The 72,089-nt window shown below is 37.4% G+C and overlaps 1 protein-coding gene and 2 non-coding genes across 3 annotated transcripts; 1 reads left to right on the top strand and 2 right to left on the bottom strand.

Annotated features, from left to right (window-relative positions):
• The first annotated feature begins 11,013 nt into the window (after positions 1-11,013).
• On the top strand, positions 11,014-11,901 carry LOC145062990 (defensin-like protein 19). The gene is made up of 2 exons (XM_079010587.1): positions 11,014-11,169; positions 11,343-11,901. The coding sequence occupies exons 1-2, from the start codon at positions 11,106-11,108 to the stop codon at positions 11,693-11,695; spliced, it is 417 nt and encodes a 138-aa protein (XP_078866713.1). The 5' UTR covers positions 11,014-11,105; the 3' UTR covers positions 11,696-11,901.
• A 22,685-nt stretch (positions 11,902-34,586) lies between these two features.
• LOC145065116 (small nucleolar RNA R71) lies at positions 34,587-34,693 on the bottom strand. The gene has a single exon (XR_013688267.1). It is a non-coding gene; the product is annotated as a small nucleolar RNA R71 (small nucleolar RNA).
• An 8,374-nt stretch (positions 34,694-43,067) lies between these two features.
• Positions 43,068-43,174, bottom strand: LOC145065095 (small nucleolar RNA R71). Its single transcript, XR_013688246.1, has one exon. It is a non-coding gene; the product is annotated as a small nucleolar RNA R71 (small nucleolar RNA).
• Positions 43,175-72,089: the final 28,915 nt, after the last annotated feature.

The raw sequence follows: 72,089 nt of genomic DNA, 5'->3' as shown, positions 1-72,089 counted from the left end.
ACTTCGAAAGGTTATCCTTGAGGTTCATAATAAAGCACATGCATCCGAAAACATGGAAGAATTTCACATTAGGTTTCCTATTATTTAGAATTTTGTATGGTGTAATATTAAAACGCTGGTGAATGAAAGATTTGGTCTGAGTAAAACATGCGGTAGATACTGCCTCAGCCCAAAGATATTGTGGTAAATTCGCATATGCCAACATAGTCCTTGAAGCTTCGCATAGTGAATGATTTCTTCGTTCAACAACTCTATTTTCTTGTGGAGTGTATGGAGAAGAGAAATTATGCGAAATTCCTTTGTCTACCAAAAACAAATCAAGAACATTGTTCTTAAATTCAGTTCCATGATCACTCTTGATTTTGCGAACATTCTTTTTCAATGTTATTTCCATTTTCTTGATTAAATCAATCATGATTTGTGCCACTTCGGATTTTAATCTGAGAAAATAAACCCATGTGAATCTGGAAAAATCGTCAACAATAACTAAGATATACCGGTTGTTGTTGAGTGTTGAAACTGTCGAAGGACCACATAAATCAATACGTAAAAGCTCTAGTGGTTCGACAATCTTTGAATCAATTGTGATCGGATGACCTTGTTTATGTTGCTTGCCAACTTCACAAGCTGCACATAACGAATCATTATCGAATTTAAGTACGGGTAAACCTCTTACCAGATCTTGAACAACAAGTTTGTTGATGTTGCGAAAGTTGAGATGTGAAAGTCTTTGATGCCAGAGCCAACTTAAGTCAGATGTGGCTTTCGAAAGAAGACATACTGCAGGTTTTCCTACAATCGGATTGATATCCAATGTAAACATATCACCTTTCCTCTTTGATTTGAGCAAAACCTCTTTAGTGTTGATATTCAAAATTATCCTACCCTCTTCATTAAAAAGTACTTGATTGCCAGTGCCCACAACAAGTTGAGAGACACTTATCAAATTATGTTGCAGACGTTCAACATACGCAACTCGATTCACCGTGAATTGACCATTCTTGATCTTCCCATATCCTTTGACTTGGCTCTTCTGATTGTTTCCAAATTTAACAACTCCAACATTTTTCAAGCTTCGAAAGCCTCTAAGATTCTCCCTCTTCCCAATCATGTGACGAGAGCAACCACTATCAATGTACCATTTGTTATCGTATTGCTCATCACAAAGTACCTACGATATTTGAAAGCATTTAGGTACCCAATGCTTTTTGGGTCCTTGGAAATTAGATTTCAACAAAGAGTTTAACGAACAACTTTTGACCCAATCACAAACTTTAGTTTTAAGACTATCAAAAATGTCCACAACTTCATTTGTAGGGATTGAAACGTAAGATTTTATTGGTTTCGTATGTATACCGACATTACCCTTCGTATTCTGAGTTCGTGATTGAATTGTCTTCACTTTTGTGACTGGTTTCCATGCTCTCACTGAGATATTCGAATCTTTTGAGGTTGAACTACCGTTTGAAGAAGTATTCACATACTTCTCATAAGCTTTGTTGATCTGTTCTTCAGAGTATTTGCTTGATTGATAAATTTTGCCTCGTCCTTCGAGCCAGTGATCAATATTCTTTCTTGAAGTTATCCCTTTTTCATGCGAAGCTTTCAATGTTTGTTTCTTCATATGATTAGAAAAATTTGGCTTTTGAGGAAAAAAATAAACTTTTGGTTTTGAAACAAAATATTCAGCATAGAAAGTATCAACAGTTGATCTAAAATGTTGACGTTGAGAAAAGATCTTTGGTGGATTAGAATTAGCTGAAGTTTTCCTTGAAATGTTAGGTTTTGACACTTTCGAAAACCTTGGTGTTGTATTCAATTCAAACTTAGAATGAGTTGATTGATGATATGTTTGTTTTCTTTTGAAAAAGATGAATTTTTCACTTTGAAAATATATTTTGTTGATTTTAATTCAGACACATTTTTGTTTGATTGAGCGAGATTTTTCTTTTTGTCTGAATAATTTTCTGAATTCACAGTCTTAACTGATTTCGTCGGTTAATTTAACATCTTTTGAGACTCGATTTTTTGCTAAAATGTTTTCTTTCTTGCTTGTCTTTTTGACATGTTATTTTCTTTCAAAAATTTGTCAATTTGTTCTTTGAATTCTTTTTGAATTTAATTTGACACCACTTTTCATTTCGTCAACCATTGGTTTGGTGACGTCTTTTTCAAGCTTTGATTTTTCAACCCATTTTCTTTGTGATTTTTGTCTTTGAAAAACATATGAATTCTTTGTAAGATTGTTGTCAACTGTGCTTTGATTTGTGAAGAATCCATCATCTGATGTTTTCAAATTGTCTTCTTCAACCAACTTCTTTAATTCTGATTAGACATTTTCAATGCTTCTAGTTGTTATGAACACTTGGTTTGGGAAAATGACATCATCTGTACACTTGAAATTTGGGTAAACCACTATATTTGTTTCAAGGTAATGAGCACCTTGTTCATTCAACACTTTTTCGTACTCTTGTGTATCACTGTACACTTGGTCAACTACAATACGAGGAATTTCTTCTTCCTTTGAAAATTCCTTTTTCTTCGAAAGTTTCTCATCTTTTTCATCATCACTATCATCTGTTTGACTGTCTCTGATTTCGACGAAGTCTAAATCACCAACTTTCGAAGTTGAGGGTTGATCAATATCAATCTTAACCAAAAAATCATTAACTTTTTCCTTCCCTTTAGATGATGATGCAACATTAATAATAGACAACTGGGAACAATCAACATCCTCAAGTTCACTAATTTCACAAATATTATCAGAATTATCCTCAATATTAGCAAAATTAGATTGAGATTCAGATGTTGAATTCTCAGTCTTTTTCAAAATGGGAATTTGTTCAGACTTAGTCAAAGTATCATTTACAATATTAACTAATTTAGTTGTATCAAGACATTCATCTACTTTGACTATTCCATATCTATATATCTATCATCAAGAACTTTGTCAAATTCAGCTATCTCTTTCTCACAATCATACAAGATATTATCTACCTTAGCTCTTTCGTAAGCTAAAAAAGGCAATAATTTTTTATGTTGTTCTTTGCTTATTTCGCATGAATGATGTAATTCTGTTAATTTCCCATACAATCTCCTAGCTGAATTACAATAGATGTTTCTTTGAGCTAACAACACTTTTATCTCTCTTGACAAATTATCCCTATCAACCATAATGTTTGTAATCTGAAGTTCTAAACAATCTACTTTAGTATTTTTCGAATCTAACTTCTTCTATGTCTTTAACAACTGAATAGAAAGCTTCTTAGCCTCATTGCTAGCATATACCACAACTGAATCAAAATAAGTAACAGTTTCATCGAAAGATACCAATTCAAAATTATAAGCATGTACTGGACTATTAAAAGATTCAAGAATATTACATACCTTTGTTGTCATTGGATATTACTTCGTATGCTTCTTCATCAAATTCCTCCATCTTTGCAAACATTGTTCCGTGTGTCGGATTTTGCGTCTCCTCATCATCTGATCCAAATGACCAGATCTGATAAGTTCCATCGTCTTCTTGTTCACCCATGGCAACCAATGACATGTTTTTCGCCTTCGCACGAACTTCCTCCAGTCTTTCAGCATAATATGCTTCATCTTTTATCTTATTCTTCTTCTCATCCTTCTTCCTTAACATGCAATCATTAGCTAGATGATTAGTCCCATTACGATAGTGATAGTCGACTCCAGCATCTCCCTTCAACTTCTTCTCACTCTTCCCATCAACAAGCTTCGCATCCTTCTTCTCATCACTTGCAATTTTATTCACAAAACTTCCTTTCATCTCAGCTAACTTAATCTTTAGATTGAATGGCTTTTTGATGAACTTTTTGACACGATTGTTCGAATAAAACGCTATAGCTTCATCATCAGAATTCATAATGAATCCCTCTTCTTCATCAGGATCACTTTTCTCATGAGTTTCTTTCTGAGTCATTTTTGAAACCAAAGCTAGGCGACCTCCCAAACTTACCTTCGTTTCATCAGCAATTTCGTTCACTTCATTTTCGTGTGATTTTAACAGATTGTACAAATCATTCAAAGTTGATGTATCAAAGCTTTATTGATTCTTAACCATCATGCTTACACCTCGCCACTCCTTTCTAAGACCCATAACAAAGATAAGATTGAACTCCATGACTGATCTGGTGATTCCATATCGGTTGCATCCATAGATTAATTCATTCAGACGATCATAGTATACCTTAATTGTTTCACCGTATTTCTATCTGAAGTCTTTTAGTTCAACCATGCATTGTTTCACTGAGTTAACTCTAGTCTTCTCGCTTCCCTGAAATTTCTCCTTTAGATTGTTCCAGATCTCCTTTGCAGCTGTACAACTCCTCACATAGTTGTACATAATTGGAGGCAAAGCTCCTCGCAGATATCTCATGCATCTCTTCTCCAGCTTTTTCAGACAATCAGTTTGATTCTCTACTATAGAATTTCCAGAAGAAGATCCAATTGGTTCAACATCGATGGAGGATTGTGATTACCAGTAATACACATCCATAATTCTTCATCCAAACCTTTGAGATAATCCTGTATACGATCAACCCACTTATCATAATACTCAGGGATTAGCATTGAAATTTTGGTTGACGATCCTAACAAATGAGAAAATTAAGTCATGAAATTAAGATTGAATGACGCCATTGTTGTACGGAAGAAAACTTTGAGAATTTTGAAGAAACTTTGAGAATTTGACAGCAAAGTAGTTGATTCAAATTGAAATCAGTAGATGAACACCCGATTCAACAATTCAAGTGCAAAATCTAATCACACACTAAGATCCAATGAATTTTTCACTTTTCAAAAAGTGCGGAAACTTTTAAACCAAAAAGTTCATTTAAAAACTTTTGAAAAGATGAACATCAGATCAGAGATATGATTCCTGCTCTTATACAAAATGTAGAATCAAAGAGTCGAGTATAAAAATTAATCAGAGTATGAAATCAAAATGTATGCGAGATAGAACACCGATGTAAATAAGATCTTGTTTCAGCTCAATATTACGCTTTTAGGTTTACAGAGTGCAAAATAGACAAGACTGTAAAAACCTTATCTAACTCTAGTAAAGACTCCTATTTATAGGAGATGAAAAGCGTACAAAAAATATACTAAGGACTAGACAAATAAGCTTCGAATAATGTGCCCTGGTAAAATAGATTACAGAGAATACGAAGATTATACTACATACGAAGACCTATGACACTTTGACTAATTACAACCAAATTAGACCTTATAAGAATACTCTTCAAATCTTAACCAATCACATAATCCAAATCACCTCCGATGATACCATACAAATTCCTTGATTTCTTATGCTGGCGACTAAAAATCATAGCACTTGCCCTGACTGACGAATCTTCATCCCATCTCCCACTCTTGAAGAATCCCTAAACCCTAATCGATTTTAACCTGATAAAATATGAAACCGCCCTGTTGTCCCAATGACCCAACAACTCAAGCAACTGACCCACCACCTTCCTACTACCACTCCTTTCCTAGCAATGACAGTGTTTGAACCCAATAGCTCTTCCATAGGCAACTGCCTCCTACCAGAACAAATGCTAAAATCACTGAATCCTGACGATACTGGTGAACTAACCTGCTGAGTTCTGACACTGTTTGAACAAAATAGCTCTTCCATAGGCAACTGCTGCTCCTACCAGAACAAATTCAAAAATCACTAAATTCTTACGATACTAGAGAACTAACCTACTGAGTTATAACCATAGACATTCCACTCAATACCCCCGAACTGATCCCGACCAAAAACAAAATGGTAATCAAACACATTGGAACCCGCTACACATGATACAACCCCTAAATAACCCACCAACGATTTACGGTATGCAACATGCATAAAACAATTCTCGAAGGTGCAACCCATCATTAAAAGAGATTTAAACCCACGATAACGCTTACCCAAACTAATATAACATTTCATGAAACATCAACACTAATAACAACCGAAGAAAAAACAAAAGACAGCATACCCGCAATATCACCTGCTGGAGCATTAGCCTTCCTGGTACGACACTGAAATAGCCGACTACTCTTTGTTGGGGTTCATGCCCTACCCTCACGATTATCAGAAATACACAAAATAACAGGAGCAGGTGCACTCTGGAGACAACTCGTCCGGAACGCATTATCCATCTCCGATAACCACTTCCTACTGGTAATAGGGTCCCTTTCTCAATAGAATGCAGAAGCTCCACAAGCACGGAGCTCACGGAAAGAAAGAGTGCGAGCTCCAACGATTGCCATAATCTCAGCACGAAACACTCCCAAGCGCTCATCCAAGATCTCGAAAAACCCCTCCCTGACCTAACCAAAAATCACAGGAGTCTTCTCTAAAGCACCGCGGGTAATTTTTGATGATATCAATTCCCACATCCACTCGCTAATCGGATCAGTACCCTTACCTGAGTCGGAACCAAAACCTAAACCTCATTCCTAGAAGCTCATCACCAAAATGAAATACAATCATGCAGAAGATCATAACATACTCAAGAATCCTCTTCCTCAAGCTTCTTAGATTCTCCAAGACTCTCCCCGATTTGAGTATGGATCATGTGCTTTCAATAGTAAGAGCCCAATACTACCTTCCACACACCTATCCATACTTTCCTCAAGAATCATCTCGAATCCTCTAAGTCACCTTCTCAGACTGAATAACCAAATCTCACTAAACAACGTGACCACACTCACTTCAGTACTCCTTAGGCTCTCCTAGGTTCCCAACCTCACTATGTCATCAACCGCTAAAGAACTCGCATAATGCCAGTCATCCACCTCATGAATAGCATCATATTCACTTAGTAGTTGACTCACCACATCTAAGAGTTTCGAAAAGCACAAAGAAAGTAGCGTTTGTGCAGTAACAATCTTATCCAAAGAATAGTCATAGAACAGTCAACCCACATCTCACAACTCATGCTAAAAATACCACCCTTACAGTTGGTTGCCTATTGCATGCAAATTATACATTGAACAAGATCAAATAGACTCTAATAAAAGACTCTACCCTAGGACCAGAACCAGACGAGGAATAGGAAATAAGGCTAAGTTAATTAAGTTTTAGCAACACATTGACAAATCAGAGTAATTCATAAAAGGCGGAAACATGAGGCGTATGCCCTGCAATCGTTTCGAGCCCATCCATTTAAAAACCGAAGTACCTGAAACATAAACTGAAAACCATAAGCACAAAGCTTAGTGAGTTCCCAAAAATACCCTACAACATACAACCATAGATTACCATGCAACATACATATAGTGGCCATAGGCTCCCCCCCTATGGTCTTTATCTAGTATGCCATGGGCTCCCTCATGGTCTTTACCTGGAATGCCATGGGCTCCCCCCCCCCCCCCGGACTGATATCCATTTGTCATGGGCTCCTCCCAGGGTCCTTCATGCAAGTATCACCAAGCCAATTAGCATACCAAATAACACGTAATGGGCGGGCATTGGTGCCTTCGACCCATGGATATAGTGAGAAGACTCACCTCGTACTGCTGAATCATGCAGAAACACCCTTGGCTACTGGCTGACAGATCCCCGAACTATTAGTCACAAAACAACTCCCAATTAACAGTTGGGTTCCAATCCATAACCACAACTCCAAACCTGGGGTAAAAAGAGCATTTTACCGCTAACCTGGCCTTGACCAAATCTAAGACCCAAACTTACAACTAAAAGGCCTAAAGGCTAATTAATCAACAAATGGCCCAATTTTCCAAATTGGGCCCAAACGCCTTACATGGGCCTTACCTTAAGGCCAAAACATTCTTTCTCGTCCAAAACACTTTGTATTTCGTTGGCCATTAATAACTTAACCACTCAAGCCCAAAATATCAAGAACCACTCGTGGCCCAAATCATGGCCCAATTTTCCAAATTGGGCCTAATTCCCTTCGTAGGACTTCTCAAAATCACTATTAGAGCACAACCTGATGGCCAAATAGGACCAAGACACATAAGCCCAACAAATGGCCCTCATCGAAGACCAATAGCGAAACTTCTGCTGAGGCGTATTCAACTGCACGGTAAACGTATTGGTTGTTTCGCTTGTACGTTGCGTGTACTAAATTGTACGCCCAGCCTAATCCTCCATTGTGACAAATCCTTCATTAAGCTCCAAATGCTTAATCCTTTAAGTCAAAACCACATATCCGCTTCTAAATGGATGTTTAGAACCATAATGTCACTGACTTGGTGACTTTACATGCCCCAAAAACACCCATTCTCAAAGTGTAGCATTCTACTTTCATGAAAAGGACCCAAACTCAACCATAGATGGTTTTAAGCTCGAAAGGTGCCAACTTTATGGACCTTGAACCTCAGAAACACTAAGAGGGGCAACTCAAAGCTCCTGGGGTGGAATCAAGACAACTAGATCTCATTCTCGGGAGCAAATTAAACCAAAACTGATAAATGATAGATCTAAGACATCAATGATCAAGTTCAAATCTTTTTACCCGCAACATGCTAGAAATGAGACACATGAGCAAGATCCATATTCTCTTCATTGATTCCCATCCTTGCACCAAACTCCATCTTCTAGAAATGGACCAAACATACCAAAAATGGACACCGTGAGCTCAAATTGCCACCACGAAGACTAAAAGACGATTTAGGGTTTTGAGACGGTGGAGTCTGACCTAGAAATCAAGGAAAAGGGCTAACATTATGCTTATATAAGGTACAGCCCTAAAATTAGGGTTTTCAACCTAACCCTCGTACGCTCAACGTACCTCCTCGTACGCTAGCGTACGAGGTCTCTTACCCCGACCCACTTCGCAACTACACTCCGCATTCCTCCGGTTATGCTTCGTGTAAGTCCTTTCGCCTTAGTACGTACGAGGGTTATGCTTCGTGTAACTCCCTTCGTGTAAATCCTTATATATATATATATATATATATATATATATATATATATATATATATATATATATAAGGATTTCCTAATATATGCCTTAAATGCATAGATAAAAAACATTAATTATGAAAAATATTACCATAATTAAATGTGAAATGTATTTCTTAAGAAGATTATTAATCTATTTCATATTTAATTATGGTAATATTTCTTATAATTAATATATTTCACATTTAATTATAAAAAAATTGTCGTAATTAATGATTTTCATTTTTTTTGGAAAAGGCCGAAATATTATAAAAACACCCCAAGATTGCACGCACCTAAAAGGGGGCAAGGAGAACATACCAATACAATTAGATTGAAATAAAATTAAAGAGACAAGAATGGGGAAACAGTCTGGTCTTCCCACTCACAGCAATCCTTACTACCCGTACATTTCACTCACAAATACACAAGGGATTTAACGTTCTCCAGTATTATGGAAGGAACACTAAAAATTTTCTTAATGATTCGATCATTTCTAGCTTTCCAAAGACACCATACTAGACCATAACAAACAGCTAAGGCAATGTGATTTCTGCCCAGTGCTCTGAATGTCAAAGTGAATAAATTCAACCAAACACGGGTAAACCGCGGGAGTAGTATGAATCTATTAAGGTAGCCAAATGTCTCGTCATCTAATTAACGATTGTCATATGTGCCTTTAGTCATATATTAAAAAACCCGCTATTAATTTAAGTAAGCAATATCAGAATGGCTATCAAGATACGTTTGAATGTGAAATTACATTAATGGTACCTACTATATTCTTCACCTTCCTTATTATTTTCAATTGTAGTTTCTAAAATTTCCAAATTCACCCTCCTCAACTCTCTAGTACACGTTCGGATCACGTCAAATTCATTCATAATTTGGCTTAACACCCATCATTGTAAAAAATACCCGTTAAATAATAATTAAACCCTTATACTTCATTTAAATATAAAAAAAATTATAACACTTTTAAAGTATAAAACATCTAACATGGACTAACGTTGTTTTATACTGCTTGTAGTTGTTTAAAGTTTTATCTCACCTATGATTCATAACTTTACAAAATGATTTAATATATTGACATTGATAAGTATTGAAAACGATATATCAAAGAATATTGATTATAATATTTTCACGATTCATATATATATATATATATATATATATATATATATATATATATATATATATATATATATATAAACCATATATTGAAGAGTATTGATTATAACATTTTCACGATTTATATATATATATATATATATATATATATATATATATATATATATATATATATATTATTGTATTATATTATATTACGGTTCTTTTGATTTGATTGTTTTTATAACATTCATTGATTTATGGTAGTATTAACAAATTTTGCTTAAATATAAAAACCTAAGAACGATTTTCATATTTGAGTAAATTACACAAATAGTCCCTACAGTTTGGGATAATTTGCAAGTTTGGTCCCTATCTTATTTTTTTAACTCGGAAGGTTACTACTGTTTGTTTTTGTTATGTGCTTTGTCTCTACTATTTGTTTTTGTTACACGTTTGGTCTCTATCTTAGCTAAAAAGACTTTTATTTAAATATATAAAAATGATGGGGTAGGTAAGATAAGGTGAAAAGTGTGAGATTGTGGGTGTGTTTATTTAAATAAATCAAAAAATCAAGGGCAAAATAGTCTTTTTAGGTAAGTCAGGGACCAAGCACGTAACAAAAACAAAAAAATAAGGACCTTCCGAGTTAAAAAAATAAGTTAGAGACTAAACGTGTAAATTACCGTAAACCATAGGGACTATTCGTGTAATTTACTCATTTTTTTTGTACCAGGACTCATATCAATGGGATGCCCTTGATTAAAAATAAAAGCCGGCAATTCTATTGTGGTTTTATGAAGTCGATAATGATAACAACCTAACCATTTTATTGGAAGTATTAAAAAAATGGCTAAAATTTAAAACTTGTGTTTCCTTTCTTTCAAAAAAAACTACCTATCGTGTGGTAATTTATGTATTTCTGTTGTTTGTCGTATGGTTTATAATCATCTTAGACAAACATACTATTGAAACTCCTTCCTTCTTCTATAAATACCCATAACTGTCTCTACATTTTCTTCATCTAACGTGTTGCGGGTTCTTCCGTTTCATCATATATAACTTAAAAATGCCAAAAAGATCAATTGCCACCTATACAATCCTTCTCCTCCTCTTCGTTCTTGCCATTTCAGGTGCTCAATGTATCAAGTTGCTTTAGATACTTTTCCAATTTTTTACTTATTATTCTGATTTTGTTTCCTTAAATGCTAACAATTTATGTTTCTTAATTGTTTCTTTACAATCAAGAGCAATATCAAGTTATATAAACAACGAGACTTGTGTGACTTTTGCATGATGTGAACAGAAATCGGTACAGTGAAAGGAAAACTATGTGAAAAGACGAGCCAGACTTGGTCTGGAAAGTGTAATTCCAAGAAGTGTGACAAAAAGTGCATAGAATGGGAGAAGGCAGTCCACGGAGCTTGTCACAAGCGTGAAGGGAAAGGCGGCTGCTTCTGCTACTTTGACTGTGACAAGAAACCTCCAAAAGATGCAAAACCAGTTCCTCCTGATGCTGTACCACCGCCTCCAAAAGATGGTTCCCCTCCAAAAGATTCGCCTCCTGCTGATGGCGGTGGTTCCCCTCCTCCTGCCGAGGGTGGATCCCCACCTCCTGCCGAGGGGGGATCCCCACCTCCAGCTCCTTCACGACACTAAAAGCCTGCTCATGGTAAAAGGAAAGGGGCTCATCAGGGACTAGGTTGTAGCCAAAAAAGTGCCACAACTTGAGCTTCTGTCAGCCTAGATAGCAAGCCTTATATGATAAAAATAATGGAGAAAAATGCGTCCTAATTAACAAATTTAGCATTTTCAAAGGTGTAATATCTGTTTCGTTTTTAATCGATAACTTAAGATTCAAGGCATTAGTACTTTGTTAATATAAGAAATCTACTTTTATAATCATGTCCAATAGGCACCAATAAAAAAATATATGTCCTGGTATGCAAAATATTCCAACACATGCATGTAAATACATAAAAATATTGTATGGCATTTATATATTTACAATACTAGAAAAACTGGGAAATATATACCCATAATTTAGCGACAGCCAACTGAAAACAAATTTCTTCGATAATTATGGACGACATACCGACGACTCCAGTTTACTGACGGATTAGCTACACTTTAGCGACTGATGCCTATACGACGTTGTTTAACCTGAATACCAAAGAAATGCCGAAAACATGATTTTACCGACAGATTAGATATGATTTTATCATTTTTTACTCTCTTTGACTTAGTTCCGACATGACCTTTTACCGACATATATCCAGTCTTTAATCTACCTGTATTGTCGATTTACTTTTCTAAAAATATGTAAAATTTCAAGTTTTTTTTTTGTCAATATGCCGAAAAAAAATCAATACTCAAAATTTATTAATAAATATATTCAAATACAAACCTCACTGAACATTAAAGATAATATGTAAAAATATACAGAAAAGTGTCCCACTACCAAGTTTTACAAAGTTGTTCTGTACCAACTAAGAAATAACACAAAAGCAAACAATACCAAGTATGTTTACGTATTCTGTTGTTTACAAAACTAAGCAATATCATCGGGTAGATTACGGGTTTGATTACCGAGCATATTCGATTTCCTGAAAAACATGGTCATTTGTTCTTTAATTTACTGTTGTACTTGTCGCATGGTAGAAACTTCATCACACAACCTTACAACCTAAAAAATGGTAACAAAACTAAGAAATAACACAAAAGCAAACAATACCAAGTATGTTTAGATTTTCCATTGTCTAAAAAACAAAGAAATATCAATGTACTTAAGTTTATTCTAAAAATATGCTTAACATTTAAACCATAATAGGAATGTCATTTTGTTTATTATAGCAATGTACTTTAGTTTATATTTATAGCAATATATTTAAGTTTTAAACCATAATAGCAATGTATTTTTTAATTATCAATTTAATCCAAACTAGTTTTCAAACAATCTTTACTTTAAAGCTGATATGTGCAGTGATATCTATTAGACCATGATAGGTATAAGAAAGAATGATAACTTAATCTTAGTTTTCGATTCTAACTTATCTGAATATATTTAGTATAAATCGTGTGTGTAACGTTGTCGACATGGTAATATAAACAAGAAGCGAATCACTTTGCTCCATTCAGATGTGATCTTGGTATAATTTAGCTTAGAGTGAAATATTGTATGTGAATTTTGTTTACTTGGAAATATGACAAATGAGCCGTTCACATGTAAATGTGAATGACGCAACGATTTGTTAGGCCTCATTTATGTTGGATTAGTGTCTAAGTCCATAACTATTTTGGTATGTACTTGACCCGATTGTGCATGGTTATTTTGGGTTGCCTTCACCAAAGCAACATGATTGGAGAAATAAATAGAGAGAGAGAGAGGTTATTATGATTTATTAATATGTTATAAGAATAATATATTAAAGGAGAAATCATATTTGTTTAATTAATATTGGTCAATAATTAATTTTGTGATCAAATGTAATTAATTAAACTAGAGGGGCTGAATTGTAATTATGTGATAGTTGCAAAATAGGGCAATGGTTATCCTTGTTAAAGGATGGACGAATTCAAGGATAAGGATATCCTTGAAATCGTTCAAGGCCTAAGAGATAAGGGTTTTTCAAGGCTTATATTATGGTTGCTTGATGGGCAAGTAACTAGATAAGGATAAGGACTAAAACCCTAATCCCAACCCTATATAAAGACCCCTAAGGCTCATGAATTCGTCCAAGCCTTCCCTAGAAGTCCTAAGGACGAATTCAATACCTCCCCTCTCTCCTCATATCTTCTCCATTTGCTCTTGGTGTTTGTAAGCCATTAGAGGAGTGACACTTGTGACTCTAAGCCTTCCAAAGTCAATTCAAGAAGGAATTGGGATTGTTATTGCTACATAACAATCAAGGTAATATCATAAACCTAATTATATGTTAATATGATTATTTGAATGCTAGAATTAGGGTTTATAGTCTTGGATTCAAAGCATGTACAATAGAGAAACCTAGATCCAAGCATTAGGGTTTGTATGAGTACATAGGATGTCTTATGACCAAAACCCATAAGTGGTATCAGAGCCTAGCTTGGTTTCAATTGTATTGATGCATTAGATATCTGGAAAATTCGTTTTTTTGGGTTTCTGGAGGTTGGACTCACCGAGTCCATAGCTGAACTCGCCGACTCCAAGGTGACTCGACGAGTCAACTCGTCAGATGGGGATAATCTCGGGATTTCTTGTTGTTTTTGCATTGGGATAGTTACCTTATCATGTTAGATCAATATTAATCCGATTATATGATATATTTGACTATAATTTTGATCTAATTGAAGATATTTATCAATTAATAAGATAATTGTTTCCTTATAAGATAATTGATTAATTATTTTGACTAAATTGATAAATTGTTTTGCAATAAATCATTAAATAAATCAAATATGGATAATTATGTGATTAAATGTTAATTTGAATTATTTGTTATTTGATCCTTGTTATTATGAAAAGTTTCATATTTTGCCCTTTAGGTTTTATAGTTTAAATTTGAACCCAAAAGTTTTGTTGTTTTGAAATTTAAATAGTTAAAACCCTAATGTTTTGAAAAAGGTTTCAAAACTTGCCCTCAAGTTTTGGAATTTAAATTTTGATTAAATAGTTTAATTTTGATGTATATTTAAATTCTAAACCCTAATGTGTTGAAATGTTTCAAAACTTGCCCTCAAGTTTTCGAATTTAAAAGTTGATTAAAAGTTTAATTAGGAATGTTAAATTCTAAAAACCTAGCATAGTTTTGAAAAAGTTTAAATCACACCCTTATGGTTTTATTACACTACTAGAAAAACAGCCTTTTACGACGCGCAAAACACGACGCTCTTTGATTTATGTTACGCATTAGAGAGCGACATTAAAAAAGAGTCATCTCTTCAAAAATTTTAAGAATTTAGGTCGCGCATTACTGAGTGCCCTTAAATTAGTGTCTCACGAAAAGAAATTAAAAACACGGAGGGCGCTTTATTTTAAAGGTGCGTCCTCTATCTTTGTCGCTTTATAATTTTAATGAAAAGGCGCGTTTAGTAGAGGTGGGAAACGAAATCCCCAAAATTTTGAAAAGTCGTCTTCTACCTTCTTTCTATCTTTCATCTTCTCCCCTCTCGCTCCCTCCTTCTCTCTCCTCTCTGATCCGCTTCCCCGCCACTCCTGACCTCCTTATCGACCTCATCAAACATCGTGTTCCATCCTTAATACCTCGCGGGAATCTAAAATTTAGAAAACCCCGTCAAAGGCCTTGTCGATGCCGGAATCCAATCAGAGCTAGGGCTTTTTGTGAAGAACTTGCCCCGCCTTTCTCTACTGCGTGTTCTCTCTTTTGCATCTCCACCCTCCAATGAAATCCAATCACCAGCGATCCTATAACAGTTCTTTCTCATGCTCGAACCCTAGATCTCACCTCGTACCTTGCTACATCTCTATAATAGTTCTTTCTCATGCTCGAACCCTATTTCTTTCTCATGCTCGAACCCTAGATCACCAGCGATCCTACAACAGTTCTTTCAATTGCTTGATTTTGTCGATTCGTATACGATTGCATCAGCAGTTGATCCAGTCTCGCACCAAAATCTATTTGAAGAAGATTAGAGATAGAGGGAGAGGTAGGGCTCGTGGTGGTGGTGGTGGTCGAGGTCAAGGAAGATCATTTGGTGGTGGAAGACCAACAGGGCCACCTCGCAGAGGTCCCCTTGCTGTGAATGCTCGACCAACAGGAATATTATTTTATGGCTGATGTTTATCTAAAACGGGTCGTAATCCCTTCACAAATCTTTAGTTATATTCTATATTTTGATATTTTGATTTGGAGGATTTGTTTCTTTGATCGATGGTTAATGATTATAAAGTCGTCATGGAAAATCTTAATCCACAAAGGTTTGCAGGTTCATATACGCTCTGTAATTTAGATTTGATATGTCGATAGTTTCAATCTCAAAGATCAGATCTTTATGATCAGGCGTTTCCAGGTTCTTCCTCTCTTATGTTGTTCTAAGCGTTATCAGGTTCTTTTTATGGTCTCTTCTATGAGGAGATGCAGGTAGGGAGAAGGTTTCAGTAGATATTATTGGCATACGATTTCAGGTTCTTCTTCTGGTAGCATCTTCAATACAGTTTTGATTGCATATGTTGGTGTGGCATAATGCCCTCTCTATGTTTTTAGGGGTTTATTACCTGTAAGGAAACTCAGAAGCTCCCTTCTTGCAAATAGCAAATTACACAGAACTTTATACGGATTCATTGTCTTTCAAGTTGAGTGGAAAGATGTTCGTGGTATCAATTACTTAAATGAACTTCAGGTATTTCCATTTCTTTCCTTATTCCTTTATATAAATATATATAATTTATAATTTATAATCCCTCAATATCTGTCACTTATGAACAGATTGATACATCTCTTTCTATAGAGGCTAAATAAATGAAAAGATGGGAATTCGATAGCATAGCTTAATCAGTTAAATGCATAAATTCATGGTTTCCAGGAACACCTAATGAACAATCAATCTTGGAAGAGCATCTCAACTCTATGCTAGGTATAATTACCTTTTTGCCCTTGTCCTGTTTTTCCTTTTCTTTTTATGGTCTCTTATTTTCTTGTTAGATCAAGAAAATCAGGTTAACTGATATGATTTATATATACAGGAGATGAGTTTTATGACGCCCCAAAAGAATTCCAAGACTACCCTTGTACAAAAGATGTTGAAAAAACCTTACAAGGGGAAAATCTTGATAAAAAGGTAACCATTATTTCGTCGTTCCCTTATTTTTTTCTAAACCGATTTGTTGTTCAACTATGTATTTATTAATGATACGTTAATTTGTTTGATTGAGGGTTCGACATGATCAATTACTCAGACCATTATAGGGTTCGACATGTTTAGCATCGTTTATTTGCGATTTGCGACTAACTGGTCTTCATTAGCGATTTGCACGTAAGTACCTTTGATTGAAACTTTATTGACTTTTCCTTTGACTTTCTGTAATCATTTTTCACAAGTTTATATCATTCATCCTATTTTCTGTTTCTTCCAAATACTCATTCTATTGTCACTTATAGGAACGAAAAGAGAGGCATTTGTACCCCTCTCTTATTCACAATGTAGTTTTATGAGAAGAATCTGTTCATTACCAACTTGATGCATTGATGTTCAATGATGTCGAAGTCATGTACAGGGTAATTACTTCCTATTTCTTAAATCCAATTCTTTTTTTTTTCTAAATGATTTATGACCTTAACATGAATTGCATTTTGTTGGATTTGATCCTTTTGAAAGATCCCTATATTTCGTGTTAGAATTTACAACACATATACTTGAGAAGAACTCTATTTTCTGTATTATGAACTGCATACGTACAAAGGGATCACTCCATTGCTAACTAGCTAACTAGCTTGCGAATGAAATGAAACCTGGTGTCCACATGCTTTGTGCGACTATACAGAGTGGGATTTTTTGTTAAAAGAATTGCAGATTTGTTATCTCCATAAATAACAATTTCTTCAGCTTGTTCTTGTTGAAGTTCCTTTAAAACCCTTCTCATTCACATTGCTTGACATGCATCTGCAGTCAAGGAAACATATTCAGCTTTGGTACTTGAAAGTGCAGTGCACTCTTGTTTCTTTGAGCTCCATGTAACAGCTCCTGTTCCCAAAGTGAACACAGTTGCTGAGACGCTTCTTCTATCATCATTATAACCTGCCCAGTCACTATCCGAAAAGCCACAAAGTTTGACTTGAGTTACTTTGGCATACCAACACTCAGACGACTATGATCCAAGGCAGGAATGTATTTAACATCATGAAGGCATCTAGCCTTATCATTCTGAAACTGAATTCTTACTGTACCTTTTCCTTCTCCATGTAATGTTTTTCTATTTCTAAGTTGCAGAGTCATTTTCTTTAAATCATCAAGTTGAGAGAAGGCATTTCGTTTACCTGTTGGATAATAGCCAGTGCCTTAGCATCTTTTCTTCTATGTTCTCGTAAGTTTCCTCTTCATTCTCTGCAGGAAGTCCATGCTCAACTTGTTCCCACATATCTGGTGATCTTAGTATTCATAGCCTTCTCCTTTGAACAATGGAATCAAAGGTTGTGTAGTGCTTCGTGCAGTCCTTTTGGTTTCCATTTTCAGAACCACAAGGAATCGTTGGCTCTGATACCACAATGTTAGAATTTAGAAAACATATACTTGATAAGAACTCTCTTTTCTATATTATAAACTGGATACGTACAAAGGGAAATCCTAGCTTACTTAAAAGAAATAACAAAGCTAAAACAGATACTAGAAAACAGGCATACACCCACTAAGGGTAGTTATTGAGATTAGACTAAGTCATGACCATAAAACGAGGAATACTAAGTCAAAATCACTTTCACAACAACGTCGGTATCTCCCCATATTTTCTATTCAAGATGAGTTATTACAGGTATGTTTTTTTCTTCAAAACTTATAGCCAAAAAAACAATTTGTTGACATTGTTGTGACCCTTGTTTTAGGTAAAACGGGAGAATCAAGTGGTGGTGGTTATAGGTGAAACTGGTTCTGGAAAAACAACACATCTCATCAAAACAATATTTGTGCAACTCTCAAAGGTAATTAATTACTGCTGACTTGAATGATCAGAATTAACTAATCATATAATCAATTGTTAAGGTTATTACCAGTTTCATAAATTTTATAGTTATCTCAATAATCAATTTATTATAACAGATCCCTATCTAATTATTTTCTCTCTAATAATAAAAAACAAAACCATAATTCATATCCAAACATCCCCTTCAAAAACCAATTAAATCATAGTTTCTAAAGTTTGGTAGCCAATTGACCTGTTCATAATAATAATTAATTAATGTAACAATTTGATCTTTAATATAAAAAAAAATGTCAAAATAATATGTTGGATTTTCGGATATCTGTTTAAGACTAGTATATCCTTTCACTGGCCTTGTTTTATGTGCTTAATACAATATGATTTTATTTAATACATAGCAATAAAAAGTGATAATTATATATCTAAATATGTAGACTTATTCGTATATAAATAATGCAGATATGAAGGTAACACAAGAAGAGAGAGGAAATGGTGGCGAAACAGATACTGCTGATGTGATTATTGAGGAAGATATCCAGAAGGTAATTATAGTTAATAGTTATTAATTACTTATTGTAAACATGTAATATGTAATATTACATCATCTTTTGTTTCTGATGGTAAGCTGTGTAACTACATCATCTTTTCTTTACACTTTTAACATGTAAATATGTAATATTTTAACCTTTGATTACCTTTCTTGTGTTCATGTTATCTTACAATGCAGTTGATTATGAAAATTTGAAACCACCTGTTATGGATAGTCTGGATGTCTTACTAGCTGTATGTATACCTTTCTCTCACCTCAGCTATATGCATGCCACTATGAGCCTAAAAACTAAATATATTTCTTGAAAGTTAACATGTTTGTTAATGTATGCAGAAGAAAAAGCGTCCAAAAAGTGATCCTTAAACTAACGGTAGTCCTGCAGTTGAAATAGAAAACTCAGATCCTGATGTTATGGGGCCTCAAAAGGTTTATAACATTTATTGTGTTCATTATTTAAAGACATCATTTAAGCTTCATTTATATAAAGAATTAAAGATACATTTGATTATAATCAAGATTAAGGGAGACTTGTAATCATGTTTGGCATTCCTTTCCAGTAAGAAACAAAGTTGTATGATTATTTGTTAGTTTTATAGGAATGTATAACACATGTTAGCAATGTATTATTTTTGTTTAACATTTGAATGATTCTTTGTATGACATTATAATTTGTGCAATTTATTTTATATTATGCAATGGATTGTATTTTTTGTATATGGTATTTTATTTCTATTATAAGAAATTAAATGAAAATTTAATTTAAAAATTAATAAATATATAATTTTTTTTTAAACATTTAAATTTACGATACGCAAAAATGTATGTCATCTTCATTTATAACATGGCCTTTCTTGACAGGGGCTTTCTTGATACGCATTGCGTGTCATTAACACGCGCGTCGTAAGGTTACGACACGCGAATGCGTGTCGTCTTCCTTTATGACAGGGCCTTCCTTGATACGCATTGCGTGTCGTAACCGCGCGTCGTAAATGCGCGTCGTAAATGCGCGTCGTCTCTTTTTATGACAGTGCCTTCCTTGACACGCATTTGCGCGTCGTCTGAGCGTTTTACGACGCGCAATGAGCGTCGTAAAAGGCCTTTTTTCTAGTAGTGTTAATTAATTAAGGTGTATAATTAAAGGAGGTTTAATAAATCCATAAAAGTTTTGGTTTACAATTTAATTGAATTAAAGGTATAATTGTTAAGTTTGACCACCTAATATTTTAAAAGTATAAAATACACCCTATACTATATATAACATTAAAAGTCTAACATTATATATATGTATGAGTAAAAGTCAGTCTTACCGTTAGTAGGCCTCATTCACGAAGCTGGTCTATAAGGGGTGTTTAAGGAAATTGCCTATAAAATGGCGATTGAATGGGTATCCACTCTTACCCACCGCACTCTTGACTAGTGGAGGGTCGTTAGCCGAATGGGTAGGATAGGACGAAACCTTCCATTATAAGTATAATGAAGTATAAAAGTAACTAAATGTTTTCATAAAATTCCCAATCTTAGTTACTTAGGCAAAAGTGAATTGATGCAATTCCATGAAATTACACTTTGTGCCCTTGTGAAGACATTAGTGGAGCGTGTGTGGTTTACCGGCACACTAAATGGTTCTAAGAAAAGGTAGCAAAGGGTGACTCAATGTTTGTCATAGTTCGGTGGAGCGTGTGTGGTTTACCGGCACATCGAATAGGTGACTGTAACATGTGAGGGCACCATGTAAGTTTGCATGGTTATTCACACCCGCTTTGTGATCCTCGGCATCCCAGTCACAAACAAGAGGGGCATATCGAGATTTAAACATGCCATTGAAAGTACAATGAATCTCAAAGGATCTAGGAGTTTTCATAGATTTAAAACTTAAAATTCTTTTTCGTTTTTCGTGGTGGAAATTAGTGAATCGTCATTCACTTACCTTCAAATATTCTGCAATTAGGGTTACGGCATCCCTCTCCCGAGTTGTAGAATATTGTGTTGGGTCCTAGCCTTAGTATCTCATTTGGGTGATTTACTAAGGACTCAATCAATCAACTAACTTGAATTTGTTTTTCTCTCGTTTTGTAGATGTAAAAGTTCGACAACTATGGTCTTCCCAAATCCCGTGGAACAAGCATTCCACATGAAGATGGTATTCCACGATTCAATCGAGGAACAAGAAATCATGCTTCACTTCCTCATCCTCCTCCTATTGTTCTCCCCAACCCACAAGATCGAAGAATTGAAAGGTTCAATATCACTAAAGCCCTATTGGAAATGAAACATGAAGATGGTAAACCCGTGTGTGCCCACGTTCTAGGAATGAAATCACACATTGATAGGTTGATAATGTTGGGTGTGTCATTCCCAGATGAGTTGGCTGTGAATTGGGTTTTGCAGTCACTTCCTGAATCATATAATGAGTTCAAAAGAGAGTATTATATGATGGATCATGACGACAACCTCATTGACCTAACTGACATGCTCATTGCTGCTGAATCAGAAATGATTTGGCGAAGCAATGGAGCGTATTTGTTGGGAAAGTCAACCGACCATGCTTCCGAGGACGTTCCAGGAGAACCGACCTGCATTTGCTGCCAAAAGAAAGGGCGTTGGATACAAGTCTGCCCAAAGAGCCTGAAGAGTCCAGAAGATGGGAGAGTCAAAGAGTATGGCTGCGCTTCAGGTAAAATCCACTATCTAACTCCATTAAGTTCCTATTCATTAATTCTTAATACATAATGTAATAGGATTGCATTTGAATGTTTTACAGGATCGGTGAAAAGAAAGGAAGCTTGGTGAAAGAGCAAGATGAATCTAATCACAAGGAATGGATCTTGATCGCTTGGACTTGAAGATTAGATTTTGATCTTAGATAGTTATGATAGAGTTGTTAGAAATTTTTCTTTTGAAATACATAGTTTTCAATGGATTTTGCATTGTAAGGACAAATGTTTTCTGCTACTTTTATAAATAAAATAAATTTTCGTTTGACTTATTTATTTATTTGTTTATTTCCTTGCAATGAAATCGTTATGAAAATTGGTGTTTGCATATTTCTACAACAAATGGATATGATTCTTATTTATGGTGTTTATGGAAAAGTCAAGAATTTACCAAATAGGGAGAGTTTCTCATCGCCCAAGTTTCAATTGGACAGAAACTTGGAATCATGCAACGTGGATGCACGATGAATGAGAAATTTCGTATTTGGAAATTAGACTAATTCATTGACAAAGTGTCAAGTGAAGGACTAGGAGATCGAGTACACAAAGTTGTGTGTTGATCAAAGTCCACCATAAGAGTAACAAAATATTCGTCATGACTTACTAAAGGTTTAGTAAATATGATTATACTTATAAGATTACGTGTAATTCTGAATTGATTGAAAAAGTTTAAATCAATAGTAAAACGAACAACAAGAATCAAGTAGGCAGAAAGATAAAAGTTTCTCCATTCTAAGAAGAAAGGAGAGTACCTTTTATGCTTTATGATAGGTCTTAATGATTAAGAACCATATCTCAATTGATCCTCTAAGTGACTCTTAGTACAATTGTATGTCTAAGAAGAGGAATCAAGAATTGAAGAAATGGTTAAATCAAAAGTCAATCATACTTCGTTCCAAATCAAGTATTAGAGTTAAGATTATGACATTGAGTGAAAAGTATTAAGAAGGTTTATAACATTCATCAATTGTGGAAAGTTGTGATGTCTTGGATAAGACAAAGACCAACTAAGACCAAAATTATGAAGTGTTTTGTTTTGATAAAAACTACACTAACTCTTGAATATTTGTTTGTCAAGAAATGTTTTGACAAGAGAATTGTATATGTCAAGGAGTCAGTTGGAGTCTTTATAGTCTTGAAAAGTTTCAAGAACAAATCAAATAAACCTTATCGATCATCACTAGCATACGAGTTGAGGTTTACAACCTATCGTGATGACATTATTTGGTTTCTGTGCCTATCCAATCGAGTTAATTATGCATGTGAGTTCTATGAATTCTCATTTTGAACGCATAAAAGGGAAAGCACCTTAATCAATGAAAGGTACATTGATAGGAAAGGGTGAACTGCTTAACTTCTTGGAAGACGTGGTGGGCAGCTGTGCTACCATAAGGCTAGAAATCAAGATTAAGAAAGTTCGGTCCATATGAGTTTGAATTTGTCGTAAACCTTGGTTTTAACAAATTCACATGGATAGGAACCCATATGCCATTTAAATCTAAGTGTCATAAGATTTCCTCCTTCATGAAAATGATTGTGAGGAAATGCTTTCACTAAGAAAGATTTTAAGAAGATAGTGATTATAAAATTGCATTCTCAAATTCGATTATGGTTACGACATCCCTTTCCATAATTTGAATTGTGAGGTTTGGCAATTAGTCTTAATTGTTTAGACACACATATGAACTATCGAAGGCAAAGGTGTATAAGTTCAAAAAGCCTTGAGAAAAGATTATTAAAGCACTAAGTATTAGAAACATGAACTTAAGAAATTCAATAAGTATTGTCTTTCTGGAAGTTGAGATGTTTATGAATACATGTCGAAGCTAATGGGAGCATAAGTGTTATGTTTTAATCATCATGATAGTGGGAGCATAATTATAGAAAACAAGAGTCATACTTTGCAAAGCTGTAAGAGTTGAAAGGTTGTTTTGCTATAATTAAGGGAGAGAATTTTATGATTCATTTCAAATCTAAAGGATTAGGTTGAGAAATGTTAATAAACTTAGTCAAGGGTACATAGTGTGTTCTTAAAATTTCGATTATGATTACGGCATTCCTCTTCAGAATTCGAATTTTGAGAACATAGCAAATAAAACATTATGCGTCGTGTCCCATACGCTTCGAGTATAGGATAGATTGCAAATGCTTTAATGTTTGACCATTCTAATTTTTTTTCCAAATGTCTAGCGCATTTAGAGGGAAAAAGGACTAGAATCAGTTTTGACTAAAGTAATTAAACAACTATCAAAGGACAATCCAAAGTTCGATGAGGATTGGTCACTTGTGAGTAGTTGGAAGCATGGTGTTGGATGGACCATATTGACATTATTATGAATAGAAAAGATTCTATTAAGAATGAGTTGTCATATGGAAAATATGGAAATGTGTCCATATTGGATGGACCATATCGACATCATTACAAATAGATGAGATTCTATTAAGAATGAGTTGTCATATGGAAAATATGGAAATGTATCCATATTAGGAATTGAATATTAAATAAAATCTATGACTAGATTAGAAAGTTTTATGCAAAAGGATGTTCAAAGGAATGTACTTTGAGTGAGAGACATCACATCTAAGGAATTGTCTTGTAATAATCTCCGATAGAAGACTTTGTAATATCATTGGCAATAGTCTTTGTGACTTTGGTGCATTGGCATTACAAAAGGGTAAGTTGCATAAAATGTTAGAATCTAGCATATTCTATAAGTGGCAAGAATTTGAAATTCTTAAACTTATGAAAAATGGATTTGGAGTTGTGAAATGAGAATGATTGGAAATGTGTTCAATGTGATCTATTTCACAAAGTAAGAACCATAGGTAAACATTGTGTGCATTCTAGGAGCATGGGACAAGTGTAATAATTCAAGTACGAAGTTGATTACCCGAAACGACAAATAATGAGTAATCAATATGGTGATAAATAAAAGGTGTTTTATTTATACTCAAAGGTTTGAGGCCATATAGGATTAGTATTATTCTTGTGTTTCACATTTGCATGTTTTGACTTCCAGAATAATTGAGTTTATTAAGAATAATCGAATTATTCAAACGAGCCACAGTCGTTCATATATTGGAAGTAGATATGAATGAAGACTGTCATGAATTGGTGTGTGGATTGTCTAAAGAGCATTAGACATAAGCAAATGTTTGCTGCAACGTTCATGAGTGCTTATGAATATGAATTTGAGCATTAGATGAAACCCACGCTCACTTGGATCACTCCATGAATTGTATCACGAGTAATTAGTGAGACGATAACATCTTAATTCTGGAAACCGAGATGTGTGAGTTGTATCTTGCGAATTGGTTGCACATTGATAATATGTAAACGCACTAGTAACTTGGTGTTATAAAACATATTGTTGTGTGTGATTTGGTTAGTGAGTGCAAGCGAGCATTGTATCAAATTTTATCCATTCCTTTTATTGAAAGTAGGATAAAAGCGATATCTTTGGGCCCCTCGATGGTTTAGTGATGACAAACGTAAATGCTCGGCCGGGCTAGGGCTAATTTGATTTGTTCAATTAGTCAGTCATCATAAATCAGAAATCGAGAAGTAGTACAAAGAGAATGATTTGAAATCATATCTCATATGATATCTAGAATGGATGAATATATGATCCCTTATCTAAGGACACATGTATTTGATATGATCAGAGTTGACAGCGGCTTTGAAAAGCTACGATTGCAGATCGGGCCAAAGTCATACGCAGAATAGTTATTAGACTTATCCAAGTGGGAGACTGTTGGATTAGTGTCTAAGTCCATAACTATTTTGGTATGTACTTGACCCGATTGTGCATGGTCCTTTTGGGTTGCCTTCGCCAAAGCAACATGATTGGAGAAATAAATACAGAGAGAGAGGTTATTATGATTTATTAATATGTTATAAGAATAATATATTAAAGGAGAAATCATATTTGTTTAATTAATATTGGTCAATAATTAATTAAGAATTAATTTTGTGATCAAATGTAATTAATTAAACTAGAGGGGCTGAATTGTAATTATGTGATAGTTGCAAAATAGGGCAATGGTTATCCTTGTTAAAGGATGGACGAATTCAAGGATAAGGATATCCTTGAAATCGTTCAAGGCCTAAGAGATAAGGGTTTTTCAAGGCTTATCTTATGGTTGCTTGATGGGCAAGTAACTAGATAAGGATAAAGACTAAAACCCTAATCCCAACCCCATATAAAGACCCCTAAGGCTCTTGAATTCGTCCAAGCCTTCCCTAGAAGTCCTAAGGACGAATTCAATACCTCCCCTCTCTCCTCATATCTTCTCCATTTGCTCTTGGTGTTTGTAAGCCATTAGAGGAGTGACACTTGTGACTCTAAGCCTTCCAAAGTCAATTCAAGTAGGAATTGGGATTGTTATTGCTACATAACAATCAAGGTAATATCATAAACCTAATTATATGTTAATATGATTATTTGAATGCTAGAATTAGGGTTTATAGTCTTGGATTCAAAGCATGTACAATAGAGAAACCTAGATCCAAGCATTAGGGTTTGTATGAGTACATAGGATGTCTTATGACCAAAACCCATCAATTTACACGGACTTGTGTGGACAATTTATATCTACCATACAACATGGTGAGAGATATTTTGTAACATTGACTAATGATTTCAGTATATATGCATATGTTTATATGATTAAACATCGGTTAGATACCTTTGAGGCGATCAAGACATTCGAAATGATTATGATTCTCCAATCTGAAAGAACTAGAGTGTGTCGTACTCATCAGTTTTACGACCATCGTAAAAGTTGTGGAATAGCTTTGCAGCATAATGTTGTGTCTCAGAGGAGAAATTGAACATTGCTTGATATAGTTAGATTAATGAGGACAAATCTGATAAATTTCTGGGGTATTGCCATAAAGATTAATGCTTATGTCATAAACCTTGTATGAACTAATATGGTTTCAAAGATGCCCTATGAAATGTGGAGTCGAGTTTGTTCCTCATTGGTACATATAAAAGTCAGGTCTATGAGGCTTTCGTTCATCACGAAGCAATTGACAAGCTTGATCCGAGATCAAAGAACTGTTGCTTCATTGGGTATCCCGACAAGTCCTGTGCATATTTGTTTTAAAAACCCTCCGAGAACAAAGTTTTTGTTTCTTGAAGGGCAGTTTTCCAAGAGAGGGAGCTGATATCTAAAGAAACTAGTAGGAGCCAGACTGATCTTGATAATATTCAAAAGTCGACTAATAAAGAACTTGAAGTTGGCACTAGCACTCAAACCGAGGTTGAATGACCCGTTGTGGAATCTAATTTACTTCCACATCCTCTCATAGATTTGATAGAGAGCATTGTGCTCTAGAGTTTTATGTTTCGATTTTACAAAGGGCGATGACACACAACGTGGAAAAGATGAGCCAAGAAACTATCCGGAAGCCATGGCAAGCCTAGAGGCTACAAAATTGCAAGAGATTCTGGAGAGCGAGGTTCAGTGCACGTGTATTAACAAAGTTTGTATCATATTTTATCCACATCTGGCCTTAAAACGGTGGGTGTAATTAGGTCCTCGAGAAGTAGACCGACATGGATGAGAATGTACACACATTCAAAGCTTAACTGGTTATGAAGAGTACACTCAGACTCAAGGAATTTATGATGATGAAACCTTGTCACTTGTGGTTATGATTAAGTCAATACGATATTACTTGCCATAGCAGAATTTTATTATTATGAAACTTGACAAATGGATGTAAAAACCGCTTTCCATAACGGAAAACTATCACATGATGTATATATGACACAACCAAAAGGTTTTATATAGTTCAAGTATCTGAATAGAGTGTGTTTTCTTAAAAGGTCCATTTGTGGCTTCAAACAAGCCTCTCGTAGCTAGAATCTTTTCCTTAGATGACAAAATCAAAGAGTTTGGTTTTTTAAGAAGCGAATATGTGACAAACTTATATGTTAGACCTGGTGGGAGCTCTATTGTCACCCTTGTAATGTATGTTAATCACATACTACTCATAGGAAAAGATGTCACAACATTGCGAAGTGTAAAATCTTGGTTTGGCATATATTTGGCTAGGAAAGACTTCGGAGATGCAATATATATACTTTGTATAAAACACCTATAGAGATAGATCTAAGCGACTAATAAAATTAAGCCAAAGCACACAGATAGATAAGATCTTTGATAAATTCAAGATGCAAGATTCAAAGAAACGTCTTGTGCCTATGGACCATGGCATGAAATTGAGTAAGGCTTAGTATCCCATTTAAAATGATGAATTGGAAAGGATAAGTAGAATCTCCTAGGGTTAAAATCTCTCCATTGGAAGATCACTTAATGGTTTGGACATAACCTTTATGAAATGTGAAAAATTAAGCCATATAACTTATTTGGTTGTAGCTCCGTATAAATAGTAATGTCTTAATCTGTATAGAGTAGAGCTCCCACTTTAGATTAGATAGTTTGATTACGTAGTTGAGCAAACACATGACTCTTTTGAGTTTTCTTCTACATCTCACATTTTTATAAAATTAGGCTTAAATATAGGTTTATTGTCTTAACAAGTGGTATCAGAGTCAAACCATAAATATTCAAGTTAATATTCATGGAACGGTTTGTGATTTGACAACATTCTTACATAATCAATTCATCATTAGGTAACTTTTTGTGAGCCTAACAAAATCATTAGTAATCTTGTACATCTTTTTGGATTTATTATTCATCACGATTTTCTAATTAAATATAATTCATTTCAAAACCCAATTATATTTCATTCAATCCAATTTTTAATGATATAGCCAATTTTTTCTTACATTTACTATTCATTGTATTCTTGTATGATCCATTTGTTTGTTGAGCTATTCAAGCCCAATGTAGTCAAATTGATTTATATTTGTTACAGCTCAAGCTCAAATTAACATTTAACAATAGATCTATATAAAAAGACCGGTCTTGGATTGGAACATAAAAAAGGCAATCACCGAACCGGTCTAAAACAAGATCGGACAGAAAAAAGATTGGTCCTAAAAAAGACTGGACTGAAAAAAAACCGAGTAGAGACCATCCAGGACCTGTCTGAAAAAGTCTGGACCGTTCAGAGACCGGTCCTAGAAGACCGGAATGTTCTGAGACTGATACAAGACCGGTCGAAGACCGAATGAGACCGGTCCGATAGTGGTTTCAAAAAAGGTTTTGTGGCCAAACATTATTAATATATCATTTTTGGGTTAATTACAAAATTTTTTTAATCACATATTATTTAAATTATTTCACTTTCATCTTTTATCAAACTTAAATTGTCATTTTTAATAAATTTTAATCTATCATTTTGGCGTTAATTATGTATTTGTTAACAGATGCAACTCGATGTAACATTTGATTACGGGTATATATATATATATATATATATATATATATATACATATATATATATATATATATATATATATGTGTGTGTGTGTGTGTGTGTGTGTGTATGTGTGTGTGTGTTTTCAGTTTTAGTCCCTACACTAGGCGTAAGTTGGAGCTACAACCCGCGTAGCACTTTTAACATGGTCACGACTTTGGGCTCGTATGTTGACCATATATATTTAGGTATGTTGAGCATACTCATGAAAAGTGCAAACCATAATTTTTAGGGTTTGGACACTATTTAAAGGAGTTTATGGCCCTAAACCCTTCCCTATCTCCAGACTCCATCCCTAATATCCCTCATCTCGAAACCCTAATCCTTGTATGTAAATTTTGAAGCTTTTTAGTGATATTTGGGTGTTCTTGGTGGTGAACGAATGCCTTTGAAGTGGTGGTATTGCTCTTAAGACTTTGGATTTAGATTTTTCTCATATATGTGCATCTTTAGTAGATATTAAGTACAAGTGTTGAAGAGTGCTTTGATACATCTTGTCTAAGCTTAGATTTATGTTCTCTTTGTCCTTAAACCTTGACTTTTGAGAGTATGGAATACTTTTAAGCTTTTAGCTATCCTTTCAGACGTTTTAGGGTGTATAGTGTCATAAAAATACATGTTTGGTCCATGGTATTCATCCATGCAAGAGCTATGAATGTTTAGATGATATTATTAGTTAGAGTTTGGTTTTAAGTTTCCTTCTTCCATGAAAGGGCATAATGGTTGCAAATTTATGGCTTTAGACATTTTATTAGGCATAGATATAAAGTTTGGGCATCAAGTCTTAACCTATTAAGACCTTACATTAAAGTTTGGAACTCAGGTGATTATGATGGGGGTAACGAGTACATTGGGCGTAGAGTTTTATGGCCTCGTAACCTTTCCATGGATTGGTTGTACATTGGGCGTAATGTGGAGTATGTCGGGCGTACTCCTTGAAAACGCATTGGGCCATTTTTGGGCCTTGATTAGTTGGATTAAAGTTTAGGAAGGGAAAAATGATCTTTTTAGCTAAATAAGATAAAAGATGATTTGGACCATTGATTATGGGTTTAAAACCTTATTGTAATTAGGATTTTCTTTAGGTTTTGATTAGCATGAGGAGCCATGTTAGTAGCATCTTGAGTTTGAGATTCTGTTGTCTTCAGCCAAACGTCATTCTTCTTACCACACTAGTGGGTCGAAGGCACCACGGTCATCTCCATAGTTTATATGTGTAGAATGTATGAAGTTATATGACTATTATTGATGTGACTGTATGATATATGCATTGAGCCAATCTGGGCTAGATGTCATTATGGACTCAGAGTTGATACGGACCTCGCGGTTGATACGGACCCGACACAACTATTTGATGTTCCTTGGGGTTAATATGGACCCGAGGGTTTTTATGGACCTTAAACAACAACATGCTGTTATGTTTTTATATGTATGGTGTATGTGGTATTTTAGAGAAGCTCACTAATATTTATGCTTACAAATATATACTTTTTTCAGCTACTTCCGGTGCAAAAGGGAATATCCCGACGTGATGACACAACATTCCCCCCCCCCCCCCCCCGCCCTCATGATTTCCTCATTTTTGATCTCTTTTACTCAGATGATTTGTGATAGATTGTATTTTTGATGATTTTGAAACTTGTGAACTTTAGGATTGATGAATTAAAAATGATTTTTTTTAATTATGAATTTTGGGTTGTTAGAAGTTGGTATCAAAGCCTTGGTTTGAGGGATTCTAGCACACTTGCGGGTGTGTCAAAACTCAAACTATGGAAATTATAATATTTTTAAAAGAACATTTAAATTCTAAAAATATATTCACCAAGTAAAAAGAGGGGTGCAATGCATGCAATCATCCGAGCTCAAGTAAGTGATTCCCAAAATAGTGATATCTATGTTTTGTGATTGGTAGGCCTACTATATGAATTGCATGCTAGAGTAGGGCTACAAATATCTTCAAGAATTGTATGATAGAATTACCTGATATGTGTGATGTCTTATAGCTAAAGGGATATGGATGCTATGTATTGCATGGAATTGATATCGGATCAATTAATTTCTAAGTATGCACTTCGAGTAGAATCATCATTTGACATTATATGTGATCCCATTTTGTGTATAACTTGCTTGTATAGGGCAACTGACAGTGTTTCATGAGATTCTTTGTATGAAAGAGGCAGTCAAAATGAGAATTCCTAGGAGAGCCTAGGTAATGCCATGATAGATTTTGTATGTTGTATATCTTAGGATTGGTATATAGATTTAGTGTGGTGCCTTAGAGGAATCAGGAAGGATTTTGAGGAAGGTACATATAGATGTGGAAGGTAGTATTGGGCCCGTACTACTAGAATCACATGATCTATACTCGAGCAAGGATGGTCCTGAGGATTCTAAGGAGACCTGTATAGTGAGAGTCCCCTTGAGTCTTATTCTGGTCATTTATATGTTAATATTTCAGTTTGATTATTGTGGTGATCACTCGGGGAGGAGGTTCTAGTTTAGGTTCTGGTTCTAGTTTTGGCTCGGGCACATAACCAATTCATGAGAGCCTGCGTGAGTTCATTTTGTCCGATATTATTTGTGGTATCTTGGATGATACTCCTATGATGTTTGGTACCATCAAGGAGGAGATTGTGGAGCTTCTGTCTGAGTGACCCGGGGATATTCAATCCAAGATTGGTGCGAGTCAGTTAGGAGAGTGTACTCCCTCATTTTGGGAGTTCAAGGCTTGTGGAGCTTCAAAGTTCTTCATAGCTATGGACCCCATCACTAGCCGACACTAGACCATTGACATAGAGAATTCTCATAAGGCAATTTTTTGATCGGATGGGTTAAAGGTACGGTTTGCATCCTGCTTGCTGAGGGGCTGAGTAGGTAACTGCTGTAATGAGGTCGACCAAGCTGTGGGGGTTGTGGCGGTGGCAACCATGACTTGGGAGGAGTTTTTTATGAGGTTTGATATTGCCATATTTATACCTATTTTTAGGCAATATTTAAGTACATTTTTATATATAAGTTGGTAATTTGTTTAGAATAATGATACTTATGGGTTTAAATGTTATTTGCAGCCAAAAAGAAGACATTTTGAAGAAAAGGGACTAAAAACGTTAAAGGAAGAAACTTTGGGAGTTAAAAGATTAAAGGACAAGAAAATTAGGAAAATATAAGCGTTTTCACGTCGTGAGAACTGGGAGATTCACGACGTGAGCTTATGTTCTAGAAGATATGTACGCGGGTGAAGGAATCCTTGCCGGGCACGGTTATCTTGTATTCACAACGTGAATATTTTATTGTTCACGACGGGAATTATTAAAATCAGGAAACTATATATATCCTTGACCATTACGAATTCAGGAGACTTTTGGCAGAAGAAAGAGATTCTAGAAGGCGAATTTCAGAGGAAAAAGAAATCTGGAAGTGGTTTTCAACACCAAAGAAGAGGAAGTTCATAATTTTCTTTATAAACTTGGTACACTTAACATGTGTTTGATTATAGCTTTTGATTGTTTAGCTATTAATATGTCCAACTAAATCTAGCTGCTTCTGTTAGCTAGATGAAGCTGGAACTCATGGTTTGAATGCATTAGATTAGACTTTATATATTGGTTATATGCTTGTGTTGATTGATTTTACCTAGCATGTTTAGTTAATGATTTAATTGCTGTAAATTCTTGTTCTGTGGAGTTAGTGAACACAAATCTGCATGAATATGAATAGCTAATAACAAAATGAACACTAGTTTATTAGAGCTAAGATCAAACCAATCTTATATAAGTAATTGAATCATTGAATTAAGCTGTGTTAGAGAACTCATATTATGAATGTAATTGTGTTTTGATTAATCAATCTTCATAGCTCCAATCTTACATAATAATAGATTATGTGTTAACTATTGTGTGACCACACATAGATTTACATGAATTGATTAACAACTAGTAGGTTTAGAACTAAACTTCTAATACTTCTTAAATTGGTAACCAACGGTAATAGTCTTTAATAATGTATAATCACTGAGTGAAAGTGGATTCGAACTAATAGAAGTATTTTGCTTATAGATTGAGTTCTTGTTAAAGAATTAAGTTTATCTAAACTTGCAAAATTAGATACAAACCCTTTTAGCCTATTAATAATTAGATTAATTTAGTAGTAAATAAGTAAATTAACAACACTGTTCCCTGTGATCGACACCCGACTTACCCAAGGTATACTGTAATCTGACTAGGTACACTGTCTATAAGTGCATAGTTAGTTTAAGTTTGTTAGGTTATAAATATTAAAATTAGTGGGTACGTTCGTGCACATCAAGTTTTTGGCGCCGTTGCCGGGGAACGGCTAGTTTATTAGTTTACTTAGTTGCATTAGATTAATCGACCCTTTTTGTGGGATAAAATCTACAAAAGGTTAATTAGTTATTTATTTTTGTTTATTAGCTTAGTTTATTAGCATATTATTTTAGCAAAAATTTTGATCTTTGATTCTGTCACAGAATTCACGACGTGAGCTTTATAAACTCACGACATGAGAGCTTGGATTTTTAGTTTTTAGTATTTTCCTATTTTTGTTCAGTTTTACATTTTTATTTTGTCGAGTTGCAGGAGTTCATGACCAGAGGTTCTACCACACCTTTGGTGCCACCGATTGAAGATCTAGAAGCTGCACTTCACAAAATGATTGATAAGAAGACGCCGTTGCAAGAACTAAGGTCAGCATTTTCAAGGAAGTCGGGAAAGAAGACAGGAGAGTCAAGTTCATCCTCAAAGAACAAGAGCAAGCTTGAACACTTTGATCAAATACCCGTCCAAACCGAATCCGAATACGATACCGAGCCTGAATTTGAAGAACATACGAGCAAACCCGAGAACGAGCCAAGGAACGAGATGGCAGACATTGAAGAGATGTCCATGGGAGCTTATAAGAAGCGGATCCGAGAAGACATGGGTCCCAGTTTAGTCCAACCCGCAATACCTGCCACTGCCACATTCGAGCTGAAGGGGCACATCTTGACTGCACTAAAGGAAATCCCATTCTATGGGAAAGATCATGAGGATGCTTTTAAGAATGTAGATGAAGTCAATGACATTGCGGATTACTTCAATGTCCCAAATGTCAATAGAAACACCGTACTGCTCAGGATGCTTCCCATTAATTTCAAGGGAGCTGCTAAAGAGTTGTTAAAATCACTTCCACCGGGTACAATCACCACTTGGGCTCAAATGCGTGAGCAATTTCTGGACCAGTTTTGCCCACCATCCAAGATAGCTAAACTCAAGATGGCAATAGCCAACTTTGAACAACAACCGGGGGAGTCATTATACGAAGCATGGGAGCGGTACAAGGGCTTGCTCAGAAATTGCCCTCAGTATGATCTAAATGTGCAACAAGAGATGTCCATGTTCTATGATGGGGTCAACGTTATGACGAGACAACTCCTTGACTCCCAAGGACCTTTGACAAAGAAAAATCCAAGGTAGATCATGGAGCTGATCGAAGAATTCGCAAAGCACTCTCATGAATACCACAACCCTAGGCAAGATGGAATTAAAGGCGGTGGAGGGGCCCAAACTGAAGAAATAGCAACCATGATGGCTATGCTAAATAATATGGACTGGAGGTTGACACAAATGGACCACTCAATTCATGCCATAAGAGTGGGTTGCGAGAGGTATAGTGGTCCACACTTGACCAAGGACTGCAATTTAGATGAGTTTGGGAACAGAAAAGCTCAAGTGTGCTACTCGAGTGGGGATAAATATGATCAAGACTGGAGGAAACCAAAGAAGGAGTAGCTGCCATATGAAGAATTTAAGAAGCAAAAAGAAGAAAAGTATAGGCAAACAAGCCGATGCTTCTACCAAAAGGAGCAGCCACCAGCTGAGAAGAAACACGATCTAGAGACCATGTTGATGAAGTTTATGGAAGCTTCAGAAAAGAGACATGAGGCTACTGATCCTCCTATTACTAAACAAAGAACCTTGGTTAAGAATCATCATTCATTGATGGTAGAACATCAAACTTTAATAAAGAATCAGCAAGCTTCCATCAATAACCTTGATGTACAACTTGATCAACTAGCCACTCTGGTTCATGAGAAGCTGTCCCCGAAAAATCCCAAAACGAAGGCCCAATCTCATGTAATGGCCATAGATACTGAAGAGGAGGCCATCTCTGAGTTCCTAGAAGCCTTAGAAGTTGAACAACAACAACCCAATCCAAAGTTAAAGAAGCCCAAGCTCGAGAATCAAGATGTTGCTGAATTAACGAACTCACGACGTGAGCCATATAAGTTCACGACGTGGGCCCGTCATGAACAGAAAAATTCTATAGCTGGTTTGGTTTATCAGCCGCCTTTGCCTTTTCCTTCCCGAGCTAACCTTAGTCCACTGGAAAGTGAACATCTAGATTTTGTTAAGCACATGAAGGGTATCCCGATTAATACTCCCTTTGTCGAGTCCTTATCCAAAATTCCTGAGTATCAAAAATTACTGCAAGACTTGATACACACTCGAAAGCAATTAAAGAAGCATTCTAAGGTGATTCTAAGTGAGCAAAGCTCAAAAGCTGGGTTGGGAGAGACACCTAAGAAGATGGGAGATCCTAGACGCCTCACTATTCCGTGTGAGTTTGGTAACAATATGAAGGTTGATGCATTAGCCGATTTTGGGGCTAGCATTAATTTGATGCCTTACTCATTTTATCAAAAGTTAGATAATCAGAATTTGAAGGGTACAAGAATGAGTATTCACATGGCGAACCATTCAGTGACACAGCCCCGGGGCATTGTGGAGGATATTTTAGTAAAAATTGGAAAATTTGTTTTTCCAATAGATTTTGTAGTGTTGGATATGAAGGAAGACCCTGATGTTCCAATTATCCATGGTCGTCCATTGCTTAACTCTGTTGGAGCTCTTGTTGATATTCGTGAGTCTAAGCTCACATTGAGGGTTGGTGATGAAAAAGAAATTTTTGGGATAAAGGATGACTTTCAAAGGAATTATGTTCAAGAAGAGGTGTTTATAATTAATGAAGACAATGAATTAGAAGAACTAGAAAATCTTATGGAAGAAGAGATCAAGATAGTTCATCAAGTCAAAAGAACAAAACCAAGAGCATCTGTTCCATATTTGGTTGAAGTCGTTGCTTACAAGAGTCCACCTTATTGGGTAAGAGAGGAAGATGAGATGACTAGTGATGAAGAGGAGGTTACTTCAAAGGTGACAAAGCCAGTAGTGAAAGAGGAGAAGGATGCTGTGGAGTGCAGGGAGGAAACTAAAGGGACCAAACACAAGCTTGATGAAGAAGAGGTCAAAGCTAAAAAGGAAAATTCAAAAAAGGCATAGAAAAGACAAGTTCAAGCTTACAAGAGGCGTTTCAAGGAACAGAAGATCCTAGTGGTAGACTCTTCAGACCATTCAACATAGAATGCACGGAGTCCAGCTCAAGACTCCAAGAAAAAGAAGCACTTCTCGGGAGGCAACCCGAGTTTGGTTTGTAATTTTTTTCTTTTCTTTTTTCATTTTAGTCTTAAAACCATAGATCATATCATCCAACTCGATTATAACATTATTAAACACTGAATGTGGGGTTCGTAAAAACGAAGTGGTGATAATTAGGAAGATAGCTGTGAGACATACTTTATTTGAGAATAACTACATTTCGTGCAGGATTCACAACGTGAATAGTTACTAATTCACGACGTGAATTCTGATTAAGCGGCATAATATAAAAATGATGCATATCAACCCATTTTCTATTAAATAAATAGGCCAAGACTTAGCCCATTTTTTTTAATTGAATTGGCCCAATTTTAAGCCCGGAACATGACTCACGACGTGAATCTTTAAGAACTCACGACGTGAGTTGTCACTTATTCGGGACCACTGATTAAAGGGATAAGAATCAGTTTGACCTCATTTCTTTATTCCCCACGAAGTGAAACACACGATCCGGTCCCCTTTTTCCAAATTTGGCCGACAATTCCTGTATTTTCCTTTGTGCTTACGTTATACTACGATCTAAGGTAATGATTCTTAATTCTTAAGTTTAATTTTTATTCAATGGTTGAACTTAGGATTAGGGTTTGTTCATTGGATGAAAATCGAATTTACTTCTTAAAAGTGTTGTAATAGCCTTGAAATGTTGATGCTTTATGCTTGTAAATGCTATGAAGTAAACCCCATTATTCTTGTGGTTTGATTTGTACCCTGATTTTCCCGATTATAGTTGCTGGGTACGAATTCACGACGTGAATCTTAGAGGATTCACGACGTGAATCCTGGCCTGAGCAGTTTTCAGTTTCCTTAATTTCTAATTTATTGGATTATTTCTTTTGGATATGTTTGTTGCTGTTTTTGCAGTAATGGCTCCCCGAAGAGAGACTCCCATTGGGGTGCCAAGTTTACACCCGTTTTAGAATTTACCCACAACAATGTCCCGCGACATCTTAACCCGATGGAACAACAAGTTAGGGTGGCTTTACAACTGAGAAATTGCAGTTGCTCCAACAATTAATTGGACACGGTTGAGGGAAGTCGGGCTCGTAGACCAGCTATGCCCATTTTTGACAAAAATATTTATTGGAAATGGGTATTCGTTCACTTGTTCTAGATGGCGTAACCTGTTCCGGGTCCAAGAGCGGGTATATAAGGAATTTTGTGTTGAGTTTTTCTCAACAGTGACATTTCAGGAAACTGTCCGAGGCCCACATTGGCCACAAGCTTTGGTATTCCGTTTGGTGGGTGAGTACCGGGAGTGCAGCCTCGTTGAATTTGCTTGGAGAGTTGGACTATATGATCGACAAGAGGCAATGACTCCCGAATTTGGTATGTTTTTGAGTGCGGCTGCAAGAGTATATGCGGAGGGTGTCACTGGGTATGCTTTCTGGCATAATATTGCGTCTGGAATGTTTAATTCCGTAGTGTCTCCCGGGAGCAGTATTCAGTCCCCGATCCATCGCTTACTCCATCGTTTCATCACATTCTCCATCAATAATAGGAGGCATGGAGATAAAGTGACAAAACAAAATTTATTCTTCTTATGGTGTATCTTACAACCTAGCGTGTGTTGCAAAATTCCTTATTTTATGGTACGTTTTCTGGCCGGGTCTGCAGCTAGTTTGCGCCCTGGGAGCCCCATTTGTGGAGGGCAATTGATTACGTGTTTGGCCCGCTCGTATCATTTGAATGTTCCTGATATTATTCGTTCCATGACTTGTGTGGATAAGCATGAGTTTGGCATGGGGTATTTGGAGACTATGCGGGTTGTCAGAAACGTCTGGTCGCATTAGGGCATAGTACCTTTAGATGGTGAGGGTGATGATGGTGATGACCAGCTGGCCGACCAACCTGAACCACAACCGAGGCCGAGGCATAGGAACATGAGAGGAAGGGGAGAATGCGGGCAACCAATGCATCCTCCCGCATCCATGGTGGGAGCACCTTTTTGGAGTGACATGGCTGGTTATTTTGACCACTTATCTTTGAGTGTCAATTGGATTGGAGGTACTATGGAGAACGTTGTTCGACACCTTGGAGTGGAGCAGCCACCTCATTTGGGGTATCATTACCCGATTTTCCCGAGATGGACGGAGTATGGCGGACGTGGAGGTGACGGAGCAGGCACGAGCAGAGCGAACGATGAGGAGGAGAATGATTGATTTTTTGTTTAATTTTATTTTGTTTGGTTTGTTTTTATTTTGTTTTCTTTTGTTTTATTTGTTGGGATTGTAAGCTTTATTAAGATATTATGTTACTTTTATTCTTCTTTGGTTGTTATTTCTTAGAAATTGCTAGGAGCGCCTAAAAAGGATATCGAGATATACGTGCATATGTGTTTAGCTGGGAGTGTTTAAAGTTGAGAATCAAGACCCATATTTTAAAATAAGTGTGGGGTGAGTCAAGAGAGTAGAAAGTCAGCGAAAGAGTCAAAAACTAGTGAATTTAGAAGAGTCTTAATACATTAAGACATTGGGTTGAATTTTGCACATTAAAAGAAGATTTTGCTAAATGTTTTTTTGTCTGCCCAGTTTTCACGACGTGAACTCTTGTTACTCACGTCGTGAGTCAGTTCTCAGGGGTTCCCAGAATATGCGTGATTGCGACTTCACGTCGTGACTTTTCTTATCACACGTTGTGAATCGGTGTTCTTCACAAATTCAAGGCCCTTGACATATTATTATTCCATGGGTTGATACCATTCTTCTTGTCATTATTATGTAGATTATTTTGGCTCATTTTCACTACCATACAATGTGGCGTATGTTTTTCCACATTGTTTGTTCTATTTTGGAGATTTCCACCACATTTGTAGAAGATTGAAGGCTCGATTTCATGTTTTGCCGGTACATTCCTTATCTCGCGTGTTCAAGATCCAAATTTCTATTTCTCAGAGTCCATATTCAAGATGCACGTTTTCCACACTTTTCGAGATATTTACGCCGCTATCGCAGGGGAGTCTGTTCCTTTTTCTCCCTTTTCTTAATTTTGATTTATCCTAGGCATACAATGAGGGCATTGTATGAAATAAGTGTGGGGTAGGGGGTAGAAAAAGTAAATTGCTAGTAAATGGTAAAATTTGATGGTAAAATTTAAAGTTTGAAAATTGAAATTTCTAATAATTAAATCTAGTAATAATAATTTGAACTGGAATTGTTAGTGTCATATGGGATGATCCGATAAAAGTTCAAATGTTTAGTTGAGAGAATACACGTTATAGTGCATTTGTGGCCTCCCTTATTTTAGTGAAATCATGGAACAAAAACATAACCCCGCTTAGTTTGAGGGATGCAATATGCTTAGCAGCCTAAACCTGAAATGTATCCAGGAAAGCTATGTCTTAACCAATAAAGGGTGAAGTTAAGCGCCCCTGCTTAAGCATGTAGGTTTTGAGTGGAAAAAGTGAGTTATACATGTAGAAAAAAGAGAGAGAGAGAGAGAGAGAGAGAGAGAGAGAGAGAGAGAAATTACTGAAAAGTAAGAATTCTTGAAGATTTTTGGAGCTATCAAAGTATGTAGATCAAAGATCAAAGTTCTAAGGAATCAAAAGTTGAAGATGCCAGAAATCATGAAAGAAGGGAATTCAAAGAAATCAAGATTAAACTGTTAAAGAAGTGAAGAATTCAAGAGCTCCAAGTATTGGTATCTTAAAGTTGTAATTCTCTAGTTTATGTATGCTTGGGTAGCTTTTCAAAAATACTTTGAGGTTAAGTAAGATTTATGCGGATGGATTCGGAGGGTTGCATAAAATGAGCATTGTTCGAAAGAAGTGGGCGAGTGTTTATGAAGTTTGTGAGTATTTAAAGTATGGGGGGTTACTTTAGGAAAACTTTAGACATAAATGCATGCGTTGAGGTCTTGGCATAATGGCTGAGCGGGAATCGGATTGTTCTATGTGATGTTAGCAATAAAAGGTTAAGTTTAAATTTGCTTGAGGGCAAGCAAAGCCCAAGTGTGGGGTATTTTGATATTGCCACATTTATACCTATTTTTAGGAAATATTTAAGTACATTTTTATATATAAGTTGGTAATTTGTTTAGAATAATGGTACATATAGGTTTAAATGTTATTTGCAGCCAAAAAGAAGACATTTAGAAGAAAATGGACTAAAAACGTTAAAGGAAGAAACTTTGGGAGTTAAAAGATTAAAGGACAAGAAAATCAGGAAAAAGCGTTTTCACGTCGTGAGAACTGGAAGATTCACGACGTGAGCTTAAGTTCTAGAATATATGTACGTGGGTGAAGGAATCCTTGCTGGACACGGTTATCTTGTATTCACGACGTGAATATTTTATTGTTCACGACGTGAATTATTAAAATCAGGAAACTATATATATCCTTGACCATTACGAATTCAGGAGACTTTTGGCAGAAGAAAGAGATTCCAGAAGGCGAATTTCAGAGGAAAAAGCGATCTGGAAGTGGTTTTCAACACCAAAGAAGAGGAAGTTCATAATTTGCTTTATAAACTTGGTACACTTAACATGTGTTTGATTATAGCTTTTGATTGTTTAGCTTTTAATATATCCAGCTAAATCTAACTACTTCTGTTAGTTAGATGAAGTTGGAACTCGTGGTTTGAATGCATCAGATTAGATTTTATCTGTTGGTTATATGCTTGTGTTGATTGATTTTACCTAGCATGTTTAGTTAATGATTTAATTGCTTTAAATTCTTGTTCTGTGTAGTTATTGAACACAAATCTGCATGAATATGAATACCTAATAATAAAGTGAACACTAGTTTATTTGAGCTAAGATCAAACCAATCTTAGATAAGTAATTGAATCATTGAATTAAGCTGTGTTAGAGAACTCATATTATGAATGTAATTGTGTTTTGATTAATCAATCTTCATAGCTCCAATCTTACTTAATAATAGATTATGTGTTAACAATTGTGTGACCACACATAGATTTACATGAATTGATTAGTAATTAGTAGGTTTAGAACTAAACTGCTAATACTTCTTAAATTGGTAACCAACGGTAATAGTCTTGACTAATGTATAACCATTGAGTGAAAGTGGATTCGAACTAATAGAAGTATTTTGTTTACAGATTGAGTTTTTGTTAAAGAATTAAGTTTATCTAAACTTGCAAAATTAGATACAAACCCTTTTAGCCTATTAATAATTAGATTAATTTAGTGGTAATGAATAAATTAACAACACCGTTCCCTGTGATCGACACACGACTTACCCAAGCTATACTGTAATCTGACTAGGTACACTGCCTATAAGTGCACCGTCAGTCTAAGTTTGTTAGGTTATAAATATTAAAAGTAGTGGGTAGTTTCGTGCACATCAAGTTTTTGGCGCCGTTGCCGGCGAACGGCCAGTTTATTAGTTTATTTATTTGCATTAGATTAATCGACCCTTTTTGTGGGAGAAAATCTACAAAAAGTTAATTAGTAATTTATTTTTGTTTATTAGCTTAGTTTATTAGCATATTATTTTAGCAAAAATTTTGATTTTTGATTCTATCATATAATTCAAGATGTGAGCATTATAAACTCACGACGTGAGAGCTGTGATTTTTAGTTTTTAGTATTTTCCTATTTTAGTTCAGTTTTACATTTTTATTTTGTCGAGTTGCAGGAGTTCATGACCAGAGGTTCTACCATACCTTTGGTGCCACCGATTGAAGATCCAGAAGTTGCACTTCACAAAAAGACTGATAAGAAGATGCCATTGCAAGAACTAAGGTCAGCATTTTCAAGGAAATCGGGAAAGAAGACAGGAGAGTCAAGTTCATCCTCAAAGAACAAGAGCAAGCTTGAACACTTGGATCAAATACCCATCCAAACCGAATCCGAATACGATATTGAGCTTGAATTTGAAGAACATACGAGTGAACCCGAGAACGAGATAGCAGACATTGAAGAGATGTCCATGGGAGCTTATAAGAAGCGGATCCGAGAAGATGTGGGTCTCGGTTTAGTCCAACCCGCAATACCTGCCACTGCCACATTCAAGCTGAAGGGGCACATCTTGACTGCACTAAAGGAAATCCCATTCTATGGGAATGATCATGAGGATGGTTTTAAGCATCTAGATGAAGTCAATGACATTGCAGATTACTTCATTGTCCCAAATGTCAATAGAAACACCGTACTGCTCAGGATGCTTCCCATTAATTTCACGGGAGCTGCTAAAGAGTGGTTAAATCACTTCCACCGTGTACAATCACCACTTGGGCTCAAATGCGTGGGCAATTTCTAGACTAGTTTTGCCCACCATCCAAGATAACTAAACTCAAGAAGGCAATAGCCAACTTTGAACAACAGCCGGGGGAGACATTATACGAAGCATGGGAGCGGTACAAGGGCTTGTTCAGAATTTGCCCTCAGTATGATCTAAATGTGCAACAAGAGATGTCCATTTTCTATGATGGGGTCAACGTTATGATGAGACAACTCCTTGACTCTCAAGGACCTTTGACAAAGAAAAATCCAAGGGAGGTCATGGAGCTGATTGAAGAATTCGTGAAGCACTCTCGCGAATACCACAACCCTAGGCAAAATAGAATCAAAGGCGGTGGAGGGGCCCAAACTGAAGAAATAGCAGCCATGATGGCTATGCTAAATAATATGGATTGGAGGTTGAATCAAATGGACCACTCAATTCATGCCATAAGAGTGGGTTGCGAGAGGTGTAGTGTTCCACACTTAACCAAGGACTACAATTTAGATGAGTTTGGGAACAGAAAAGCTCAAGTGTGCTACTCGAGTGGGGATAAGTATGATGAAGACTGGAGGAAACCAAAGAAGGAGTAGCTGCCATATGAAGAATTTAAGAAGCAAAAAGAAGAAAAGTATAGGCAAACAAGCTAAGGCATCTACCAAAAGGAGCAGCCACCAGCTGAGAAGAAACTCGATCTAGAGACCATGTTGATGAAGTTTATGGAAGCTTCCGAAAAGAGACATGAGGTTACTGATTCTGTTATTAATGAACAAAGAACCTTGGTTAAGAATCATCATCCATTGATGGTAGAACAACAAACTTTAATAAAGAATCATCAAGCTTCCATCAATAACCTTGAAGTACAACTTGGTTAACTAGCCACTCTGGTTCATGAGAAGCTGTCCCCGAAAAATCCCGAAACGAAGGCCCAATCTCATGTAAATGCCATAGATACTGAAGAAGAGGACATCTCTGAGTTCCTAGAAGCCTTAGAAGTTGAACAACAGCAGCCCAATCTAAAGTTAAAGAAGCCCAAGATCGAGAATCATGATGTTGCTAAATTGACGAACTCATGACGTGAGCCATATAAGTTCACGACGTGGGCCCGTGATGAACAGAAAAATTCTGTAGCTGGTTCGGTTTATCAGCCACCTTTGCCTTTTCCTTCCCGAGCTAACCTTAGTCCACTGGAAAGAGAACATCTAGAGTTTGTTAAGCACGTGAAAGAGAAAAATTCTATAACTGGTTCATCCCATCTCATCCAATGAGGTCCATGGACTCCTTTCCTCAACTTCTAATAAATAACCAAAAAGACTTTGTACTTTTAATTTGTCCGATTAATCCCAAAATTATTTCTAATTAATTTATGATTAATTATTATTTAAATATCATAATTTCTAGTTAATATATTATTCTCATAATATATTAAAAAAATTATATATTACAATTTATTATTCAAATAATAAATCATTCTCAAAAGCATTATGCTACTAACAATTTAACATTTAACAAATTATAGTTATGAGCATAGACACCTAATCCAACAGTCACCCACTTGGATAAGTCTAATAACTATAACTGTCAGTACAACTTCTAAACTGATTAGTAAATTGTAACTACCAAAAGCGGTTGTAAAAATATAACCTAGTCAGATAAGTGATCAAATAATCCTCTGTTCGGCAAGATACCGGTTGGATACGAGACATGGAATAGAATCAATCTCATTATCCATTATTCTGCTTCTTGGTTTCTGATTTGTAATGAAAAAGAACTACTACTCGAACACATCAATTGTGTCTTGTCTGGGCCCATCACTATAAGCCAACACCAAGCTATCAAATGGCCCAAAGATATCGCTTTTCTCGTTTAGGCAAAAGAAACAGATAAACATTAGTTGAATCATAAAAAGTGACGCTCTTAAACACGGTCTACTGCAACATTCCAAGATCCGCAGGCAACACCGATCAGCAACCCTATCCGCAATCTTCAACATCCGTAGTTAACTATCTAGTTTCCTTAGTGTAACTCTTTATCTATTTTTATTAGAATACTCTCTTTTGTCCAGTATGCCTTGCATGGCTACGCCTAGATAGTTGAACAAATGTAATTTTTGAGTCTTTATAGATAGAGCTCAATATTTCTTATTCAAAATCAGGGAACAATACGCATCTTGAATCTCATATCTTGTTATTACTGTCATCTCCTTCTTACTCTCAAAAGTTCACTAGAATATAACTTAATATTATCTCTCTTCGGAGCAAGTCATTCTTAACTTAATCACTAAGTTTGATCTCACTTACTAACTTGGTCTGAATGCATTCCTTCTTAAGTATCAACTTATGTGTATACTTGATATAATACCTGCTTTCATTTATATTTCCTTACATTTCCGCACCTAACTCTCTAATTATCTAACTCTAACGTATTATTATTGTTGAGCTTTCAGATCCTCTGAGGTAAACTATTCAACAACTATACTTGTTCTAATGTTTGTTCAAGTGTGTCTCAAGTTTTTCTCTCAACAATTGGTATCAGAGCCAAAGTGGTTGCCTTTTGAAAAAGAACTCTGATTTTCAAAAAGCCTTCTATACCACTAAAGCTCATTCTTAAAAAAAAAACCTTTTCAAAACAAGGAAATATGGCACATACATTATCTCTTAATGTATCAAACATTGTTGGTGGTTTAAATAGAGAACCGATACTTGTGGAAAATGAATATCATCACTGGTCCTAGAGAATGGAAAGATATTTAAGGAGACATGGAAGAGACGCATGTAGATCTGTTGAGAAAGGCCTCATGTTCCTGTTCTTACTCTAGTACAAACCGATGGTGCCACAACCAGACTAGGAGGAGGTCAACCAACGTTGAATCGTCCCACCAAAGACGATCTTGACAAAATGGAAAATGACGCTATTGCCTTTTATGAGATTTCGTGTGGAGTTGCGCCTGACAACATTGATATAATCATAAATTCTAAGTCTACAAAGGAAATCTGGGATGTTCTTAAAAATCTATATGAATGAACTAAACACGCTCAATACAAAAAGCTTACTATTGCACTCAATGAGTTTAATAACATTAAAGCTCATGCGGGTGATAGTTTGGAAGATTCCTTTAAAGGGTTTAATCTGATAGTCACAAAGCTATCCAATGTTGGCACTGTCTAAAGCAACCATGAAACAAATCTTCAGTTTCTTAACGGTTTAGGAAGACACTGGACAACTGGCAAAACGATTGTTCAAGGGGATAGAAAAATTCATTCTCTATCTCTCTATAAGCTCTAGGGTGAATTGCAAGCCCAAGAGTCTATGGTACTCAAAGACTGTGTAGACCTCGGTGGTCCACTTGCTCTCATAGCACAATCTCCACACTCGCAACCATACTCCGAAGCATTTGACAACTCTCTGCAGTCGTATGAAGCAGACTCAGAGTATGACGACGAAGAAGAATTTCATAATGCAATCGCTCTTGTCAGCCAACAATTCAACCGATTACACCTTCTTCATTCCGAAAGAATCAGAGGTATAACAAACCACCTTTCAACCGCAGTCTTAACTCTTAAAACAATCACTCTCGTTTAACTAAAAACACTCACCCACCACCGCAGTCTCAAAATAGTCAACCCAAGGAGGCACCGAAGTCCATCCAAACCATTGTCTCTGGTACTCCCTCAGAAGACAAAAGTGGCTTTGTAATATGTCACAAGTGCAACAAAGAGAATCACTTTGCCAAAGACTATAAGGCAAATGTAGTAAAAGATAGAGCATTCTATCTCATAATGGCTCAAGAAATGGAGGAAAATGAAGAAGGAAGGGCATATGTTGCTCAAGTAAAAAGAGATCATCAAGTTTGGTCCTCTGGGGATGAAGATGAGGACATTAACAGCATCAAAGGAAAGGGGAAGATCTGTATGATAGCAATTGCCGATGAAGATTTTTGTACAAAAATGGAAAAGAATTATTGTTATATGGAGAAAGATGGGACACTCAGCATTGTTGAACAGGTAAAACTTATGATTCAAACTCTAAATTATAGCATGCATGATTGTCATCCCTTCATAGACAATCTTAATGACACATGTGTTGTCATCCTTACAGACTATAATAGAACATTAGATGAGAAGAACATTGTTTCCCAGGAGATGTTTCACGTAAGAGGACGACTGGTAAACAAAAGACTCAAAATGGCTATGTTAGAAAAGGACTTAATGTTAGAGAAAGATGCAAGAATGTTGAGTGAAACTCACTTAGAAATAGCTTTGAATCAGAGAGATCTAGCTTAGAGTGAAATTGTATGTTTAAATCTTTTAATAGAAAAACTATTTAATGAAAGTGAATCCATCGAGAATCTTGTTAACAATGGGACTACTGACAATACTTACAATTGGGTTTGGTCCAATGGGTACTCCACCGCAACGGACTCGTCACCCCGATTCAGTAAAGACCGTCCCTACGTCCCTCGGGACCGAGAATTCTTGTTTCCTGTCAATGACAAAACATTGTCTGAAGATATCAAATCTCACTTTGGTAGAACTCACGATCTGAGTAATAATTATGTTATCGAAGAAATTCTTCCCGAATTCTCTAATCCTATAGATAGCACAACTCTTCCCAGTTCTCAGAATTCATCAATTGCTGATGAGGAAATTGTCTTGGAAGATCCCAAAGTCTCAATGGGCTTCCCATCTATGCGGTCAGACCGCAGTATCCCTTACTTCAGTCATGAACTGCAGTCTATCCATTTACCATCCATCAATTGTCCCACCAATGTATCAACTCAGACTTATTTTGCGGTTGTTCAAAGCTCCGAACCGCAGACCATAGTAAAAAGTACTGTGACCATCCTACCAATTTATCATGAATTACAAATTAAAAATTTTGAAGTTGGCCAATGTTCCCTGAATCCTAAACTCTCCAGTTCGGATGAATCAAGTCCTCGTTTTTCAAAATTACCAAATGTTTCTAGGAAACCGCAACTGAATATCACTGACTGCGGTTCTCCTAAAACTGAGCCGAAAAAGGCTTTCAAAGAAGAATTTTGATCGTATGGCATAAAGCGGGAAAATCTGTCAAAACAAAAGCAATCTGTCAAAATTCCTAAGTCTAGGAGTATAGAAAAACTTGTTTTCTCAAATTATCTATCCAAAAACTCTACAGTCAAGAAAACAAAGAAAAAGGAATGTATAGTTCCTCAATCCATTCCAAATTCATCTGACACAACCCAAAAGAAAGAAAAGTCTTTTCGAAGCAATGGTTTTCAAGTCTATTCCTCAGATGATCCAAAATGGAAGGGTTATTTACCAACTCTAGCACTCTTCAAATCACATCAAAGTTTTAAGAAATCACTTCACAAAAGGTCTACACGTGCTTTTACATCTGCAAAATCTGCAAAACCTGCTTTTTCAAATCTTACCAACACCATTTTCAGATCTCACAACCCTTGGACTGGTCACAAGCATACTTCCTCACCAAAACCACTGTCCAAACAAAATGTCAAGGGAAATGAAGAAAGTTCAGTTTGCAAATGTCAGTGTCAAAAGATTTCTTCTCATGTCAAATCTCGTTCTTTTGAAAAACCTCGTAACTTTTCTCAATTTCACAAAACTCCAAAAAATATGAAACACCCAGGACTAGGTTTAAAAGTTGACACAAAACCTGTCCGTGCAACCTCGTATCATGCATCAATTAAGAATTCATATGTTGCCCTGGGCTCCAAACTCGTTTGGGTGCCCAAACTGACTGTTTAATTCTCAGGCTTTGTACAAGGAGGACTAAGAAGAAGAATGGTTGATCGACAGTGCCTGTTCCTTGCACATGACTGGAAGGTTAGAGTAACTTCGGGATTTCAGGCAAGTTTGCAACGGGGGTAACGTCACATTCGGCAACAACGCGAATGGGGTCATCCGAGGTTATAGTGTTCTTACTACTGAAAATTTTTCTATACAAAAGGTTGCTTACGTGGAAAGTCTTAAACACAATGTCATTAGTGTTGGCCAACTATGTAAGGGAGGCCATCAGGTTGAATTTGATAACCAAATGTGTTACATAATGACAAGCGATAGGAGCACTTGCTTGATCAAATCTAGATCTAAAGGTAGTATGTATCCTCTAGATGTCTCTCTGATCATCGGTAAACCACAACTATGTTTCTTATCAAAAGACATATCGGAAGTTAGCTGGCTCTGGCACCGCAAGCTTCCTCATCTACATTTCTAGTATATCAACAACTTGGTTACAAGGGAACTTGTCCGAGGTTTCCCTATTCTTAAGTACCACAATGACACTCTTTGCCCTGCATGTGAGTGTGGAAAATTGTCCAAAGCAAGTCATCCTATGGTGATTGACTGCTCAATCTCAGAACCACTGGAACTTCTCTATACTGATCTCTGCGGTCCATCCACCATAGCCAGTCTGCACCTCCATCCACAAAAAATACATACTGGTTATAGTAGATGACTTCACACATTTCACATGGGTTCTCTTTCTTAGACTCAAGTCAGACACATCGCAGGCACTTATCAATTTTATCAAGGAAATAGAACTTCAAATCAAACTACCAGTGTGTCGCATCCGCAATGACAATGGAACCGAGTTCACTAATCATCATCTAAATAGTTTCTTGGTATCCAAGGGAATAAGTCACAACTTCTAAGATCCATACAGACCACAGTAGAATGGAGTAGTAGAGCGAAGGAATCGCACTCTAGTAGAACCAGCCAGATCTATGCTCAATTTTGCCAACCTTCCTCTCTACTTCTGGGTCGAAGCAGTGGCCATAACATGCTTTGAGCAGAACCGAAGCATTGTGTGCGAACGTCTCAACAAAACACCATATGAGGTCCTTAACAAAAGAAAGCCTAATCTCCGATTCTTTCATATATTTGGGTGCATATGTTTTGTGATCAACAACAAGGATCATCATAACAAGTTTGCACCAAAATCTGATGAAGGCATCTTCTTTGGCTACTCAACAAACAAGGTAGTCTATAGCGTTCTCATAAGACATACGAGACTAATAGTCGAAATCTTTGATGTAAAGTTCGATGCTTATTATGTCCGCAACACTACTCCCTCCACCGAAACAAAAGCAATCCTGGAATGTGATGTTCCTGATTCTTCGGGTCCATTAAACATAGTTGAAGTTAACTATCATGATCTCTTCGACCCAATAAAGACTTCTAAACTACCTGAGGTTCTTGTGTCTCCTGAAGCCCAAATGCAACATGCTGAAGTATTTGGTCGTACGCTATCTGATGATGTATCACTAAATACTTCCACCTCGCTGGTTGAGGGGGAAAACTCAACTCTGGATCATACGAAAACTATCGAGGTTCCAGTACTAGAAGAAGCAGCTTCAGTCCCTCCCCGCAGAGGATCTCAACCATCAAACGTTTCTTCGGACTCGGATGATGAAAACATAGAGAATATCGACACCAGAACTAACCCAAGAGTTTTTACAATTCCAATAATCTAGGAGGAACCTTCTCGACCTCAAGAGGATATTCCATTAGTAATCCATGGGGAACCTCTTCACATTGTTCAAGAAAATGCTAATCTCACTCCAACAGTCCAAGATGATTCCGCGGGTTGTTCTCAAGTCCAGGGGGAACTGCCGTCTCCAACCACATAATCTTCCGATATTGAAGACATTCCCTATACCGCAGCTGCAGATAATCTTCAACCCCGTCTACACGTATGCACGAAGGACCACCCACCAGGACAAATCATTGGCAACCCATCCTTAGGTATCCAGACTCGATCTTCCAAGGATTTAACTGATCACTATCGCTACGCAACATTTATGTCCTCGGTGGAGCCCCAAACGATCAATGAGGCATTACTAGAACCAGACTGGATATCCGCAATGGAAGAAGAACTAGACTAATTCAAAAGAAACAAAGTGTAGCAACTCGTTCTAAAGCCGCAAGGTCACACTATTGTTGGTACGAGATGGGTGTACAAGAACAAGTTGGATGAATCCGGAACGGTCGTCAGAAACAAGGCAAGGCTAGTTGCCAAGGGATATAGTCAACTTGAAGGTATTCACTATGATGAAACGTACGCTCCGGTGGCATGAATGGAAGCCATCTGAATCCTCTTAGCATATGCAGCTCACAAGAACATCAAAGTACATCAAATGGATGTGAAAAGTGCTTTTCTCAACAGTGAATTAAAAGAGGAGGTTTATCTTCAGCAACCTCTTGGCTTCGAAAGTCTTGAATTTCCTGATCACTGTTACATACTTAAAAATGTAGTCCATGGTCTGAAGCAAGCTCCAAGAGCATGGTACGAGACTCTCTTAGAATTTCTTGTCTCATCCGGGTACAAAAAGAGGAGTGATTCATCCCATTTTATTTAGTAAATCAAACGGTAATCACCTTATGCTAGTACAAATATATGTGGATGATATCATCTTCGGATCTACAGATCAGGGAATGGTGGATGAATTTGCACAGCTCATGACCAGTAAATTTCAAATGAGCATGAATAGAGAGACTAATTTCTTTCTAGGTCTTGAAATCAAAAAAGTTCCGCAAGGAATATTCATTCATCAAGAAAAATACACCTCTGAACTGCTAAAGAAATACTCGATGGACAACTGTTCCTCGGCAAAAGTCCTAATGGCCTTTGCACATAAAATCTCCGCTGATCCTACCGGTGAATCCGTAGATCACAAAACTTATCAAGGAGTAATTGGTTCATTAATGTACCTCACTCCAAGCAGACCAAATATTGTCTTTGCAACAAGTGTATGTGCAAGGTACCAGGCAGATCCAAAAACGTCACACATGACCGCAACCAAGCAGATTCTAAGATACTTAAAGGGCAGCAAGACTCTTGGCTTATGGTACCCCACAGGAAATAACTTCGGTCTACAAGCATTCACTGATGCGAATCATGCCGAATGAGAGTAGATCGAAAAAGCACCTCCGGTGGATGTTATTTTCTGCGTGGAAGACTCGTCAGCTGATCATCAAGAAAACAAAGTTGTGTATCACTGTCTGCCACATAAGCTGAATATATGGCCGCAGCCAACTGTTGTTCACAAGTCTTGTGGATGAAAACACAACTTATGGACCACGGATACAGAATGCTCTGGATACCAATTTATTGTGACTCTGAGAGTGCTATAGCGATTTCTCACAATTCTTTAATCAAGTTGATGATCAAGTTCCTGTTGAATCATCCTTTGTTTGGTCCCTTTGATGCCGTCACAGACGTGGTTCCTCTATCAACACTCTTCAAATGTGCTTTCTCTACATATTGTCCTCTCAACAACCTTCAACAGGTGCATTTGAATCTGGTGATTGATTCTTTGATTATTCTAACTAAAGAAAAATTTCTCAATTCCATCAATCTATTAGTTCATCCTTCAACAAAGTTCTTCACCCTAAGAATGGCCGACATTCTATCTACAATTTACGAGATGGGCTACCAAAAAAAGTTGCAAGGCATAGGCGAATTCAAGAAAAATCAGTTGCCTGCGGTATGGCAGTTCGTTTGCCATTTTGTGATCTGCAGTTTGTCTGGAAGGACCGGAGGCACTGATAACATGGGCCTCAATCTGTTAGAATTAGTGTGGAGTATTTTTAATGGCCACGATGTCAACTACGGTCAGATTTTGTGGGATGGCTCCTTGCAGTAGATCCCCAAGGAAAGCCCAAGAGAATATCCTACCGAGCTCACCTTTGCAAGATACTGGTCTTTATGCATCTCAGATCTTCATGCTGATGCAGAACTAAGCATGGGCAACGATGTCAACCTCTTCATCACTAGAGATCTTAAAAGGTACAACTCTTCTAAAGATCAATCCATTTTTGGACCCATTAGACGACTATTAGTCCACATACTATCTACACGTGGACTTGAAACCAATGATGTCACATATCACATAGAGGCTACGGAAGGTATTGGCCCATACCTTCCTACCCCGCCTCTACCTAGTCAGAATATACAAGCTGCAACCGCACCCATCAATCCTGGTAGTACAACAGCTCCATCTTCCACTACTCTATCCAACTTACCATTATCTAAAAGGCTAAAAAAGGTTGCCTCAGTCAACCAAGGCCCCCGCAACATGACCAAGAAACATGGAACCCCAAAGAAGAAGGATGCTCCCAAGAACACTAAACCATCCAAGAAAATGAAACTCAAACAAATTGTGCCTTCAAATGACGAATCAGATGACAACCAACCTCAATCTCCCTCCATGGAATTTATGAGTGATTCTGATGATGACGCACAACCCATTGCAATCCTCAAGAAAAGAAAAACCAAATCCACTGACCAAATGCGTGACCAGACTGATACCGTAGCCTCTCAAAAGGCTCCGGTAGTCCTTGGGGAGGTCGCAGACCCATTCAATGCAACCATCGAATTCCACTCAGACACAGAAAGTGTGTCTATTTCACCTAATTGTGGAGACTCACCCCCAGCTCACTCCCAAGGGGATGGAACTGGTTCTCACCCTAAGGTCTGCAAGGCTTCCCGTCTACATTTCTATTCACCTGAGAAGTTGGACTCCATCCTTTTATCAGTAAACCAAACACTTCAAATACCTTCCCAACTGCAGGGCGATTCTTCCGCCCTTGCCAGAACTGAGACGAGGCCAGACTTGACCACGGGTCAAGGAGACCAAGGAAGCTTAGGAAATCCTACTTTGCTTACATCTTATCCAGGTGGTTTAGGCACGGTGGCATAATTGTGCAAGGATCCGTGGACTAGAGGGACACCTCGATGCTTTCTCAAGGATTTGACGGAATTGATCTTAATAATTCATGGAGTAAATACAAGCCAACCAATGAAGCTGAATCAAAGAAATATGTTGCTTTTCGTAGGGCATTTCAAGCAAGAAAGGTTCAACAAAACAAGCAGCTTCAACAAAAACAGCTAGAAATTCAATCAGTGGCAAAGTATTGGGCTAACGCCATTAGCAACGCTCACACCGTAACCATAATTCTGAAAGTACAGGAGTGGATGTCCACAATGGCTGAGATGGTCCGCAACGCTCAGACCACTCTTGGTGGTGAAAGTCAATCAAAACCACCCTCCAACTCCAAGTGTTAGAGATTCTCAATAAGATAGGACCGCAATAGAAGTTAGCTCCGCACCTACATTCGGGCTCGATGACTTTGATATCAATGAGGTAAATCAGCCTGCTCCTTCTGATGACAATTTAATGATTTTTGATGAAGAAGAAGCTTCGATTGGCTCTCAACACTCAACCTCCAAGCCTAAAGAGAAAAAGAAGAACAAGAAGAATGTTGTTTCAAGAAAAGAATTTCTGAGTCTTCAAGCAAAAATAGATCAGATTCTTGTTGCGGTTAAGCCTACTCAACCACAACCTGAAGACATACCAGGACCGAAGTCCCTTATTGAAAGGATTTAACGACTTGAAACATGTGAATGACTTGCTGCTGAGCGAATTTCTCTAAAAGTTGAAATGGGAATTCGTTCTCTGGATAAAAGTAATAAGGCTAACCATCAACAGTTTATGGCGACTGCAGAGCGCTTCATCTTTTACGTATCCGCAATAAAGGCAGATCTTCAAACAGCCATAGCGGATCAGTCCACAAATTAGAAGCTGATAGATGAAACTCATATTGCCTATGAGTCCACCATCTCGGTCCTACAATCTACAATCAAGAACCTTCGATGCTCTCTATCTTCCAATTTTAATGGTCCTGAGATTCTTCGACTTACCAAGGAAATTCATCGAATACTCTTCAACACCTCCATTCCAAACAATCAGCAACCGGTGGAGGCACGTTGAGCTAAATTATAGGATGTGTGTGCTAAAGTCGATGGTCTTAAGCAATGGCTTGAGGAATCCCCGACTCTGCACTCCTCAAGAGGGTGAAGTGATGAAGACCATCATTCATACCTCAACTCTCATCAACATACCAAAAATACTCTAGAAAACATTCCATCTCCTCATAAGAATGCAAGCCATCAGTCACCTCCGCAACATCAGTCACCACCACAATAGGAAGTCATTCAAGAATCTAATCCTTCGCCTGAGCGACCAGAGACCCCTCCCTACTTCAAGAATCTAGCATCCAACATGTCATCCGAACACTCCAATGACTCTTCCACAATGAAACAGAAGAAAGCCGACTGGAAAGCAACCAAATTTGCTAAGCTAATTTAGAGAGAAAACGGATTCGACATCACCATGGATGAATCCTTGGTCAATTCTTGGATCAATCCCCATTGAAGATTGTTGGATGCTAACTATAAACCCCTCCTGACTTTTCCTGAACCTCCATCTCACGGTTACTGGGATGTTTCAATATCCCCCAATGGAAAATACTTCACTATATTTAAGCATTTTGACTGTAGCTTACCTGATCACAAGAGACTGCCCATGGAATTCGAAAGACTCAATTGTTTCCATGCTAAACATGCTTCCTCAATAGAGAAAATCTGGTGTAATGATCGATCATCTGCAGTCAAGAACATTAAGCCCCGAAAATTCATGAAAGCCGACTTCATCCAGTATACTCTGACAAGAAGGAATCAGGACTACGTCCGCACCCAAGCTGACTTCCCATGCATGAATCCAGAAGAAGTCTTCCTGATAGCAAAGGTGTTCCAAAACAAAACAGAAAAGTATCTCAAGATGAAGATAGCATTTGAGAGGGTAAGCACATTCCAAACGGAAACTGTCTTGTGTAACAATGGAAATTTTTAAACAAAGTTTTTTTCATTTCTAAAAATGTATTTTCATCCAAAACAAGGCATAAATATCCAACGTATCATGTCATAATACAAATCATATGAATCCCAAGATCATAAATCATCTATCAGTGTGTACAGATCACGTCGGCGCCTTCCACGGTCCTCGCTAGTACCTTAAACACATACACAACAACTGTAAGCATAAATGCTTAGTGAGTTCCCCAAAATACAACTTACGCACATACACCTTTCCAGGCTCTGACCTTCCGGTCCATGTGTCTCAGGGGACTTCCGTCCCTGCTGGGTAAACCTTCCGGTCCTACCCACGCCAACCCTTCGGTCCACATTACAACGCCTTCCGACCCATAATATATTCGCCTTCCGGCCCATAACATAATGCCTTCCGGCCCACATTAAGCATATCATACATAGCACATATAACAATTAATTTATCACATATAGCACATATGTCTCATATCATATCCGACCTTCCGGTCACACAGTCAAACCCTTTCGGGTACAGTATAGTGAGAAGACTCACCTCGTGAATATCGATAGCTAGCAAATCCCGAAATCACTCGTGCTCGATCCTCCGAGCTACAATCTCCCTATATCATCATACATCTCTTATTAACACTTTTACCACTAAGGTTGACTACCCTTTTTAAGTCAACAGTAGTCAACTCTTGGTCAACGGTCAACGGTCAACTTTGACCGGACTCGGCGAGTGTACTAGGGCGACTCGGCGAGTCTAGACGGTTTCACCAACTCTCTAGGATTCCCTTTTGACACGTCGAGTACTCCCCCTGGCTCGACGAGTTCCACCTGGAAGAATCGCGGGGCCACCCCGACTCAACTCGCCGAGTCTCAAGAACAACTCGGCGAGTCCCAGTTCGACTCAGTCCACCTGACAACCCTCTCTAACTCGCCCTGACTCACTGAGTCAACCCACGACTCGACTGGACCACTCACTGGACGATCTAAGGCAATCTTCAAGCTACTCGCCGAGTCTGCTCATCGGACTCGGCGAGTCCATGCCATGCAATCACTCAAACTCGCTTCTAAGGTCAGATCTGCTCCAACAATTCATAGATCTGGCCTTCCTAGACTGATTCATCACGTAAAGCCATTATCTTGGTGTTCACAATACACTCCATGTCTCATAAATGGCATTTTGGCCCAAGGCATAAGGATTCCAATCCAAAACCTCCATTGATTCACAGAAAGCTTGGGCAAAGGGACACTCTGGACCCCCAAGGGCCCAGATCTATGCTCTAAAACGCTTAAGGGACCAAGGGAGCACTAGATCTACCCACATGAGGCCTCAATAAGCCCTAAATCCATGAAAACATCAACATAGAAGAGGATAGCTCGAAGATATTACCACAATAACGATGCTCTGGACTCCAAACCCTCAGAAATGGCTCCTCTTGCTTTCCCCTTAGCTGATCCTCCCTTTCCCTTGCAAGATGACACTTCCAAGATCAATAATGGCCTCCTTCTTTGCTCCAAACGCTCACACTCGATTAGGGTTTCACTCAAGGGACTGGTGAGCACAAATGACGGCCATAAGGCCCTTTAAATAGGTCCCAAACCCGAGCAATTGGGGTTTCGTTAAACAGCATGGACTCGCCGAGTCCAGACCTTGGACTCACCGAGTCCAGACGCGAACCCGCGTCCAGAATCGCGACCCTACTCGGCGAGTCTGAGCTCCAACTCGCCGAGTCCACTCACAAAACATCAAAATTAGAAACATAAAAGATACCTGGAAATCCGGGCTGTTACACTGTGACTTCGCAAAGATTGATGCACACATTCACCCTGCCCTTGACAAAAGGTTTGATCTACCACCACTTGACACTGCGCCGATGTTGACTGAAGGTTATCAAGAGAGATCTCTGGGTGTAACAAACTTCAAAGATGTTTGATAGCAAAAGAAAGCTCAATGAAACCAAATATTTCATCCATATGACTACCATGAATCGTCTCACAAGGAAGCAACTTGAAGTTTGTCGAACCACAGTTTAAAAGTCCAAACACACAACCGTCGAAGTCAAGTTCGAAATTTTAAGGAGAATCACCTGGCTAAAGAATATAAGAAAGTTTTGGTGGATTCTCATCAAGTTCCTAAAACTCAATAAATGAAGAAAAGTTGAAGAGGTAACTTAGGGGGGGAATTGTTGAATCATAAACAGTGACCCTCTTCAACTTAGTCTACCGCAGCCTTCCAAGATCCGCAGTCAACATTGATCAGCAACCCTATCCGTAGTCTTCAACATCCGCAGTTCACTATCTAGTTTTCTTAGTATAACTCTTTATCTGTTTTTATTAGAATACTCTCATTTGTCCAGTATGCCTTGCATGGCTACGCTTAGATAGTTGAACAAATGTAATTTTTAGTCTCTATAAATAGAGGTCAATCTTTCTTATTCAAAATCAGAGAACACTACGCATCTTGAATCTCATATTTTGTTATTAGTCTCATCTCCTTCTTACTCTCAAAAGTTCACTAGAATATAACTGAATATTATCTCTCTTCGGAGAAAGTCATTCTTGACTTAATCACTAAGTTTGATCTCACTTACTAACTTGGTTTGAATGCATTCCTTGTTAAGTATCAACTTATGTGTATACTTGATATATTACATGCTGTCATTTATATTTCCTTACATTTCCACACCTAACTCTCTAATTATCTAACTCTTACTTAGTATTATTGTTGAGCTTTCAGATCCTCTGAGATAAACTATTCGGCAGCTATACTTGTTCTAACGTTTGTTCAAGTATGTCTCAAGTTTTTCTCTCAACAACATTGACTTATGTGCATGTACTATTTACTCACCAAATCATGCACAAAAATACGTTTTATAACATCAAGTTACTGATGCATTTACATATCATCAATGAAAACCATATTTTAAACACAACTTATTATTAAACCACAACTCATAATTTTCCGTTTAAAGATTAGAAGATATTATTGTCTCATAATTGTTTGTGATAAATTCAATGAAGTAATTCTCTTAGTGTGGGTTAATCCATTACATAAAATCCCCATTTTCAGGTTCTCATTAATGTTGCAACAAACTGTTGCTATGTCTAAACCGTCAGACAATCTACAACCAAATTCATGACAGCCTTAATTCACTACTGACTTCCAAAAGTATGAATGATTGTAAAGTTTGAATAATATAATTATTCGGGAAGTACAACATGCAAAATGAAACACAATAATAAACAATTGAGAAAAGGTAGTAAATAATAATCATAAATAATTCTCTATTATTTAATCACCAAAATTCAATTACATTTACTTTGTTACTAGTTTCTAAATAACTATCTAACTACTAAAACTAATATCATCTCTCAGATCAACGCACCTTGCATGTTAAATGTGGTTAACCCCACTCAGACCCTCTGTGAGGGAATCTGCAGGATTTTCTTCAGATGATACACTCTTTACAACGAGGTGATCATATTCTACTCTATCTATGATGAAATGGTACTTTATGTCGATATGTCTTGACCTGCCATGATCTCTCGGTTCCTTTGTTAAGGCAACCACCCCTTCATTATCACATAAAATTTCCATTGGCTCCTTGATGGCTAGCACAACTCCAAGATTTCCAATCAAGATATTGAAACATATCGCTTCCTTCAATGCTTCTCTTTCCATTTAGTACTCTGATTCACAAGTAGAATCAGCCAAGTAACAACTCCTCCATTAAAGGTAAACACCCATCCAGATTGAGAACGGAAGTTGTCTCTATCTGTCTGAAAGCTAGTGTCACTATACCTGGTTACTCTAAAAGTATCATTGCCAGCAAGCACAAGGACCTAGTTCTTAATTCTTCACAAATACTTGAGAATATTCTTAACTGCTATCTAATGAGCTCTACCTGGATTTTCCTGATAACGACTGACCATGCTCAAACAAAAAGCCACATCCGGGTGAGTACATGTCATAGACTACATGATAGATCCAACTGCAGAAGCATATGGAACTCTACTCATATTTCCAATCTCAGCATCGGTACTCGGACTCTGCGTCTTACTCAGTTTGGAATTACTTTGTATAGGCAGTTCTCCTTTAGTGGAATACTCAATGCTAAAAGTTTTAGCACCTTTTCCAAATATTTTGACTAAGTGTAAGTCCCAAAATTTAACTTGAGTAACAAGCTGATCCACTTGATGGTACGAAATGCCAATCAAGTGGATCATGCAAGATAGAATGGAGAAGAAGAAGAAGAAGAACTTGATGAATCTTGAATGTATTGATGATATGAATGATAATCCTTACACAAGATTCACACACACCAGTTCTCTCTCTAACTTTCTCTTTCTAGCACACACTATGAAGTGAATGAATGAATGCTCCTCTCAACAATGGCTTCGCTTTTTCATATGGACCACCTTTCCTCTCTTCCTCTTATAAAACACTCCCCATACCCCTATATATACGTAGGGACTACACCCATGCCCAAAACACAAAGGCTAGACCGAAAACACATGCGTCTTCGGTCCAAGCTACAAATAAACCAGTAATATTTTCGGCCCAAGACTAAAAACAATAAATGCTTAGAAAAGCAAATTATAAACCAATATTTTAGACCCAACGATCTCCCCCTTGGTTTATAGCTTTATTTTCTTTTGACTTGACAAACTGCCTTAGGATTGTAGCTTGCATTTCTTATCAATCTTCACTTTGTGCTTCGCTTAAGCGATAATCTTTGATTTCTTCACAACTTTCAAGATGAACATGTGAATCTTCTATTTGAATGACTTCATCTTGAACAGTTGGTCTTTTCTTCAAAATTTAACTTTTAAAGCATGTTGGGTGTGGAGGCTTCTTGAAAAGATTCTTGAAAATCAACACTTTCAACTTGAGAATCTTCAGAGAGAATAGCAGAGAACGAATCTTCTGAATCACTTCAGCAGGTTCATAGATAGCAGCAAATTGATTGAGGAGGCTTCAATGCAATCTATCAAGTAATCTTCAAGTACAGTTTCACCTTGCTTCTAGGGTTGAAAGATTGAATGTTGAAAGAATAATCTTCATTTCTTGTTCCTTCAAATGAATATTCTTCGAAAATCACGGATAAAACTTTGGCTCAGAAAATCTCAATACCGTCTCCTTGAGTCTGTTGTACATCTGAATTCACTTTTCAAGACAAATAGAATTTTGAGATAAAAACAAAACTAAAAGAAAACTTAGCACACAATATTTTTGGATTTTTCATATTTTTTTAAAAAAAATAAAACATAAACAAAAATATTTTTGGATTTTTGATTTTTCTAAAAAGGAAATAAAACAGAAATAACAATGTTTTTAGATTTTTAATTTTTATGATTTAAAAAAAATAATTCTCCCCCTAAATTTGTGCATAGAGGAAAACTACTAACTAATTTAACAAAAAACAAAAATATTTGGTATCAATTTTGTCAGGCAATTCAATATCATTTTCAGGTATGGTGTGAACAATGCAAGAGGGGTATGTAGTCAAGATGGATTTGTTCCTCTTGTATGTTGAGAGTTAGACATCTAAGGTGCGTTACCAAAAGTTGAATGACTAATGAGATTGATCGCGATCCATATCTCATGTTCAAAATGATGTTTGTAGCAAAGGTATAACGGATAAACATACCTTATACACCAATTTTAGCTTTTAGCTTTTTGGTAATGGGGTGTTGATATAATGGCACAAAGTCGTACATTGCTGGGGGCAGTGAAATGTAAATATAGTTTCACCACTACCTATATCAGTTTAATATGAATCTTGCGCAGGTGGGAGACTGAAAGGTCTAGTATGCTCAAGAGTCGTATTAAAGTGATATTGGTAATTAACATATGATACTAATGGGTCACACTAACAACAACTTGATATAATTGATTATTTATTACAAATTGATTTGAATAAATATTCGATAAAACTCTTATAATTAAATTTGGAAATTATTTATTTCATGGAAATAAAAAATTTCATTAGTAACTAACATATATTATTTCATAATGTATGAATTAATAAGTCATGCACAAATTTTTGGATTAGTTGAGACTTTTAGTGTTTTACCTAAAGACAAAGTTTATACTTTATAAACTTGGTTTTATAAAATTTAAACTTATGAATTCAATTTTATAACAATTTTCGGAAGTTGATGGAAAAGAAGAAAGGTATGGCCTTTCACTTAGCTTGTTAAAAAAATGAAGCATGGTGCATGCATGGGGACAAGATTTTCTAAAGTGCTTATTGGATAAGGACCATTAGATTAAGTTTATGCTTTAAATAGCTTGTGTCTTGCGCACTTAGGGTTGGTTCTTTTTAACAATTACCGAAACCTACATTTCCTCTCTCATTCTCTCTAGTTTTGCTTTGAAGACTTGGATATTACTTGATTTTACATGCCCTATTTAAGTCCATAATGGTTTTGAGCTTTAAGCTTAAGGGTTTAAAAGTTTATGGATTAGCATCTACATCAAGTTGAGTCATTGTTTGTAATACCCCATCTTTCAAGAAACTTCAAATTCATCCCTTGAATGTTAATTATGTTATTTTTGGCCCTTGGATTGGAAAGAAGTGGCAAAGGGAGGCCCTAATGGCAAAATGGTGATTATAGGAACTTGATTAGTACGCTAAGCATATATGTGAGTATGCTAAGGGTACTAGGGTGTGCCTTAGTACACTGGGCGTACGTGTGTCAGGGTGAAACCCTAACTTTTAGGGTTTGTAGAGTATTGAAGCATCTTTATGGGTCATTTTGACTCACTCTTTCAGCCTCCAAGTCCTTAGGTCGTTTTGAGTAAACCCTAACCCCCACAGTGAGCATCTTGTGCTTATAGTGTGGTTTTTGTGAGCCAAAAGAAGAAGTTAGTGCATCAAATGAGTCAATGAAGGAATGAAGCTTGTAGATATAAGGTTATCACCATCTTGGGAAGCTTTAGAATGTATAAAGCTTCTACCTTTATGCTTGGATTGTTTAGATCTTCTTTGGTAGCTATTTGGCATTCTTTGTGATGAGTTGAAAAACTCTTTGATCGTTTAGATCTTAAACAAGTTAATCACAATAATACAAACAGAAACATCAAAAATAGGAATGAATCAGAATATGCTGAACGATTCAATAGATTCACGCCTCAGCAGAGCTCGATAAAGAACTTCCGCTGTAGAGGTTGTTTAAGGTTACAATCGATAAAAGTATTCGCTGTGAATGATCGACTCCAAAATCTTACGTATAAAGATGCATGCAAGCATCTATAAATACTAAGCCCTAATAAATAAATCATGGATGGACATGCCCAATCCGGATACAAAATTAGACTACGAACTGAGCCCAAGACGCAACACCTAATGGACCCTACAATATCCCCCTTTGCATCAATTGGAGCGAGACTCTACTTCGGCTTGCTGGGTCCAGCTGCAGGAACTTTCTTCGTGGTGTCGAACAGACGAGGAATGATGGCAAGAATGGTTTGTCTGAAACGAATGTACCACTGGATCATATCATCAAAATACTTCTTGTCGTCTTCAGAATTCTGCTTGCATCGGTTAATGATCCCCAAAACATGTTCTAAGCACGAAGTGGTATATAGATGCTTGTCTGCCAAGGTGAACAGGGATTTTTGGCCTTCATTCCTGGTGAACATGACTGAGTTCCGCTTTGGACCGATCCTCCCCATCTGCATTTTATTCAAATCGATTGCAGAACCAACTGGGGAGATGGTGGGCTTTTTCTTGAAAAAACTTGCAATCTCCTGATCCATCTTGGCAACCTCCATGATGTAGCAAACTAACATCCTTTTGAAGTGATCTATGATTGGCCCATATTCAGCTTCATTAGTGAGGAGGATGTTATGCAGGATGATCCAATCATGTGGATTCAGGCTAGGAAGATCAGCAAGATAAATGGCATGTTCGGTTTTAGGTGACCCCCTCAACACTTTGAACCTGACATTTGTGAAGTTACCCTCCCGAAATGGCTTAAGGACCCGAACATTTATGATCTTCTGCGCACTCCATCTCTGATACTGAGGCTAAGCAGACCTCAGATAGAACTCAACAAGCTCCCTATCGACCTTCGGGTGAGGATGAGGGACATCAGCAACGTGGGAAAATGCATGAAATATGAAGGCATTTCGGGTCAAGGGCATGTCGAACTGGGAGTCGACAGAATTAACCCTATCCAAGGAAATCACAGGTTCAAACCAGAGGATGCTGGGGGTATCGATAGCTTCTTTGATAAGCTTCTCGAGAGTCCACGGAGGGAATAGGGTTTTCCGACTTTCAAGAAGATCATGAGCCCCCTTCATCTTCCTTTCGTTCGCTTCTGCCTCTCTAGCAATCCAAGCACTCATGTCTGAATCCTTATCCCTGGCCTGTTTCTTCAAGAGATCAGCAATGGTCTCTTTATCATCATCACCATCACTGTCACCAAGAACCTTTTTCCCTTTATCTTGAGCACCCGAACCTGAAGCCTGACCAGTTGATGGAGGTTCAGTTACTTTAGTTGAAGCTGATGTAGAAGTAAGAGGCGGTTGAGATTGATTTTCGCCCTTTGAAACCCCTTCTCCCCCTTGTTTTGGATGGGCCACGACCTCAGGAAGCCTCTCAATTTTGCTGAGCAGGTCAAGGGCGGGAGCAAGCTTCTCGGCTAGAGTTCGCCTCACTAAGTAGTTCAGGATTGGGCCGTGTGCTTCAATAATGTTGGAGAGGGTGGCGTGGACATCTGAAACACAAGTGGAAATGACCGGTCGCTCAGATCGGAGAGACGCAACCTCCTTTTGTGATTGGGAAAGCTGAAGACTCTTGACCTTTAGAGCAGTGGTTTTGCGAGCAAGCGCATCCATCACAGAGTTCTCTGAAGCAAGAGCTTCTTGGAGCTTGGTCAATCGCTCCTCAACTGCTGCCTGAAAAGATTTATTATCAGCTTCAAGAGTCTGACAAAGACTGGAAAATTGTTGTTGTTTTGATTCAAAAGAAGTAGCCAGCTTCTCAACAATGGAATCGACCTTCGCTGCATTGGATTCAGCGCCCCCCTGTAAAGACTGTAAAAGACTGTTAGATTCGTGAAATAGTTTTTCGACTTTTTTGGTCGCAGCAACATAGGCCTTTGTAGATGCTTCTATAGAAGCAGTGGCAGAGTTGATAGAGGCTTCATGTGCCTTGGTGAAAGAATCAACTAGCCCCTGAATGGCAGCCTCTGAGATATTGGACCGATAGGAGAAGGAGGAAGCGATGAGACTATCATTTTTCTCATGAAGTTCCTTGATATGCTTTTTAGTGATAGGAGCATCATCGTCATCATCGCTTTGAACCTGGTAGGGACTGTAGTAGACAGAATCAAAGCTCATGTCTTCCCCTCCAAGAAAAGTCTCGGAATCTGCGGAGTGATTGGGAAGTATGTTTGGTGGTAGAAGTATGTTCGATTGCAGGTGTAGGTTTGGGTACTGAAGTATGAGCCCCCGTATCAAATACGTTGGTTCGAACTCTAGTGGTTGTTGTTGTTGTAGCATCTGAGAAAATAGGAGGTGGTACGGGAATAGAAGTGGGTGGAATATGAGTAGTGGAGGTTATGGGGGGAATGGAAATAGAGATAGTGATTGGGGGAGGAGAGATCAATTTGGTTGAAACTGGTACCTCAAGTGAAGGAGAATGGGGAGGAGTGTCGCCTCGAAATGACTCCTCTAAGTCTGAACTCTCATCCTCTGATTCACTGGAGGAAGAGGCAAGAATGAGTTTTCGCCTGGGCCGGGTTTTCCTCTTCTTTGGTGGAGGTGATTGAACTGCCTTCGTATGTTTTCGCTTCTTAGGAGAAGGGCCTTTCGCCCCTTTGACCACCTTCTTGTCTTTCCACTTTTCTGGTTTCTTGCCCCTGGGAGCAAGCTTTTCGGCGTCATAGATAGACTGAATCATCTCTCGAGTGAGCTCTCTAGGACCCGAAGGAAGAAACACCTTGTAGGTCTTGATGATGCGACTCTCCCCTGATACACATGCATACATTGACTCTGGAATTGATCCAACAAACTAAAACTTGGATGGATCTATCACAATGATCTTCGTAGTGTGGAAGACGCCAATAAAGGAGTGTGGAGATATAGCCACAATAGGAACATGGTACTTGTCCATTGCCCATTTGCTGACGAGCATCCAGAACCTTGCATATGAAATTTCAGAATGTCGAGAGGTAGAGGCAAGGCTTTGGATTAACTGCTGCCATAAAACTGAGCCATAATCAAGATTGACACGAGTGTACAACCCGTAGAGAATCGTCATGAACAGACGAATAGCCCCATCAGAACCTGCACTTCTCTCTGATAGACCCTTGAACAGTATCGTCAAGAAGCCGCTCCACTAAGGAGGTAGACACGATTTCTTGAACTTCGTGACAGTGGTAAGAATCTCAATGTAACCCATGTTGTAAAACATGGACACTAACTGTCCCACAGAAATCGACTCAGGGTTAACCCTCGAGTCATCAGGTTCAAACCCTAGAAGCGAGCAGAATCGCTGTTTGAAGATGGAGGTTTTGGTATCAAGAATGTCGAAGAAAATGCGATCAATAGACTTGTCATAGTCGGCAGTAGAGAAAATCTGGGATAAACACTCCATAGGAACGATTTCAACCTTGGTCAGTGCGAGAACCAGTGGAGAGTGTTTAAGACACTCCACTATAGGGTACATGAAGCCATCGTAGGAATATGGGGTGAGATCAATGACCAAGCTTTTTTGGGGTCAGATTGGGAGAGTATGGGAGGTTTCATGAACAGAGGAGGAATCCGCCACTGATGAGCCCTTCGAAGAAGGAGATGAACAGTGTTAGAAAACTGTCTTTGTTTTCTCTCAAAAAATTGGGTGTAGTAAAGAGGTAAAGTAACTTAGGGTTTACCCTTTATACCCTGTGTAGAAGAGAGAGAGAGAGAAAAATCCGCCCCCAAATCTTCTTGAAAAAACGAATCGGTTCTTGAGTTGATTGACGCGTGACAGTTAGGAGCTCCTATGATTACGCATGAGAGAGAAAAACGTTTCCATTTTGCACGCTTCCCATCAAATGCCTTTTTGAATTCCTGAAACCTTTAGTCTCCCGGCTGAGTCATCATCTTATCCCTAAAATGAGCTGTCTTCACTAAATAAAAGCAAACACGTATAGCATTAACCACAACATCCCGTTAAGAATATAGCATTAAATACCAGAGCTACAAAAATAGCTTGTAGTGAACGAAGCCAGACTTTTGGAAAATCAAAAAGATTTTCGTGCAAAGAGTGTCAAAGATAAAGAAATAAAGCAACATATATGTGGGAAATTGTGATGTCAATATAGACACGAAACAGTGGATCTCGGGCACGAATCTCTTCCTTCACAGTCAAGAGAGACTTTAAAGTGTTTGAGTGGTTTCCCGTTGAATTACGATCAAGCACTTGTTAAGAAGTGTTGAAAGGCATCTTTTAATAAGGCTGATAAGGGTGGGTTTCGCTTCAGTTCAGAATTCCTGATCTTGACATAAGATAGAAACCGATTGAAGTACTTGTGAGACCAATGTGGTCTGTTGAACAAGTAGGTTTGGACAATATTTTAGTGACTTGTTGGAAATGCTTGGTGTGAAATCTCAAGAGAATTTAAAACTGGATTCTATGGGAAGAAATGTTATGGTATGTAACAATTTCAGAAGAATCACACAAAAAAGAAAATAGAGATTTCAAGGTACAACCACTTGGGTGGATTCGTCAATGCATAGAGGGTATTGAATTGTGGGTTTCACTTAGAACATAGTAACACGAAGCTGAGATCACAAACATAGAGATTGTGTAACCATAAACATCAGTGGTAATTTTTGAGAGTCTTAAGGGTTACATGTATGAAGTGAATATGATGGAGAAAAATGATTGAGATGGTGTAAGGAAACCGATGTACCTCAGCTATAAAAATAGTGACTAAGCAGAAAACTGTTAACTGATATGAGAAAAGAGTAAAGTAGCTCATGATTAGAATAAATGTAGTAGCCTAATTGGTAATACAAGGTTTGTATATACCAAGTCAATAAGGCTTTATTCATAATCAATGTAGGCTTTGGACAACATGCAGCAACATGCTTCTAGGAACACTTAGCTAGTAAAAAGTGTGAGAATGATACCTGCCCCCATCGATATTCCATAAACTGTTAATATAAACAGAAGTAGAGACAAAAAGAAAAAGAAAATATTTTTGGAATTTTTGATATTTTTCTAAAGAGAAAAACAAAACAACCAAACAGAAAAAAAATTTGGAACCGAACCTGAAATGGACCGAACGCTCGGTTCATTTCGTTTGCTTAAAAAAATATTTTTGTAATTTTTGGAAAAATTATTGTACAAGCGTATACAACCAAAGATATCAGCTTTTGAGATAAGCGAAAACAAGTGTAGTGGGACCGAACCCGAAATAGACCGAGCGTTCGGTTCATTTCGGTTCCCATGTGAACCGAGCCCGAAATAGACCGAGCGTTCGGTTCATTTCGCTTCCATACTTTTAGTTCTGAGAAGGTGTTTTTGGTACTGACTCCAACTCCATCATACCTAGGCCTTGTAGAATTTTATTGAAACTTGCTTTAGGAAGGGCTTTGTTGAAGATGTCGGCCAGTTGATCGTTGGTTCGAACAAAATGAATCTCTACGTTTTCCATCTTCCACATGATCCTTAATAAAGTGATACCTAAGTGCTATAGGCTTTGTCTTGGAATGTTGCACTAGGTTATGACAGATCCTAATTGCACTTTCTGAGTCGCAATATAGTGGGATCTTTTTCATATTGAGTCCATAGTCCCGGAGTTGGCTTTGGATCCAAATTACTTGAGATGTGCAGGAGGCGGCTGCAATGTACTCTGCTTCGGCAATAGACAGAGAAACACATGTTTGTTTCTTAGATTGCCAGCTCACCAACTTCCCATCGAGGAATTGACAGCCTCCTGTAGTGCTTTTCCGGTCTAAACCACATCCTCCTAGGTCTGCATCTGAGTAGGCTTGAACGAAGAATCTGAGTTTGAGGGATACTAAAGACCGAGAGAGGTGGTTCGCTTCAAATACCGGAATATATTCTTCACTGCCAGCATGTGTGGTTCATGAGGATTTGCTTGAAAACTGACACAATAGCACACTGAAAACATTATATCGGGCCTGCTAGCTGTGAGCTACATCAGGGAACCAATCATTTGGTGATAAAGCGTTATGTCGACTGCCGATTTTTCCAAAGATGGTGTGAGCTTGGTACCGAACACCATAGGGACTTTGACTTTTGAGTCTCCCATCATGCCAAACTTGGCAAGGAGAGTCTTCGTATATGCTTCTTGGTTGATAAAGATGCCTTCGGGTCCTTGTCTAATATTTAAGCCAAGGAAAAAGTTAATCGGACCCATTGAGCTCATTTAAAATTTAGTCTCCATCAACTTTCTGAATTCAGCTGTTAGGCTAGGATTCGTTGAGCCAAAGATGATATCATCAACATAGATTTGAACGATCATAAGGTGGTTACCTTCCTTTTTACGAAAGAAGGTTGGGTCAACCGAACCTTGTTTGAATTTACACATCTTTAAAAACTTAGTTAATGTTTCATACCATGCCCTAGGTGCTTGTTTCAGACCATAAACAGCCTTATCCAAGATGTAGTAGTGATTTGGATACTTTTCATTCACAAAGCTAGGAGGTTGCTCCACGTACATGGTTTCTTCAAGTTCCCCATTCAGAAAGGTGCACTTTACATCCATCTGGTAGACCTCAAAGTTCTTGTGTGCAGCATAGGGAAGAAATATACGAACATATTCCAGCCTTGCCATCGGAGCAAATGTCTCTTCGTAATCGATTCCGTCTTCCTGGAAATATCCTTTCACCACTAGCCGAGCCTTATTCCGGATAACATTACCCTCCTTGTCCATTTTGCTTCTGAACACCCATTTGAGACCGACAACCGAGGCATCTTTTGGTGTTGGAATGAGTCTCCAGACCTTATTTCTTTCAAACTCATTTAGTTCGTCTTGCATTGCCTGAACCCAATCAGAATGATCGAGAGCAACATTGACGGTCTTCGGCTCTATTTTGGAGATGAAAGAATTAAACATGCAGAATTCTACTTTGGAGAATATAGTAGTTTGCTTCGCCTTCAGTTGTGATTGAGTGAGAACCTTTGCTGATGCATCACCCACTATTTGAGATACAGGATGATCTCTGGTCCATTTGGTGAGAGGAGGGTAATTTCGATCGTAGGATGGATCAAATTCAGCATTTACCATTTCTTCCAACTCTGATTGAGCATCATCATCATATAGCATATCAGAATTCTCCCCCTCGACAGATGATGAATCATTTAGATGTGAACCCAAAAATCTTTCTTCGACTGGGCTTTCAGGCTGATCCAGACATTCGGTTGTCACTGGAGTTTCGGGTGCAACTGGGCTTTCGGGTGCTACAGGAATTTTGGGTGCAACCAGGCTTTTGGGTGCTACAAGACTTTCGGGTGCAAGAAAGATGGGATTCTACCCCTGAATATGTGAGTCTTGTTGATTTGAATAAAATTGATTCTCCCCCTTGACCGAAGTACCGCTATGGGGAGGTTCTTTTCAAGCTGGATCTTCTACTCCCATTTGTTTGGCTGCATCTTCAACAATCTTCTTAAGGTGACCAATCTTGTTGTCTGTTGTTGTGGCCTCAAAGTGAGCAGCTTTCTCAGGTTCATCAAATAGATCCATGAACTGATCAAAGAGATTGGCAATTGAGGCTGTGACTTGACCTGTTTGAGAGAAAATCTCTCTAATTGCTTCTTCGGTAGACTTCAACTTCTTGACGTAATTGTCATCGAACGTCACATAATAGGTTTCTTCAATTCTTTTAGAACGCTTATTCAAGACCCTGTATGCCTTTGAAGTAAGAGAATATCCCAGAAAGATACCTTCATCAACTTTGACATCAAACTTGTTGCGATGTTCTTTGGAGTTGAAGATGAAGCACCTTGAGCCTGTGTTAATTATCTCATAAGGGGTGAGAGAGAAACGCTTGTTGAGATATGATATGTTTTGAGTAAAACAAGCTGCAGCAATGGTGTCAGCCCAAAAATATAGAGGAAGGGAAGCAAAACTCAGCATGGTTCGGGCCGCCTCACACAGGGATCGATTTCGCCTTTCGACAATTCCGTTCTGTTGAGGTGTATATGGGGCTGATAAATTGTGACTGGTGCCTTTTTCTGCTAAGAAGTCTTCAAATTCTTTGTTCTTGAATTCCAGTCCATTATCGCTCCTGATGTTTTGAACGAATTTTCTTAGTTGCACTTCGACTTGCTTGATAAAGTTCTACAGTTTGGGAGTCGCCTCAGATTTGTGCTTTAGAATGAATACCCAAGTAAATCGTGAGAAGTCATCAACTATAACAAGGATGTACTTGTTACCACCAATGCTCTCGATTGATGATGGACCACATAAGTCGATGTGAAGCAACTCAAGTGGTTCAACAACTTTGGTGTTGATGATTGTTGGGTGACTTTAGTGACTTTGTTTCCCCATTTCACATGCAGTACATAAGTGTTCTCGATCGAACTTAAGTATTGGAAGTCCCCGAACATGACCACCGGTGACTAGCTTGTTCATGTCTTTGAAGTAGAGATGTGAGAGCCTTCGATGCCACAACCAACTTTCGTCTGAATGGGCTTTGGACAAAAGACATATGGCTGGATTCCCTTTGATTGGTCTGAGATTCATAGGGAACATTTCACCTTTTCGTTCAGACTTGAGAATAACTTTGCTGGATTTCTTCTCTATTATCTCTGAACCTTCGTCATCGAATGAACACCGAAACCAGCCTTTCGGTTGTTGTTACTTTTGGGACCGAACCTATCCTTCCGGTTTTGTTCTTCCTGTGGCCCAAAAGTCTACTTCTGGTTCTTTTGAACTGATGGATCGAAGCTACTTTTACACTTATTTTCTTCTCTTTTTTGTCCTGAGCGACGTCTTTCACATCTTTTAATAGATCATTATACTCCTTTTGAGTTTTAATGATTCTTGAAGTGCTTGAATGAGCGAAAGGGCCAGATGTGATAGCTTCCCATATCAGATACTCATTATCTTCAGATCCAATAATGTAATCTTCAAAGTGGTGCGTCCACACATCATAGTCTTGAGTGTAGAGGATTGGAATCTTGGTTGTTGATCCTATGCTGTTAGAGATGTTGATAGGATTGGATTGAGAATCGTCCATGCTTGATCATTTAACCTGTTATAAGATTAGACTTTGTAATACGTAAAATTAGGGCAAGATGAATAATTAATGAGATACGTCAATTATGGAGTGACGGCTCAATAAATATCAATGAATGCGGAATAAAACCTAATCACTTCTTTCATAGAAGAGATGTGTATGAATTACACAGTCTCCTGCTCTGATACCAAATGATGAGTTGAAA

Source organism: Lactuca serriola, chromosome 7 (genome assembly GCF_051521515.1).
Source record: "Lactuca serriola cultivar US96UC23 chromosome 7, Lser_US96UC23_V15, whole genome shotgun sequence".
NCBI lineage: Eukaryota > Viridiplantae > Streptophyta > Magnoliopsida > Asterales > Asteraceae > Lactuca > Lactuca serriola.
Note: the sequence above shows the minus strand (reverse complement) of the source record. Positions and strands in the feature narration are given on the sequence as shown.

Excerpts from the sequence above, each read along its gene's own strand:
- LOC145062990 (XM_079010587.1), top strand. The coding sequence starts at position 11,106 with ATGCCAAAAAGATCAATTGCCACCTATACAATCCTTCTCCTCCTCTTC. Across the intron at positions 11,170-11,342 it reads CTTCGTTCTTGCCATTTCAG|AAATCGGTACAGTGAAAGGA; the intron begins GTGCTCAATGTA and ends TGATGTGAACAG.